Raw genomic sequence first — 69860 nt, 5'->3', positions numbered from 1 at the left:
CTAAACCCTACCCTACCCCAAAGTTTTTATTTTCACCTGCATTTTTTATAATGGTTTTTTTTAATTATAAAAGCAACTCATGCTCAATAGACTAAATGCATGCTTTGAATTGTTGTTTGTTTGGTTTTGCTGCATGTTTCAAGATTTCCTGAGCTTAGGGCAGATGGCTTCTAAATACTTCGGGCTATGGAGTAGAGGAAGGAGCTCAAACGGCCTGTGAGACGCAGGCAGGTCCCTGCCTCTCTGGGCCTCAGTTTCTCCTGTCTGCATGTATGGGGGTCCTGGTGATCTGAGCCTCTCTGAGCTCGAGCAGTATGGCTTTCCTTAGTGCTCAGGGCTGATCCAGGGAAGGTAGGATGGGGGGATCACCCTTCAACCTCCTTGCCCTCCATCTCCCTTGCTCTTCCCTGTGCAGCTCTGGCGCGGGGACTCTCCCTGACCACCCTGACCCTCACTGCTTTCCTCTCCTCTGAGGGCCTGCACAGCCTCGACTCTGCTGTCCGGAGCACTTAATGACGCCAGGCCCTTGTCCATACAACATAATTCTCTAACTTCTCACCAATGCTCACCTGTTCTCTGGGGGCTCTGGTGCCAGCAGTGAGCAAGACAGGCTCAGCCCTCCCTGCACTGGCATCATAGCTCAGCTCCCAGACTAGCCTGTGAGCTGGTGCCTGGGCACCTTGGGGACTTTCTGTGGGTGCCAAGGAAAGGCCAAGACAGCATTTCCCACACTGGGGTGCAGGCGCGCTGTGGGTCTGTCTCACGCATAAGTCCCAGCAACCAAAGAGGGTGAAGGGCTTTCCTCCGCAGATCTGAATCTCATCCTGCAGCACAAAACGAAATGCTAGAGCTCAGCCACACATGCAGGAGTAGTTCAGGGACCAGCCAGGTCTATTATTTTGTAGGGGGAGGAATTGGAGCAAAAAGCCTTGGGACTTCTGTCCCTTCCCAGTTTGGGGTCTTGGGCGCAGAGCTGGGCAGGAGGCAGGGAGCATTTCTCTGGCTCCAAGGCAGAGGTAAGAATTCAAGTGAATCTCTGAGAGCCTGACGGTTCTCAGCTCTACACTCCTGCCCTCCCAGAAACCAATCACTGAACACCGGCCCCACAGTCAGGATGGAAGGGCCGTCCCAGCCCAAGGCCTGCAACCAGGAATCCGTTGTAAAGGGCCAGTCACTGTGGCCCAGCCCGCTGCAACTGAAGAAACCCCGCCCAAACCAGAGGGGTTGTGAATTTCAGAAGGGGAGTTTTTGGCCACAGATGTGGTCCAACAATGACTCAAGATGAGCAGAGGGGCCCCACAAAAGCCTTTCCCATCCCCCATCTTGTCAGGATCTGCTCTGTGCCTATTTTCCCAGGGCTCTACAGGCCCCCAGAATTAAGGTGACTCGCTTACCGTCAGTGGGCTCAGCTGTTCTAGAAGCTTCCCCCAGCAGTGGGGCAGCCCTGAGGATGGAGAATGTTGGAGGGAAGAATGGATGGGTCTTGGCATAAGGAGGCCTGTACGTGCAGGGCTAGATACGCCAAAGCCCCCACTTAGAACACGAAAAAGAACCACAGTTCAAAGGGCGCCCTCTCCCCCAGATGCTGCCCTCAGAGCTGGGTCCACCCTGGGGCCCCTCAGGCCTGCTGGGGGCAGGAGCAGGGAGACAAGGGATGGAGGGGATGTTGTTTTTAAACCAGCCCCCCACCTACCTCCTGCTTCAGCATCTCCCAAAACCCTGGGCTAAGAGGAGAGAAGTTCTAAATTTATAAAAACAAACGATGAAGCTTGACCAGAAGGGGAAACCCTTTAAGATGTCGGTAATAATACAGCAGTGAACAAAAAGTAAAAACAGCAAAGCTGACGAGGAAAACCGCAGTCGTCAGCAGAGGCCCACCATGACCCGAGGGTGAAGAGGCACACTTTCACCCCTGCAGGGTGAGGCTGGCTCTGCGGAGCTGGCCCGGCACCCCGAGATTCCAGCACAGCTCCAGAGGCTGGAGGGACCAGAAGGGGGGTCCTGGACAGTTCTCTGGGGCTCTGTCTCCAGGAAACAGAATGCTGTTCCCCCAAACGAGGCGATGCTCTGATGTGCCGCCTTTGGGACACGGACTCAGACCTACCTCCCTGGCAGAGAGCTCCTGAGGGCATAGATCTGTCTATCCTGGCTCCCAGGAGAGGCTGGATAAGAACTCGCTTCATGAGTAAATGACCGTCAGCATCCCTGAGCCCCTCCCATCAGAAACCCTGGAGGCTGTGACTCTGTCCCATGGTAGTCAATGACACCATCTCCGCTGACCATTTCTGAGAAGCATTTCTGTGCTGAAGGAGGCCATGGGGGCCCTCCACCAACTAGGGGCTCCTTCTGCCCTCCCACTGTCCTCACACAAGGAAGAGGGAGCCATCTCTGTGGGCTGCAGAGCTAGTGTTGATTTGGAGCCCAGAGACCGGGGTTTGAGCTGTGTGACCTTGGGCAAGTCACTTCCTCTCAGCGGCTGCAGTTTCCTCATCTGTAACTGGGTTAAAAGACCTACCTCTCAGGGCTGTTGTGAGGATCAGAGGAGATAACAGATGGGAAGGAGTTTTATAGACAGTAAAGTATAGTGTGTCCACTGTCCAGTGTCCAGTGCATTTTTGGGTCCAATAAATATTTATTGGACATCCCCTTTCTGCCAGGCCCTGGCTCAACCCAGGGGACACAGTCATGAGCAAGACAGAGGAATCCTGCTGAGACAGAAGAGAAAGTGGGAGTAAACAGGACACCCTGGGTGCACAGCCCCACCCACACCCAGAGAGTAGGGAACCCAGGTCTCCCAGCTCCTGTCCCTTGTCCCTGGAGGCTGTCTGGGGTGGCCTGGCTCCCTGAGCAGTGTCACTGCCAAGGCAAACACAGCCAGCCCACAACTCCGGCTGCTTCCAGGACCCCACGATGGAGATTACTCAGCTGGAGGAAGCAGGGCTGCAATTTGTAATCGGAGTCACCCAGCAACCTTTCCACAAATTAGTCAGAGAAATCTCTCCCAGGCAGCAGCCAGGAGAGGGGGCTTCCTCTTGAGCAAGGCAGAGGCGGGTAGAGGAGCCATCTCTGCCCTGCTCCGACCCGCTGATCTGTTGTTGCCCTATTCGGTGGGCACTTGACCTCCCTAGAGAGGCCGCCAACACCTGGCACAGCAGAGACGAGTGGCTGAGAGCGCAGGTCCCAAAGACAGACCATCCTGAGTTTAAACCCTAGCTCTGCCTCTAACTCGCTGGGTGACCTTGAGCAAGGAACTTGACCTTCTCAAGTCACTTTACCTAATAATAGTATTTCAACCTCATTAGGCTGTTGTGAGGACTAAACAAGGTGATAAGGGAAAGTCCCTTACATAGAACTAGGTTAGGCACAGGCCAGTTGCTCAATTAATTTTTATCTGTTTAACAAATACTTACATGGTACTTCCTATAGACCACAAACAATAACTCACTTAACCCTTACAAGAACCCAATGAGATAGGTATTATTATCATTCCATCTTAAAGATGAGAAAACTGAAGCACAGAGAGGTCAAGTGACTTGTCCAAAGTCACAAGGCTACCAAGTGGCAGAGCCAAAAGGCTCTCTCCTCCTTTGCTTCTTTCCATCTCTCTCATTCCTGCCCCTGGTTTTAGCAGTTGAAACAAGTGAGAGGAGAATAATTTAAGAACAAGACCCCTCCTACCACGAATCTCTGTCCTCCCCAACCCCAGCAGGCCTGAGAGGGGTGCCTGGGCACAGAACAGGCTCAGGCTTCATGCGGCCAGCCAGTGCACTAAGCTGCCTGCCCAGAACGGTGAGATTGTTGTTATTAACCCTCAGTGAGATCAGCCTCTTACAGCAATGCCCTCTCCCCTCCAGCCTCCAGCCACCAGCTCCAATTTGGAGCTAGAGGGTCCAAGCCTTTGCCCTCACACTCACCTCAGAGTCCACTGTTGCTCAGACACCTGCAGCGGGCTCAACTGGACCAAATGAGGGGCAGAGCCTTCCAGGAACTACAAGGGACTGCCCGCAGCCTCAGAAGAGCCTGGAGGGTAGAAACCCCCTCCTCAGTGGCTTCTTTCCCTTGGGAGCCCCCAGCCTTTGCTCGCACACTTCTGGTGACAGGGAGCTCACTGCCTCTGCCAGCAGCCTGGGCGGGCCACAGTTGGCCAGCTCTGACTGGTAGATGTGCTTCCTGAAGCCGAGATGAAATCTCTCCGTGTAATTTCCTCCCATTAGTCCTGTCTCTGCCCTCAGGCCCCACAGGCCAGCCAGCTCCCTCCAGCCTGCAGACATCTAGAGATGGCCATCTCTTGGCAGGAGGAGTCTTCACTCAGGCTGAACACTCGGTGGCCTCTGCCTGGCCTCAGAAGACAGGGTTCCTGCAGCCTTCCCCACCCTGGTCCCCGCTCTCCACCCACGACCAGCAGGACTGCAGGATTGCAAGGACAGCCTCTGCTAAGTGCCTCTGCTAAGCATTTCTAGGGGCCTGGTCTCACACTCAGGCCTGCTGGTGGGGAACGATAATAATAACTGACTCTGGTCGCCACTTAACAAGCACCTCCTCTGCACTAGACACTGTGCTAAGTACTTTACAAGCAGGAACTCATCCCATCTTCCCAGCTCTTTGAGACAAGTATTATTATTGCCCCACTTAACAGATGAGGAAAGGAAGGCTCCAAGAGGGAGGTGACTCGCCCTAAGTCCCACCCACGAGGAGTAAGCGGTGAAGCCCCAGTTCACTCACAGGCTGTGAGTTTCAAGCCCAGCTCTTGACCACCAGAGGACAATGACGCAGCCGAGGGATGGGAGACTCACAGGAAACAGTGACAGAACAGCTCAGGAGAAGTTGAGTGGCTCCAATTCTAAAGGCAGTGGAAGTCTGGAAGGGAGAAAGTCTCTGTGGACATGGCTGGTGGGAAGTCTTCCCAGATGAGGGTGAGACGAGAGGTGAGCCTTGAAAAAACAAGGCATCTCAGACACTGCAGAATTCCCAACTACCAAAGGGAATAGCTCCCAGGAGCTTGAGGAACTGAGTTGGGTTAGACCTTCACACAACAGCTCCATCCCACTGGCAGCAGGCATTTATTAATCAATAGTATGCTTGGTCCATATTAGCACTCTGAAAGGGCACAGATGAAGGTTCTACAAGCCCAAGAAGTTGAGTATCCAGTAGGGAAGCAACGAAGCCTGCTTAGAGCTGTGATGACCAATTTGGGGTTCGACTATTGCTCATTTGCTCCATTTCAGGGACACAAATTGGAATATGTTTTGGATAAGGAGTGACTTTCCCTGCCTCCTGAAACCAGGGATACCAGCATTCCCCAAAAGACTTTCAGAAGAACAATATTCTTTGGAAAATCACACATGGAAAAATCTCCCCAAAATAAGTTTGGGAGACACTTGGCTAAAAGAGGCTCGAGAGGATTCCTCTGGTGCAGGACTTCTCAGAGTCCTGACTGGTGTGTACAGTGGGACTGGCAGAGACTACAGGATCTCGCACAAGTCTTCTTTAAGTCCTCCCTGCCCACCACGACCTGTTGTTCCTCCCCCTGCCACCCCAGCTGCTAGAAATAAGAGGGGGCACTCTCCACAGGGCACTGAGCTACGAAAGCCTTGAAGCCCAGTGCAGGATGGTGGGCTACGCAGCCAGGAGGCAGTCTGTTCTAGGAGAGGGGAAAAAACGGAGAGAGCCAGTGTCTGGGGAGGGGTACTTGGGAGGAATTGTCCCAGGTGGTGGAGATGGGGGGACTGTACGAACTGGGACATGAAGATGTGCCATTCTGAGCAAGGCTCAATAGATGGGCAAACCCTTCCCCAGGATCCTAGCTCACCGAGGGCCCAGAGACCCCATGGGGTCAAAGTCCACCATAACACAGAGTGTGGCTACTGCCCCACCTGATGAAGGCCCTATCCTCTTAAATCCTACTTGCCTCCTAGGCTGACCTTCTTCCTCCAGGAAGCCCTCCCTGACTGCCAGGTTGTGTGCCATGACATGCACACAACAGCCATGTTTCTGAACCCCTGGCTCCTGGAAACTCTATCTGGCCTGATGTCCCCCATAAGACAGCAAGTTCCTTGAAAGCAGATACTGGGCTTGCTACTCCCTCCCCAGATTCTAAACGATCACTGCTGTGAATGATTCACACACACATCCATCCATCCATCCATCCATCCATCCATCCATCCATCCATTCATCTATTCAGTCATCCATCCAAAAACATCTGAGCACTGCAGTTTGCCGGCTCTGAGTCAGGCCCTAGGGATAAGCAACAAAGCCCTTACAGCCCTGTCTCAGAAAGAGATATCTAGTGGTACTTTCCTAGTAAGACTTTCCTTTGTCAATGCGTCTGGGGCTGTCTCCACACCCCAAACAGGAGTTAATGGGGGCTCGCTCCTCTGAGAAGCCACAGGCAACTCCACCTGGATGCTTGCCCTCAGTATCCCCTTCTTCCTGCTGCATTTGTGACGCCTCTTGTCTCTCACCTCTGGTCTGGTCTCATCACTGTGGGCTCCTCATGCATTCCTGGAACTAGATAAGGGGCACTGGGCCCGGAGAAGGCAGAGGACTTACTTGAGTTCACCCAGCAGGCCAGTGGTGGAGCGGGGACCAGGACACTACCACTACCAAGCTCTTAGGAGACCAGTGCACCTTGTTGACACAGTGCTTGGCACATAGCAGCCACTTCCGGCTTACTTTTGCTGCTGACACCTTGGTGCCTCTGACTCCAGACACCTTCCTGCGGAAACCCAGGGCTATTTATTCCTCCTGGTGAGCGCCTCCCAGCCCCAGTCATTGGGAACAATGGCTGGCACCATGTGGGCAATTAGCCCATGGGAAACTGTCATAACAAGCCCTCTGAACCTGTGGGGCCGTTCTTTGTAATCTCACCACCACGCCCCTCAAGCCAATTTGGCCTAACTTCTTTGGAGTTTCATCGGGAATAGCTAACATCTAGCTTTATTATTAAATTTTTATTTTAAGAGCAACTTTTTGTTATCGCATCAAATTGGGGGGTGGGGCGGTGCTGGGGGGAGAACCCACGGAAGATTATAAAGAAGGAAGAAACGACCAAACCATTCTCACTTCATTTTAAAGGCAGCTGCCTGGTACCCGACCAGGCAGTTGCATCGCAGCAATTGTGTGTCTGCCATTCTGCAGGTCACAGCCACCCGCATGCACACACATGGACACACAAGCACGAACACGCAGTCAAACTACACAGAGTTTCCAGAGAGCAAACTGTGTTTCTAGTAACAAACCACAGTCTGCCTCTAGGACGTGTGAGCAGGCTTTGCCCTGAGAGAGAAGGCTCCACGGGAAGTGTTCCTGCCCGGAGCCGGCAGCCCGGTCTCCTCGGGCGGTGGGCAAGCCCCAACAGGATGCCAGGCGGGCTGGCGGGCAGGAAGAGACGCCACTCTGAACCTCTCCCCATTGTAATTTACCAAATCCATCTGGGGCTCCTTTGAGTCGTTTTCTGCAAATGGCATATTTCAAGGGTCCCCATTAGAAAAGGTCAGAGAGTTCACCCTGGCTTTTCATGTTAAAGGAACTTGAAAGAAAAGGAAAGGAAATGTATATTTTCAGCCTTAGCTGTGATTAAGTGGGCTCAGGCCATGAGAACATTTAGATGATTTACATGACGTTACATGAAGAACCAATTAGCCTAACAACTTCCGAAAAATATCTAGCTCAAGAGCCCGTTTATCACAGTGCTTGGGACATGCCAGGCCTCGTGCTAAGCTCTTCCTTAGGATACGGAATTCATCTCAACCTCGCTCCCGCAGTGTGAGGCGGGCTCCGGTGTGACACCCATATTACCCATGAGGAAGCTGAGGCTCTGAGAGGGTCGGTGATTTGTCTGGGGTCTCCCAGCTAGCAAATGGTAGGACCGGGATGGAAACTCAGGTCTGCCTAAATCCAAAGCCAGAGCTCTTTTGCTCTGACCCTCAACGCTTACGAGCTCTGACTTTGTCCTGCAGCCAGCCTCTGAGGACAGCACATGTCCACCTGGTTCATTCGCATGAAGATGAAGCCTCGTTAAATTTCCAGCTCTTACCTGGGCTGCATGAGTCCAGAAGACTCTGGGGCCTCCCTGCAGCTAGCCCTGGTTCCAAAACTCCCCAGTCACCTCCAGGGGAGCAGCCACAGCAGATCCCACTAACCAACCTGTAGAAGAACCCCAGGGCCTATTGTCTCTGTATGGGATCCGAGTCAGTGCCCAGAGTAGGCAGTCTAGGGTGGGCCCAGGGGAGAGATGGTACAGACTGAGGTCTATCCGACTGAAGGGAGACCCTCTGGGTCCTCCCACCCAGCAAAGGGCTTGAGCCACCCTATATAGACTAGCCAGGGAGATTCCCCAATCTTCCTGATGGCCCCTCCATGCAACATGAGCCACCCAAAAAGTCAGGACTGTATTAGTGACAGCTCATTCATCAGCATTTGTCTGCAAAGACCACAAAGAAGATAAGGACCCCCTCTGGAATTTTAGAGGTACTAATGGAACACTAGAGTGTGGTAGTTAGGGTGTGAGCCCAGGAGTCAGACTGCCTGGGTTTGGAATTCTGACACTCTCACTTCCAAGCTGTGAGAACTTGGGTGACTTACTCAACCTCTCTGAGCTTTAGTTTCCTCATTCATAAATGGGGATAATAGTCCCCATGTCATAGGATTGATATGATGATTAAATGAGATAATGTGTGTGAAGCTCTTGACATGATGTATGGCACACAGCAATCACTCAGTAACATGAAGTCATTGTGCAGATGATGATGATGATGATGATGGAATCAGTGCTGACCAGACAAGGGGCTGCTGCAGGGCGCACCTGACTTTTGGGGATAAGCCTGAGCTCCTTTTCCTCCCTATCTCTCCAAGCCCTATAGAGCCTTCCAGGCCCAGATGAAGTCCGCCTCCTCCAGGAAGCCAACCTGATCACTCCAGCCACATTGATCTCACCATATCTGAGCTCCTTCTGCCCATGGTCTGTATAGACTAATCCAGCAACAAACTCAGCTCTAATAATTCCTCAGCTTCTCAAGCAGCCAATGCCTCCTGGAAAGCAGGACCCCCTCCACTCCCCCTCTCCTCTCCACGGCCTGAGCCCAGAGTTATGTACACAGTAGTGCTCCCTCAGTAGGCCTTCAGGCTGATCTCAGTATGGCTGTGGATGTCTGTGACTCAGCTGGTCTCTCCCTTCCTTACCCCTCCTCACACTCTCATTCTCCTTACTCACCTGCCCCCTCCCCTGGTTCCACCCAGCAGAGCAAGAGGTTGGAGCCGGGACCCCATAGGGCAGTGGTCCCCAGACTTAGGGATTCACAGCCCTATAAAAAGTCCAGAGAAATTTGGAACAGAGAGTGGCCAAGTTTTTCTTTGCCAAATAAGGACGTTAAAAAAAATGAATTCTTACCATCAATTTAGTAAAGAAAGGCTGTTTTCACACCAATAAAGCAGAAAGTTCATAATCTCTGATTAAAGGCTAATACTTTAAGCTGAAAAAAATTTAGCCTTATTGAGAAAAACAAACTACCTCACCATTGCCCTGACTTCTCTCCTTTCTCCATGGATTGGAGAAAACTTCAACACCTACTGGCCTGTGTGCCCTAGGACCTGATGGATCTGGGGACCTTTGTCCTGGAGGAGGCTCCTGTTAAGCTGGCTGTCACCCTCAAATGCAGGAGGACCCCCAAAGCCTTTGGGTTGGGCAGATCCGTATTCCCATTCAGCTTTCCCAGAGGAGGCTCATGTCAAAGACAGACTGGACAACCTCAGGGGCTGAGATGGGGGAGGCCGTGGGCCCCTCCTCCTGTACCTTCTTGCCTCGCCTCCACTCCCGACTGGGTTGCATCGGGCAGGAGCCGCCCCCTTCTCCCCCACAGGGGACGAGGTGAGACTGGGCAGCAAGCTCACGCTCAGGAAAGGAGACTGGGGAGACCTAATGGGCAAGGTCTTCCCCACATCTCCATCGCCAAACTGAGCACTAGTGCAGACCCCACCCCCCAGCCCCTGGAAGGGAGGAAAAGTGGGCACTCCAACCCTGAGGGGGCAGGGCCGAGGCGTCCCGCTGGGCCGGCGCAGATAGGATCTGAATGCGGAGACAGACGGCCCTGGCTCTTTGATCCGCAGCCAGCCAGGCTGGGCCTGGCCCCAGAGGGGCGGCGTGGCCTTCTTCCGCCCAGCTTTGCGCCGCTGCCAGGGGTCCTGTGGGGCTCCGAGCGGGAAAGGCGTCCGAGACACCCTCCCTTCCCAAACATCCTCTGGCTCCATTGCTCCCGGGAGAGGTAGGAACGTCTACACGGAATCCAGCACAGAACCCTGCTGAGGGCTGCGGCTTACTGCACTGCCATCCAAAAGGACCAGTGTCTTTCCTAGATGCCGTGGCTGAGCCGAGGCTAAGCGTGCTGTGGAGGCCCGCGTGGACCTGACCCCTGGTGCCTTGTAGGTGCGGAGGAAGCTGGCGCCTGGTGGCGCGCTCCTCCTATAGCCCCTGCAGCCTGGATCTTGCGAGGGCCCGCCCGCGCCAGGCTCGGAGTCAATGGGCTCCGCGGGAACGCGACTTCCCGGGTTGAGTTGCTTCGGACAACCGAGCCCTCGTCAGAATTCCACGGCCCACGTGTCTGCCCAAAGCCTCGCATCCCCGGGCCGCAGGTTCCAGGCGCGGAACTGAGTTGCGAGAGTCCGGGGCGGGGGTGGGGGTGGGGGCGGCTGGAGGATGGGCACGGGGGAGGCGGGATACTTCCTCCTTATCCTCTTGACTGTGTTCGCGCCTCGGAGCTGCCACACGGCTGAGGGGCCCGTCACAGATGTGTGCTGTATGAGCCCCGCATGCGACAGGCGCTCAATAAATGTGCGAGGGGTATAGGCTTGTGGTTGCGCTGTGTGCGGGCGACCTGGAAGAAGGTCCTAGATTGTCATATGGCTGGAGGATGCGGCAGAGAATTGGGCTTCTAACCCTCCCGGCTCGGGGTTCGAGCACAGCCTCGAGAAGCCCCCAAGCTCTAGGAAGCCCCCAGGTCCAAGCGCCCAGGACGTACTGGGCCCGGGGCACAGACGCAGTTCACACCTTGGCTCCCGTTTCCCCACAGGCCTGGGGACCCGCGCCCTCGGCAGCTGGGGGAGAAACCTGGGCGCGGAGCGGGAATCAACAAGGTGGCCAGCAAGCGGGGTCTGGAGTTTCTTTTAAAAAGAGTCCCCGCATTTCAGGAGAAGGGTGACGCTTTTCAGGATCGTCTGACGCCTCGCTCGGGTTACGCCCGGGAGAGCGAGCCCTTTAAGACTGTGCCCACTGGGCGCGTCCAGGCTCTCCCGGGAGCGGGGCGGGGCTGGCGCGTTGGCTCCGCCCCTCGGCCGGGTCCGCCCCCGGCGTCCCCGCCGGCGGCGCCTTTGATGTTCGGACCCGCCAGCTCCCGGAGCGGCTCAGCCTGGCGCCCGCGCCCCACGCCCGCAGCCCGCCCAGGCGGAGTCAGCCCGCGCTCCGCCCGCCACGCTCCGGGCTCGGAGGTCCGGACTCCGGGCTCGCCGCCTCCCGGGCCGGCTCCGCGCCCCGCACTCCCGCGCCCCGCGCCGCCGCGGGCGGAGCGTACCATGCCGCAGCTGGACTCGGGCGGGGGCGGCGCGGGTGGCGGCGACGACCTCGGCGCGCCCGACGAGCTGCTGGCCTTCCAGGACGAGGGCGAGGAGCAGGACGACAAGAGCCGCGACAGCGCCGCGGGCCCCGAGCGCGACCTGGCCGAGCTCAAGTCGTCGCTCGTCAATGAGTCCGAGGGCGCGGCGGGCGGCGCGGGGGTCCCGGGCGCCGGCGCCGGGCCCGGCGGCGAGGCCGAGGTCGGGGCCGAGGTGAGTGCCGGCCCGCGCCCCGCTCCGCCCCCGGCGCTCGGCTCGGCTCGCGCGGACCCGCCCCCCCTCTCGCGGCCCCCGGAGTCCCCATCCCTCAGAACCCCCATGTCCCCGGTCCCAAGCCCCCGCTTCCCCGGCCCCCCTCACGGCCCCCTGGATCTCCCCGCAGGCTCTCGGGCGGGAACACACTTCGCAGAGACTTTTCCCCGACAAACTTGCAGAGTCTCTGGAGGACGGTGAGTTTCTGCACGGCCCGGCTCCCCTCCTCCCGCCAAGGCCCCGGCCTCGCTGGGAGAGAGGGGGTGCCGCCCCCACAACTGCAGCTCCCGGAGGCGGTAAAACCAGGGGGTGGAGGGAGTGGGGGGCGGGTTTCCCGGGCGCCGCCAGGCTCGAGTCACTTCCGGTGCCCTGACCTTTATAGGAGTAAACAGACCCCCGCCATCTCCGCCTCCCCTCCTGCCCAGGTGACTGACTAATCCCCTCGTCTGGAGGAGAAAGCGGTGGCCAAGGTTCCTTGGCCCGAGGGCCGGTGGGGGTCAAGTAGGGGCCGCGCGGAGAGACGCCTGGACTCGGGGGTCCTTCGTCAAAGCTTAGCACTTTGAGGACCCCCCAGCCGGTTCCTTCTCAAGTCACCAACTTGAAGGAGACTCCTTGGCAATTCTTATTTTTCCTCTCGAGAGCAGACAGTCTTCAGCCCAAGCTGCCCGGGCTGGCGCGTCTGACCCAGCTGTGGTTTTTCCAGGCCTGAAGGCCCCGGAGTGCGCCAGCGGCATGTACAAAGACACCGTCTACTCCGCCTTCAATCTGCTCATGCACTACCCACCCCCCTCCGGAGCAGGGCAGCACCCCCAGCCGCAGCCCCCGCTGGTAAGTGGCCCCGGCAGCCCAGCCTGCCTTGTGCCTGCTGCCTCCCTGACCACCGGGTATGTGAGGCATGGGCAAGAAGTGACTTTTGCCTACAACAAAATAGACACATGAGAACTCTGTTCTGGTCTCTTTTCCCATACACACCCAGCGGGATCTGAACCAGAAGGAGAACTTTGCAGAAGGAAGGAGGGACTGCTCTGGGCACCCCTCTTCCCTCTAGCTGTTGGCTTTTGTCTTCCCATCTTGCTCGCAAGCAGGTGCAGGCCCTGGCCTGGTGCTAGGTGATGCTGGGGTGGAGTCTTCTCAGAGAACTTTTGAGCTGAGACCACCCCCCACTCTTTCTGAGGGTGGTGTTCGGAGTGTGGTCTGAGCTGTGAGCTTTGCAGTAGGCCTTCTCCCACGAGCTTCCATGCTTGGAGGAATGGGCAGAAAAGCTGTTCTGTTTCAGATCTTCTATTTGTACAGGAGAAACATGCTCTACTCACGCTATTCTTATTGGCATGAGTGCCCCCTTGCCAGAGAAAGACCCTGAACACCATGTGTGGAAAGTGGGTTTTTATAAAGCTGGCTTGGTCTCAAATGCACCAGGAAGGGTTTACAGAGGTGTTTCAAATCAGTAGTGCTGATAAAGGGCCTGTTTAATGAGTTTGCAAATACGCAGGAGGAGTACTGGGTTTAAGTACCCAGTGCTTTGAAAAGATTTCATGATCTTTACAAACCATGCTTTTCTGCCCATTGGTGAAGATGACCTAAAGTGTGAAGAACCTATTCTGAGTGCTTTGGGGCAGTAAAGCTACACTTTTAAAAAAATCAGACTAGTATTTCAGGTTGTCCTCAGTTGGCTCAAGTCAGGGGTGAGGTCAGAGCTCCTACAGTACATGAAAGGTTTGGGGGACTCTGATGGGCAGCTGTTGGGTGCATATGTGGGCCCAGTGTAGGTGGGAGGCTCATGTGGCTAGTGGTGGGGGTCACCCAGAGGAAGGAGGGTGACTGCTGGGCTATTTAAGATCGGGAGTGAGGAGGGTTGTTTCTGAGAGCTGTTGCATGCTGAAGCTGGTAGGAGATGAGAACACAGGTTGAGGCTTCGTTCCAGAAAACTGTCTAACGAACGGTAGATAGTTGACTCAAGAAATGAGCTCCTTGCGCTTTGGACCCCAATTTCCTCATCTGTAAAATGAGCATGTTGGTTGAGTGGTCTGTCGGTTTGACTCTCTGCTCTGAGGTGGCTCCGTCCATGAGGTGTTTGCTTCCTTCCAAGTCTGTGGGGAGGGGCTTGCCCTCTGACCCTGCCAGTGATGCAGCAGTCTCCCCAGAGGCCTCCGCCCTGCATAAGCAGATGCTTAACAAGGATGCTTTTTGGGCCTCCTATAAGGTGTACACCCTTAGATTTTGGGCCAAGTTGACATAACCCACCACTGCCAAACCACCAGCAGGTGAGTTGCTTGCACGGGAGCTGGGGTCACTGTGATAACCATGACTAGACAGAGGCCTAGCACCCAAGACGGTCCTAGGAGGGCAGGCTCCCCTCCAGCTTCTTGTGATTCCACAGCGGGGTCAGGGAAAAGGCAGTGTTGCTGAGTTCTTTTCATGGGGTGGGCAAGTGGTGGGAGAGTGCCCGGAGAGGGAGGGCCTCGTTCTCTGTAAGGGTGTGGTGATGGGACCATTTGGTGTCCTTTAGCTCACGCCGGTCAGAGAGTAGGTGGACGGATGGCCGACTCCGGTCGGCCATGGTCAGAGTTGAGAGGAGTGGGAGCCGGGGCAGGCACACCACCACTTCCCTGGCGGGGGTCATTTATTTTTTTCAACTTTGGGATCTTTCTCAAGCTACAGAAGATGCATTTCTGTGTGTCACACCCTCTCCTATAGGGGCAAATCCTCTTATCTTCCTCCCTACCCAGCTGCACCCTCCCACTGCTTCTGGGAACACAGAAGGAGGAAGATGGCTCTGGCACTGACTTTCTGTGCCCTGGCACCAGCTGCTCCACGGGGCTGGGGATGAGGACAGAGGAAAGGGCCTAAGTTGGGGTGACGCTGGGTGAGGAAGATGTCCATGAATGCAGGAGAGCCTCTTTTAAGCAAAGCTGATAGTTAACAAACGAATAGCAAGTAAGAGCAATTGGCTTGTGCTACCGGAAGAGTTGTGTGGACATTTAAAATGTGGTTGGCTTTTAAAAAGCAAAATTGATTGAGCCCATGTTTGGGAGCACATTTATCATGTGATTCAAGGTTCCTGTGTCTGGAATCAGAAGTGGGTCGGGAGCCCCTTGCAGGGGCTCTGAGGAGAAACTGCCTTTGGAGATTTTTTCCAAAGCTGTGCTTTCCTGAGCCCGTATTCAGGGGACAGAGGACACGCTGCCCAGCCCTGCCCATGGGCCTTAGAACTGGGACCCCCTCGCCGTTTGCCCAGCCCTCTCTGAGAGAATCCAGTTGGTTAGCAGTTGTGCTGAGGAGCTCACGGCCAATCACTTGGCCTCCCAGACAGGGAAAACCCATGCCAGGGACCTCCTCTGCCCATGTGTGGGTGGAATGCCCATGTGGCTACCGTGTTGGATACCTTAGAGCAGGCAGACTCGAACCTTGCCAGGAGCAATGGGCTGAATGACCATCTCACAGCCAACTGCCAGGGGGCAGAGGAAGATTTTTTTCCAAAAAGGTTGCTTCTTTTTGTACTTGGCTTCTGGTAAACTCTTTTGGGAAGGGGGAATTAGGTCAAAGCTTACTTCACGGCTGATGTTTGTCAGGCATCTAATGTAGGCTTGCAGACACTTAGCAGCCTAGGTGAGTAGCCACTGCTTGTTTTTGTTTTGTTTTGTTTTGTTTTCTTTGTTCTGCTCTGAAATTGGGAGGGCGAGTGGGAGGGCCAGTGAGCTGGTCTTGGGCCAGACTTTGAGGGGATTCTGGGATGAGTAAGGCATTGCTCCTTAGGGAAACTCAGGCTCTTGGATGTGCGGGACTGACAGTCTAGCACAAATCCTCATCTCAGAAGGGACGTGCAGCTGTGTCACTCCTGTGGTCCCTTCTGTGGGCTCCACTGGGAGCCTGTAGCCTAGAAGGCTGCTTAGCCTTTTGCCATTTAGATAAAATGTCCAGAATAGGCAAATCTGTAGTGACAGAAAGTAGATGAGTGGTTGCCAGGGGCAGAGGGAAGAGGGGAATGGGGAGGGACTGCAATGGGTATGGGGGTTTTTTGGGGGCTGATGAGTATATTCTGGAATTAGATAGTGGGGGCGGTTGTACAACCTTTTGAATATATAAAAGCCATTGAATTGTACACTTTAAAACGGTGAATTTTATGGTATGTGAATTACATCTCAATCCCCCAAAAAATCTGAGCCTTTTGGCTCTTGCAGGGCCTCAGGGCTGTTTGCCTGTGCCTGCCCTCCACAGCTGCCCTGGTGCCTGGGCGTACCCCAAGCCAAGGGGTCAGGTGTCAGCTCCAGTGTGGAGCAGCCCAGTTGAGGCAGTGGACTCACACCTGGGCTCCTGGCCATCGGGCTTCTGTTCCCTGACTCCAAGGTCTGAGATCCAGGTGAGGGTTATGCGAATGAGCCCTGGAGGAGCAGGAGGTGAGGCTATGAGCAGGACGTGAGCAGAGGAAGGAAGTGCTGCTGACACACGGCCAGCCTGTCTGGGGAAGCTCTGCGGAGATGCACCCACCTAGCCCTCCACACCCGTCAGAGAGAGAGCAGCAGGGCCTTGCTAGGGGGGCAGTTAGTGATGTTGATCACCAGCACTGGTTGGAGGGAAGCTTGTTAGGAGGGAGTCTGGCACAGGCTGGGCACCAGGTTTTGTGCACTAGATGGACCAGAACCAGCCTCTGCCTCTGGGAGTGCCTGGCTGAGTAGAGACAGATGCATAGACCCGAACCAGGCCCTGGCTGGAGGAGTGCTGTCACAAAAGGCCCTGCTGGGGGCATCTTGGGCAGAGCTGACCCCTGCCTGGGCTGTGGCGGAGGGTCCGCTGAGCAGCTTCCTGAAGGTGCCGAGTTGTCTGACAGATGAAGACAGAGGGGACTGGCAGGCACCTTGGCTCCCCCCGAGACATCCCAAATCTTCCACTTCTCCACTTCAGTAGCCACCCCCAAGCCCAAGCCATCGCCATCCCTCACTCAGATGGCAGTAAAAGCCTCCTCCGGGGTCCTTCTGCCCCGACCTTGGCCCCCACCCTAACCCCCAATCCAGGCTCCACAGAGCAGCCAAACATAAGTCAGATCCCGTCTCTTGGCTGATTAACCCTGCAATGGCTTCCCATTGCTCCTGGAGTAAAGTCAGAACCACTTACCACAGCCTGAGTGCCTGGGTGGCCGGCCCCTGCTGCCACCCCTCCTCGTCTGCACCGTACTTTTCTTCTCTCCCCAAATAGCAGCTGACTCAGTGTCCTGATATGTTTTACAACCATCGGGTTCTTTCCCACCCTAGGACTTTTGCACTTGTTCCCTCGGCTTGGAGTTCTCTTCTCCAGCTCTTCACATAGCTGCCACCTTCTTATTCCTCATTCCAGGCTTCATTCAAATGTCACCTCCTGTGAGAGACCTCTGACCCTTCATCATCCCCTTAGGCCTCTGCTGCCTTGCCTGCCCTGGCAGGTCTGCAGGCCAAGGTGGTTGGCACTGGTTTATGAGGGAGTTGCCATGCTTGGACCAAAGACAGCCCATCTGTCAGAAGTGTCTCTGAGCCTGAGTTTCCACACGATGGGAGTGGGGAGCCCTCCTCCCAGAGTTGGAGTGAGAACTGGAGGCAGTAGTGCCAGGGAGGTGCTGGCATGGTCTGGGCTCCGGGAGTGGGTGTTTGGCGATAATTGATCCCTTCTCCTTTGTTGTCATGGCTCCTCTGGGGCCACTGGTGGCTCAGTGGTAGGCCCCACATGAATTCCCATCTGGAGGGCAATATCTCCATTTTCGGCCGCAGGGCTCTGGAGATCTGAACCTGGGAGCGGGACTCAGGTGTACAGGCCCCCTCCTCGATGGCCTACCTTACCCAGGGACTCTTGGGAGGGTGAGTGCTCTTCCTGGGGCCAGGATGAGGGCCATAGCCACTCACTCCATCCTGAGAATCCTCCCCCACCACCCCAAAGATTTATCTGAAAGGGGTCCCCCTTCCCTAGCCATATAGAAGGTGTTAGGGGCTTAAGCTATTTGGTAAGAAAAAGAGGGAAAAGACCCACGTGGTTATTAGCCTCCAAACCACTCTCAGACCTTTTCTCACATGGTCATCCCTGCATCCACCCCCCGTTCTTGCCCCGGTGCTTCCCCTGGTTTGGGGGTGCGTGTCTGCAGGCCTCAGACAATGCCCATGTCAGATTTTTGTATGTTTCTTGTTTGTTTATCCCTTAGGTCGCTTGCAGTTTGCTCACAGGGAACAATGCTCTGAACAAATCACTCCTAGTATCCATTTTGATTATTTCCCTGGAGCATATGTCCAAAGAGAATTCTAGGGTGAAGAGGTAGGGAGAATCCTGGCATTCTGCTTCCCTGCGGCCCCAGTTCGCTGTGGTTCCTTGCAGAGAGCAAGCAAGGCCAACGTGGAGTTGCCTCTTTTTGTTGTTCATATAATAGGTTCATGGTGGGCACTGGGACTTATAAGTTATTTGGACTTGTGTTCTTTCCTGACTTGGAAGGCTGTGTGGTCCTGGCTGCAGTATTTGGGAAGTCTGCACTGCTGCTCCCAGGATGGGACTGGGCTTTCAGGGTGCCTCCTGGATGGCTTTCAGGGCCAGGAAGGCACTGTGAAAGAAGCCTATTCTGCAGACCCCTGCCCCATCTTGACCCCAGGGACTGCAATTTTAGGGGACAGCAAGGTGGAAGGGCTGACGGGGAGCCCTGGGTTGGCCACCAGGACCCAGATATTCTTCCCCCAGCCCTACCAGGGTTTCACTGAGCCAGCTTCCACAGCCAGCAAATGGGGATATTCATACCAGCTCTGCCCACCTCCCCAGGTGCCCTGAGAGTCAGGTGTAAGTAGGGTTGAAGGTGGGGAGGGCTTGTGGTCCCCTCCTGAGGCTGCCAGCGGCCCATGGTCTCCTGAGACCACACCCCACCTGCAGGAAGGGAGGTTTAGCTGAGCTGTAAGAATGGGTTCCAGGGGCACTGCTTTCTAGTCGCATAACTGCTGAGGTCAGGTTGGATCAGGGTGGGCACAGAGCCACATGGAGGGGCAAAGGGAGCCACAGCCTCCCTCTGAGCCTCCTTGGGCAGCTGCGGTCCCGAAGCCATACAGTCACACTCCCTCGTACCTTGTGACTGGCTGCTTCCTGCCACTGTGTACAAACAAGACTCCGTTGGAGGAAACAGGTGTTTTATCAGGTCACAGGGGCTCCCCCTCCCCCAACAGTACAGTGCACAGATGCTCGGATAACAACCCTCCTTTTGCAGGTGGGGACAGTAAGGCCAGGTCAGGGAAGGGACTTGTCCAAGGCCCCTTAGAGGAGTGGAAAGGGAAGGCATTGAGTCTGGAAGAGCCACTCTCAAATACCACGTCTGCCACTCCTTGGCTGAGTGGCCCTGGGTAAGTACTTAACCCGTCTAGGCCTTAGTTTCCTCATCTGAAAACAAGGACAATGAGGATTGCTACCTCCTTGGGTTACTGTGGAATGGAATGAGATAAGAGTATGTGAAGTCCCTGGTACATAGTAGGTGCGTCACAAGTGGAAGCCACTGTGGGAGGGATTGTTAACACTGGGTGTGAAGGGCCCTCGTAAAGGATGCCGTGCCAAGTAGGTGGAGTACTCCTGAAGCTGAGGCTGGAGTGGGGCCCGTGACGCTCTCCCTTCCTCAGCTCAGCAGCCAGCTCCCCTGGGGCAGCACAAAGAGTACACCTGTCTGGCCCACCTGGCCCTTGGGCCCTCAGCTGGTGGGCAGCATAGTGCCTGCTGTATCTAGAATCCTGGGTCTAGATCCCTACTGGCATTTACTGAGCCTCCCTCTACCCCGTATACTTGCCCTTGGCTCAGCACAGAGACGACGGCTGCCTCTGCCCTCCTAGAGCTCAGTCCTGGCAGGGCAAGGGGTCCTTTGAGTCCTGGGGGCTCAGAGTCAACTTTGAGGTTCTGCCCAAGTTGGATAAACGGCACTGAGGAGGGAGAGAGGCCAGTTGGGGCAGCCAGGAATGCTTCCTGAGAGAGGAGGGTTCCAGCTGGCCCAGAACCTGTGCAGGTGAGAGTGGGAGAATGCTCTAGGTCGAGGGGACAGCTTGAGCAGAGGAGGAGAGGTAGAAATTAGTATGTTCTTGATCATTGGAAGGGTGGCCTGAAGCCCGAGGTCTGTGAGGGGCGTGAGGTGAAGCTGGAGAAGGGCCACCACTGAGGGCCCGGCATGTGACCTTGATGTCCAGGCAGCGCTGGTTCCAGAGCCTGGGAGTGGCTGGTGGGCACATGCAGTGTGTTGGCAGTACGAAGGGCAGGGGGGTGCCCACCGGCAGATGGTTTGAGTTGGACATGGAGGGCGAGGGAGGCAGAGCCAGCAACTGGGGCAGGGTGGACGCTGTGAGGCACAGGGGTGATTAGAGGAGTGCGAGCAGGGCCAACAGAGAGAGTGGGCTTTGGTCAGGGAGACCCGAGCATGGTGGCACATGCAAGGCCAGAGTGCCTCAGAGGTGGAGGTTTCCATATTTGTGTTATTTCATTGACTCTCAGTCTCTCGCCGGGGTCATGAGTCCAGGTCTTGGCCCCCTGTTTACTGAGGGGAACTGAACCCCAGAGGCCCGTTGGTGATTCAGCCAGGGTGTGGAGAGCACCTCTCACCAGCGCTGTCTCCAGCAGGACTCCAAGGCCCCAGGAGTCTGGGGAGGGTCTCTGAGAACCCAGGATACTGTTAGCTTCTTCCTTCAGGCAGTTTGCTGCCTCAGCTCGCAGACCTATGATGCTTGGGGTTTGGACCTGGGTGTCGCCTCCCTCCCTTAAAAGGGTGTGGCCCTCATCAGCCTTGGCATGCGTAGTCTCCGAGCTGCAGCCCTGGTGGGTTTGTCCTGGTCAGAGGGTTTGGCCTCTTCTGGTCCTGCTGGAACACTGGGCTCCCCTTGGTTCAGTCCCCTGGTAGGTGGAGGGACTGTCCCTTGCTGGATAGGGGCCCCAGCCTGGGGTGGGGCCAAGATGGGTGTGAGTCTGGCCCTCTCCTGTGGGTGGCTGCCCATGTAGCCTGTCCCACACATGGAGACGGCCTGCCTGGGCTGTGCCAGCAGACACAGCTTTAGAGCCCAGAGGGAGACTGGTGACACACAGCCTTCATACCTCAGCTAACTCCACAGCCAGAGCTCCCTGGAGATCAGAGGAAGCAGACACTCTGCCAAATAAGCTTCCCCCTACCCCACCACCCCTCCCATTAAAACAACCAACTTCTTTCTCTCCAAGGGCAGGAACACACTATCTGTTTCCAAATGACAAGCATGCGACTAAGGCTGAAGGCATGGATGGGCAGAATGTGGCCCCAAGGAACAGTGGGCTTTGGGGGTTTGCATGGTTAGGGCTGCCCCACCCCACAATGTCTGGGCTGTTCTAACCAGGGATGGCAAGTTGCCCCCTCCCAGAAAGCCCAGTTTGCCTATGAGGGCAGGGGGCTGTGATAGGGAAGGAAACCAGGGGACCAGGGCCACTCTTCCCCTAGCTGTGTGATCTCGAGCAAATAGGTTAATCTCTCTAGGTCTCAATGGGGCTGGGGACCCCTGGCCATGGAGGATTTCTGAGATTCAGGTAAGTGTTGGCTGGAGAGGCCTGTTGCTCGAGTGGGCCTCAGGTGGGGCTTGCGGGGCATTGCAAGGACTGCTCCAGGGCTGGCCTCCCCATCAGGCAAGAAGAGATTGTGGGGAGGGAGGGACAGGTGATGGGAGTCCAGGCTGAGGGTATTCTGACTAACTCTGACCTGGCTCTGGTGGCAGCAGGCCCAGCCTCCCAGTCTGCTGGGCTTCCATCTGAAACGCATTACCGATGCTTTGTAAACTCCACATCATTTGGCCACATGAAAGCCTGGGATCTAAATTTAGAGACTCCCAGAGGACGCCCCGCATTGGCGGGGCTCAGCTGACCTCTGCACGCACACCCACCACCAGGCCACCTCCCTTGCCAGGGAGCCCCGACTGGCAGGGCCACACCTTCCCACTCTGCCAGTGTAGGCAGCCACTGCCTGGGGCCACTTTATCTGGGCATAGATCTCATCCAGCTGGTCAAAGCTTCAGGCCTCAAGGCCTTACCCAGGGCAGAGTGTCTGGAAGGGCCAGGAGGAGGCAGCTTGATGGACCCAGGACCCCATCCCCAGCCCCGTACATGCCTCAAACGTCTGTGGGAAGCCAGTGGAACCATCTTACAGATGAGGACACTGGGGCCCTGTGGAGAAGGAGCACAGGAAGAGGGAGCTGGCCACTGTCAGATGGTGGACATGAGGGCCACTGGTTGATGTGCTGGTGTGAGCAGGGTGGGGGCCTGCCTGGGACTCCTTGGTGTTGGTGGAGAGCCTGCCCCAGCAGAAGGCAGGGTGGTTGTGGGGCTCCAGGCTGCTAGGGTTGACTCTTTGCCCTGCTTTCTGTGGGTTCCCTCTCCCTATGCTCTCTCTGACCAACAGCAAACCGCTCTTTTCCCTAAAAATAAACATGCTTATGGGATTGGGGGAAGCTTTGTAGCTATCAAAGGAAATAATAGGGTGTTTAAGAAAATTACATTGCGTTTTAAATAACCAGCATGAAAGTCATTAAGTTTGAAGTTTCATTCAAATCAGATGGCTCTGTGGCTGGCCTGGTGGCCAGGCAGGCAGAGGGTGGGTGGGCCCTTGGGGACGCTGAGAGGCAGCCTGTGGAGAGCTCTGTGGCAGCAGCAGTGAGGGCTCTGCTGTATAGTGCTGGAGTCCAGGCGGGGCGGCCCTGAGTGTGCGCCCGGCTGCTGTAGCCACCCCAGAGCTTGCTGGCAGGCTTTGAAGCAGTGTGCAGCCCGGGAGCCGCCCAGCTGTGGTGGGCAACCCCATGGGTTGGGCAGGGGGTGGCTGACCACAGTCCACAGGGTGTGGGGACAGATGAAGCTGGGATTGCCAAGGCCACAAGGCTTGATGGCGGTGTTCAGATGGGGGTTTCAGGAATAATGGTTTGGATCAAAAAGGGCTGGAGAGAATCTCCCGGGCCAGGGCCACATCTGTCCTCTTCACTGCTCGAATCTGAGTGCCCAGTACAGAGCATGACACACAGTAGGTGCTCAGTAAACAGTTGTGGAAAGAACAACAACAGCCACCACAATAGCACATGTGTCAAGAACTTCCCCAGGCCAGTCCTGTGCCAGGGGCTTTTTAATCCCAATATCAAGATCCTTACAAGAAGCCAAGAAAGTAGATACTAGTATTGCTCTCATTTTACAGGGAAACTAAGGCTCAGAGAGGTTAAGAATGTGCTAGTACCTGGCAGAGTCAGGACTTGGACTCGGGTCTCTTTCACCCCAGAGCCCATGCTCCTTGCTGCTCTGCTTCTTTGCTCTTGAATATAAGGAGGTGGGAGCATCGCAGGCCTCGAAGCTGAGCATTACCCCCACTCCTGTTGGGTTCGTGAGCTGGATTCAGCTGGATGCTTCTGGCCCCAAGGACAGGCTTGGCCCTCACTGCCCCAGCTGGGTATGACCTCATAGCTCTGGGCTTGGGTCAGGGCTGGACCCTTTCCTCCCTGGACACCTGGCAAGGTCAGGGCTCCCAGGGCCAAAAGGTTGTGTTTCTTGGTTGGAGGCAGGAGCCCAGAGCTTCCAGAATAAATGTTACCTGGAAAAGTGTTTATAAATGACATTTAGGATTGAATCAGGTTTGGTGCATGACACAAGGACAGTTAAGAACCGTCTGTAGGTGGATTCTTTGCAACTTCTTTTTTTTTTTTTTTTTTTTTATAATTTTATTTATTTATTTTTCCCCCAAAGCCCCAGTAGATAGTTGTATGTCATAGCTGCACATCCCTCCAGTTGCTGTATGTGGGACGCGGCCTCAGCATGGCCGGAGAAGCGGCGCGTGGGTGCGCGCCCGGGATCCGAACCCGGGCCGCCAGCAGCGGAGCGCGCGCACTTAACCGCTAAGCCACGGGGCCGGCCCTCTTTGCAACTTCTAACTTTGGTCCTGGTCCTGGCTTAGCTCAGAGGTCACTGTTGGACCTTTCTGAGCCACGTGCCCTCCTCTGTGTGGTCCGGGGTTGGGCTAGAGGGTTTCCTAGGCCCTGAGTCTCTGGGAATGGCTGGACTGAGGAAGCTGAGTGCCTAGGCATGGGTGTGCCTCCCCCACACCCCCAAGGGGAAAGATGCTTGGGAACCAGGGCTGCCTGCCAGCCCCACTAGGGCATTTTGAGAGCAGTTTCTTCCTCTATTGCTGCCCTCCTCTGCCACCTGCCCCCTGGCTGTGGTCATCGAAGACCAGTTGGGAGCTCAGCAGTCTGGCCCGATAGCAATCAGGCAGCAGTCCAAAGGGAATCGAGGGCCGGCAGCCCTGGCCTGGCACAGAGGCTAGCTTTCCTGAAAAGTATTGATCTAGGGACATGTTTGTTTTTGTCTTATTTTTTTCTTTTTTTTTTTTTCTTCATTAATTTAAAAAGTATTAGCAGACACAAAAATTAACACATGTAGTCCTGACATCAACCCATGAGACATGGACATTGTACAGATGGGGAACCTGAGGCATGGTGAGACTTGCATGTTGCAAGTGCTGGAGGGGGGATTTGAACCCAGGCATCTACCTCTGTGTTCCTTGTCCTTACCACCATGCTCTCTTGCCTCTTAGGCAACATATCTATCCACTCATTTTTGAAAAAATGAGTTCTATAGCTAGAGCTGGGTCCCCTTGGCTCCCCCTGTCCCATCCTTTCCTACTCCTCACCCCCCAGGAATTTGGTATTTCACCCTCTCCCCTGCGTTTTTATACTGTTATACCCAGGTGTGTATCTGAAAGAGCTATTTGGTGTGGGTTTTGAAACCCCCTAACTCAACCTCATCAGGGGGCTCTGCCTCCAGAGGGCCCCTGTGGCAGTTGGAGCAGCCCTCCCCTCCTCCCTCTGCTTACACTGGGCGTGAGGGGCTTGGGTGAGAGCGTGCTGGGGCCTGAAGCCTCCAGCAGCTCCTTTCCACTCCTTGTCTTGTTTCCCTTCGGATGAACTACTGGACTGAGTTCAGGCAGAGCCCCAAGGGCCTTAACTGGCAGGAGCTGCAAAGGTTAGACCTGAGTGAGCTTCCTGACTGTTCCCAGGGCAGAACTGTCCTCCTGGGGCTGGTGCAGGTAGCTGAACAGACCAGATAACTCAGAGGCCCCTGTCCAGTCTTTGCTCCTCAGAAGCTGCTGGAATTAATCAGGGCAGGCATTCAGTGCTGGGGACGAGATCTCCAAGTCTCCTCTTCCTCCCACTCTTGAGCCATTGCTGACCGTCAGTCTCCGCCTTTCTGGGCCCTGCCCGGGCTCTTCTGGCTCTCCCTCCTAGGAAGCACGCATACTCTTCTGGACAAGCCCTGGGAAGAGCCACCCCAGCTGCCAGTGGCTATCCCACCCCTCCTTCTCGCACATGGACGGGGAGAGCACAGGCCAGACCCTGGGGGGAGGGATGACCTCTCCTGTTTCCTTTGTTTACGTTGTTTACGACTGAGAACCGAAATCACCTCCTGCGAGGACAGAGTGAAGGCACCCTTCACGTAGGGCTAGGTGGAGGTCAGAGCCATGCTGCTAGTCACTTTGTTCCAAGAAAGGTTCTTGGCAGGGTGTCGCTGGCAAAATCAATGATCCCAGGTCCCCAGTGGGCTGGAGGTCTTAGTGGAGAGACCCAGCATGGGGGATGGGGAGAATCTGGGAACCACTTGGCTCCTGGGCCTCCATGTGTGGTCTCCATGTTAGCACTCTACCAGCTGGCTTGTCAGGCCTGTCGCTGAGTGATAAAGATCTCTGGCCAGGAATCCCAAGGGGCTGGATTCAAATCCAGATCTGCCACTACTTGCTGTGAGACCTTGGGCAAGTTGTTTAACCTCTCCGGGCTTCCCTTTCCTTATCTGTGCACACATCACAAAGTGGTTGGGAAGACTGGTGGGATTCTGGGAAGGGGCAGAACTCTGCAGGGTACTGAGCACACAGAAGGCTGTTACTCGAGGGGGCTGCCATCTCTCAATCTGCACCTCTGCCATTTTCTCCCTGCCTTTTCTACAGAGCCTTTGGGCTTTGCTCCCAGGGGGAAAAAGCTCTGAATTCCTCAAATGCCTCCTTCCCCAGAGCCTTGCTTTCTCTACTGCCAAAGACAGGCTGAGCTCTGAGCTTGTGTCCTGGCCTGCTTCCGCCCACGGTGGGCTCCTGGATGGCCAGGCACTGAGGACAAGCTGAGTGAGTGACTGCCTGGGCGGGGGGGATGCCTAGCCCTAGGGCTGCTGCAGCGTCCCCAGACAGTGTGTCGGTAGCATCAACTAGCAGCTCGGCTGCAGCAGCTCCCGGAAGCTTATATTTTCCTCTAAAAACATCCTGTCCTGAGGGGCGTTCACCTCAAAGAGGAGGAAGGAAAACACAAGTAAACGAATGCATAGAAACCACTGGAGGCAGTGGGCCAGACCACTCAGCTCAGGGAGGTTCAGCTAGCTCCAAGGGTGCCCAGGACTGGGCTGGGTCTAGAGCAGGCCTGTGGGTTGCCAAGGCTACATGCAGGGACTCCAGTCCTCACTTCTGTGTGGCAGGGCCCTGTTATCTGATGTCGAGGCCAGGCAGCTGGTGGACTGGCCACATGCACATGGCAGGGCTCTGTGCAACTATAGCAACAGTTCTGTGCTGGCAGGCAGGACGCAAGCCTCCTGGTCCACGAGGGTGTGGCCCAGCTATCCCGCAGCCCTCCAGCTCAGCTGGCCACACGGCCACGGCTCCATGCTCTGTGGTGGGTGTCTGGCACAAGGCGTCCAGCACGCTGTAGGCGGGGAGCTTGCGGGCCGTCCTCTGGAGAGCACCATGTCCTGGGCAGGAGGGCCTAAAGCGGGGGCTGGGCATAAAAGGGCATGAGCCTAGTTGGGGTATATCTGCAGAGGTGGGGTCTGCGAGAGCCCACAAGTTGAGGCCTGGTTGATAATGCAGGCAAGTCCTCTTTGGCAGGTCTGGGGGGCCTGCCTCCTCCTTTTTTTTTTTTTTTTTGTGAGGAAGATCAGCCCGGAGCTAACATCCAACACTGATCCTCCTCTTTTTGCTGAGGAAGATTGGCCCTGGGCCAACATCCGTGCCCACCTTCCTCTACTTTATATGGGACGCCGCCACAGCATGGGATCTGAACCTGCGAACCCTGGGCCGCCGAAGCAGAGTGCGCACGCTTAACTGCTGCAACACCGGGCGGGCCCCCGGCCTACCTCCTTCTGGGAGTCCATACTCATGGTTCCCACTCAGCACAGTGGGTCAGACTCCTTGGCAGTTAAGCACCATTGGTGCTGGACAGTGGATCTCCATCTAGACACAGAGGTCTGAGAGCTGTGGGGCTGCCTGGTGGGCCCTGGATCTGGGAGAGGAGCCTGACCAGAGTTCCTCAGGGCCAGGCCCTGGATGGAGCCTGGCTGGGAGCTGTCAAGCCTGGCTCCTGGCAATGTGGAGAAAAGAAGTGAGAACTGGAGGGGGCCTTTTGAGCAAGGCCACTGTGTGGGGTTGTGCAGGGGAACTGGGCCAACGAGCCGCAACCCAGCCTGCACTAGGCTCCCCAAGCCGTGTGCCCTGGCGTGGGCCCCGGTGTCTGTCCAGAGGAAGCGTACTTTATCTGATTAGTACAAAGGCGGCATATGAACTAGTGGTGGCCCTGGCTTTGACTGTCTGGTCATTTTTACTCTCAAAGTATTGCAGGCAGAAGGAGACAGGGGTAGGAGGAGGTGCAGGGTCTCGGGCGCCAGCAGGATGTCCCTGACTCTAAGTAGTGGCCCCAGCTCCTCCCAGCCTCCTCTATGCTGCTGTGACCCTGTGCCTAGCCCCAGCCAGGGTGCTTTGTCCAGTGCTGCCACATTGTCCCTAAACACTGGCTCACACTGGGCCCTACCCACCCATACTGCTGGAGACCCAACTTTGAGGGCCCAGCTTTAATTCACATAATAGAAACAGTGCAGGGCACAATCTCAGACCTTGGGGAGGGCATGAAGATGGACAAGTGAACAGACACAGTGCATGGGGGTCAGTGCTGAAGTTGGCGGGCCATAGCAGGGGACCCCTACTCAGATGGGGAGGGTAGGAAAGGCTTCCAGGAGGAAGTCTCATTTATGATGAGGCCTGAAAGATGGATGGGAATTGGCCAAGCCAAGTTGGGGGAGAGTTCTCCAGGCAGAGGGAACAGCATGGTCCTGGGGGCCAGCAGCCCTCAGTGGCTGGAGCACAGAGTAAGAGGAGGGGAGAAATGAGAGTGTGACTGTCTGGCATCGCTGAAGACCCCGAGAGCCCATAAAGGGGCCCTGGGCACTGACTTGATGGAGGGCTGCGTGACTACAGGCAACTTCCTCAACCTCACTGAGCCTCACTTCCCTCATGTGTAAAATGGGAAGGATAATGCCTGCCTTAAATAGGCTGTCACATGTGGCACTTCACCTCTGTGCACTTGGCGGAGAGAACAATAACTGTATCAATAGCCCACCTTTCTTTTTTTTGGTGAGGAAGATTAGCCCTAAGCTAACATCTGTTGCCAATCTTCCTCTTTTTGCCAAGGAAACTGGCCCTGAGCTAACAGCTGTGCCCATCTTCCTCTATTTTATATGTGGGACGCCTGCCACAGCATGGCTTGATGAGCAGTGTGTAGGTCTGTGCCTAGGATCCAAACCTGCAAACCGCGGGCCGCTGAAGCGGAGTGTACAAACTTAACCACTACGCCACCAGGCCAGCCCCAATAGCCCACCTTTCTATCTAGTCAGCCTCTGCCCCAGAAGGAGCATGAGGCTTGAGGTATGGATTTGCCACTCCTTCTGTGGGCTCGGCCCCAAGGGCCTCTCCCTAGCTCCAAAGCAGGTATTAGGAACAACCCCTCAGGAGCCAGGAGCCGAGAGACTGAAGTCAGCTCCATGGGAGATGAGTGGGTGGGGCATGTAGACGTTCTGAGACACCGGGGATTCTAGAGGCCTTCATTCAACAAGTCTTAGTGAGCATGTCAAGCATAGAACCTGGAGAGGCAGAGATGGCTAACGACAATTCTGCCCTCCAGGACCCCCAGGCTGACCTCTGCACAAAGTGGGCATCTCTGCCTGCTGGGCTGGTGAAACGCCACCTTGGTCACAGTCCTTTCCAAGGAAGCGACCCTTGGACTGAGGTCAGGATGAGAAGGAGCCAGCCTGGCAAAGAGCAGGAGGAAGTATGGAAAGTTGTGAGGAGAGGGAGAAAGAAGTGGGTAAAGGCACTGAGGCAGAGAAGAGCTGGGCATCTGGGCAGGAGAGGAGCAGGCCTAAGTGGCTGGCCATGGCTGGGGTGTGGCCATGTGATGGTGAGCAGGGGAGATGTGGGCTGGGGCCCTGGGGGCCATGTCCAACTATCACCATCAGGCTACCAGTGCCAGCAGCCCTGGCAGGCAGGCAGGCAGGCAGGCAGTGTGGCCAGCACCCCAATCTCAGGGGTCCCAGAACCTGCTGGAGCATTTTTAGGGTCAGGGAAGCACTGGCTCGGGCAACTGACCAACCAGGCTGGAGAAGGGACAGACTGGGCTTAGGACTGGGACTCCCTCCCCTGCTCACCTTGTTCTGTCCATGATAACCATAGGCCTTTGCAGTACAGGGGTGGAATCCCAGCTCTGCCACTTACTAGCTGTGTGACCTTGAGCAAGCTCTGTGACCTCTCTGTGCATCAGTTTCCTCATCTATCAAATGGGGATAGTAATTGTACCTATATTATAGGTTTGTTTTCGGAGTATATGAGTTAATCTCTGTAAGGTGCTCAGAACTGTGCACATGGTAAAAACTCAGGTGTCATTAGCAGATGCTGTTCTCTCTGCCTGAAACACTCTTTGCCTGGTAGGAGCTCAGTCAACACATCCTGATTGAATGTGTCTGCTGATAGCAATCAACTGAGAATCCTGGTGTGTGTGTGGTAGGGTGGTAGGGGTGTGGGTGCTTCTCCTGGCACAGTCCCCTTCCATGGGGAGGCCTTCTTGGGAGGGCCCGGTCAGGCCTCATAGGCTCCCCAACCCCCAGGCTTGAGGCCAGAGGAAGCGGCAACTTTCTTCGCTGGGAAAGTGTTGTGGGGCTCAAGCGTTTGGGGGTTTTCAGAGTCAACCGTCAGAGGCGAGGGAGTTTCTCTGCTGGCGGTGGCAAGAGCTCTCAGGGTGCACACAGCCTGTGAGCGGACCGCTGCTGCGGTCTGCAGGGAAAATGCCGACTGTGTTTATTTTTCACCTGAGCCTGCAGGAAGTGGGAGGGGGTAAGGGGGAGGGGAGGCGGGGGCAGCCCAGCCAGGCCCAAGCTCAACTTCAGAGCAGAGGATACCTACCTCAGGAGTCCCCCATTTCCACCTCCTTCTGCCTGGTCCTGCCCTTGGCCCCCTTCCTGGCTCCAGCCTGCTCAACAAGAGGAGGGCATGCTGTGGCACCAGAGTGAGGATTTCCAGCTGTGGGCTAACAAAAATATCCCAGAAGAATGAGGAGCACCTTTGAGACAACAGATTTTGGTGCAGGGAAGAGCATTAAGAGCAGTGCAGTAGCAGGAAGGACCACGTCTGCTGAGACTATAGTAGGCATGGCCTCCCCAGCCTAAGGGTCTCAGGGTCCTGGACTCATCCTGGAGTGCTGCGGTCTGGAGGGAGGATGGGGGAGGGGGGCTGCCACAAAGGCAAAGAACAGGGGTCCTGGAGTATCTTGATTAAGGAGTATGGACTGCTGTTGAGTCTTTCCCTCATTTATACATTCCGCCATGCTGTGAGCACTTACTGAGTGCCCGGCTCTGTGCTTGGCACTCTGCCCTCAGAGGTAATGAGAGATGAAGTTGTGCAGTTGAGATGCTCAGGGCCTGGTAGGGACAACCAAGCCAGGCCTGCCTCCTTCCCTTAGAGGCTGGGCACAGTCACCATCAGCGGGAGGAGAAGAGGGGAGCTCCAGTCACTAGGCTCCCCATACACACACCAGGCCCCAGGCAACCCCACCCTGTTGTCTGGGCAGCCTGGCCCTGGGACAGCCTTGTGCTGAGGCTGTGGAGCGGGACGTTCCACTAGCTGAGGCGGCATGGGGCACTGGGGCCTTGTGCCAGACGGTTCCCCCTGCCTACCAGTACCAGACATGGAGGGGGCTGGGGAGTGAGGCTCAGAGGCAGCCTGCATGAACGTGGGAAGGACTGGCCAGGCCCTCAATGCCCCGCCCTGGAGCTCTGGCCACCTGAGGGCCTCTAGCTGCCAACAAGCTCTCTGCCCCACCCCTGCCCACTTGGCACCTCTCCTGTGGTTGGCTGCAGACTCCTGTTTAATGAGGCTTTTCCCCAATTCCAAGGGAAGGCTGGTGGACAGGATGAGCCCACTGCCCACCAGCCCCTCCCCGCCCCCTACCATCTCACTGCCCTTGTCACACACATACATACCAGGCCAGAGGCTGTAGGCTGAGCTGAATTCTGAGGTTTCCTAGGCCTAGCCTGAGCTGTGCTGCAATCTGGGGCTTAACAGGCCTGGCCAAGGAGAGTCAGCTCTAGCTTTCCCTCAGGCGAGAGGGCTCTCCAGGGCTTCCTGGCCAAAGCTGGCCCTCTCCAGGGAGGATGGTTTGCTGAGAAACCTCCGTGGAGCCAACTTCTCCCTGCCTTGAAGCAGACACCCACCCCACCCCACCCCTAGCAGAGTGGGACTCCAGAAATGTCTTCCTAGTGCTGGCACCTTGGACCCCAGGCTCTGCTCCTAAGACTTCCCAGCGTCAGAGCTGCCCACTCTACCAGCCAGGCTTATAATCCTGAGGGCTGAAGAGCCAGAGCAGGGCCTTCTGTGAAGCAGAAGCTTAGACTTGAAAGCCTGGTTTGGAGGGACTTATGGAGGGTGTTCATTCCACCTATTGGGCCATCCAGGCATTTGTGCCCTTAGGCAGTAAATGGTGGAATGCCTTCCGCCAAGGTCCCAGGTTCCTGAGGGAGTGGGCCCTGAGGCTTAGTCTCCCTGCCTGCCATGAGGCCTGGTGAGGGCTGATGTTGTCTGGCTACCACTATCCTGGGAGCCTATCAGGACAAAAAGGCCCCAGAGGTTTCCAGGATGCTTCCCACCTTCATAGGCCCTTGACTTCTGCTCCCAAAAATAGAATAAAGCAAGATTTTTGCATCTGTGACCAATGAGGTAGGCAGGGCTAATATTCTCATCCTCATTTTACAAGGGGCAAACTGGCCCAGGATCCTGTGAAAAGGTCGGTGAGCATAGAGCTGGGCTTCCTAACCTACTTCACATTATGGCACACTAAAAATTATCACTGGAATAACTAGAGAAGGAGGCTGGAGGCTGAAGCACCCATGGGAAGTCCTGGGCATAGTGAGCAAGGAGGAGAGAGGAAGGTAATGGGGTTAGAGAGGGAGTGGGGGCCTGATCATATAGAGTTTTGTAGGCCTGGGTAAGGCTGTTGGAGGCTCTAGGCAGAAGAGTGACGTGATCCGTGTGGCTGTTGGACGGAGGACTGGCTGAGGAGGCTGTAGGAGGCTGCTGCAGTCGTCCAGGTAAGAAGTGACTTTGGTTTGGACTGGGTGGGGACAGGGAGGAAGAAAGAAATGGTTGTATTCTAGATATATTTTGAAAGTAGAGCCATTAGGATTTGCTGACAAATTGGATGTGGGGTGTGAGAGAACAAGAGAAGAGTCAAGGATGACTCCAAGGTGTTTGATCTGAACAACTAGAAGAATGGAGTTGCCATTAAGATGGAGAGGAGCGTTTGGGGCAGAAGTCAAAGGTTCTGAATTGGACATGTTTAGTGTGGGTAGTATTTTAGACCTCTGAGTAGAGCTAATGAGTAGGCATTTGGAGAGTGGAGTTCCTAGGAGAAGTGGGGGCTGGAGATATAATTGTGGAGTCATCAGATGAAGACATTTAAAGCTGTGAGCCTGGGCCAGCCCGGTGGCTTAGTGGTTAAGTGCGCGTGCTCCGCTACTGGCGGCCAGTGTTCGGATCCTGGGCGCGCACCGACGCACCGCTTCTCCGGCCATGCTGAGGCCGCGTCCCACGTACAGCAACTAGAAGGATGTGCAGCTATGACATACAACTATCTACTGGGGCTTTGGGGGAAAAATAAATAAATAAAATTATAAAGCTGTGAGCCTGAATGAGAGCACCCTGGGAGTGAGAGTAGATAGAGAGCTGAGGGCCAATCTCAGGTCAGGTCAGGAAGAGGATGAGGAGCCAGAAACAAAGCTGAGAAAGAATGGCCTGTGAGGTTGGAGGAAAATCAGGCAAGCGTGGCATTCTAGAAGCCAAGTGAAGAAATATTTCAAGTCAGAGGGAGAAATCAGTTGTGTCCTATGCTGCCGAGAGGTTAGGTAAAATGAAGACTGAGAATTGACCATTGAGTTCAGCAACTTGGAAGTCATTGGGGACCTTGTCGAGTCATCTGGTGAAGTGATGAGACAAGAGACTGGCTAGGTTGAAGGGAGAACGAGAGCTGAAAAATAGAGGCAGTGAATGGCTCTGACGAGGTTTGTAGTAAAGGGGAGTGAGACATAAGGTGGTAGCTGGGGGAGGATTTACAGATGGGAGAAATGGCAGCCTGTTGGTACCCTGGTGGGAACGAGACTGGGCTTGCAAAGTGCTTGGCACAGTGCCTGGCATGTAGCACGTACTCAGTACATGAAAGATTTCACATGTATCCACACATCTCACAGCTGTCGTAGCTCATTCATCTCTCTCTGGCCAGCCACCTGCAGGCCTGAGGATCCTACATTCCAGCTTCCATTCCCATACACACCCCAGCCTGTCGCAGTTGTGTCTAGAGTCAGTGCTGGGGATAAAGGAAACCCTGAGAGTGGCATGAGCCTCCCTCAGCTTGCTCAGGAAGCCTGGCTTGGAACAGCAACAGGAAAGTCACAGCACCCAAGGCCTGAGGACAGCATGGCCCCATCAGGGCCTGGTGATGCTACCAGTCGGCAGCCAGGCGTGCCTGCCTTCTTCAGGCAAACCCCCCTTTGGCATAATCAGACCCAAGTGTCTGGCCTGTGAGGCCCAGCACTACAGGCCTATGGAAGCACTGTGAGTAGCATTTCCTATGCACCTGTGAAGGCTCTTCAGGGTGAATGAGGGGTTTCCTACATGTCCCTTCCTCATTACCTAACCCCTGAGTAATTGAGCTCTGAGGTATTGTCTGGCTTTATCTTCACAATACCCCTATGATCATCTCCATCTCCATCTGACAAGGCAACAGATGCTCAGATATTGTAATAAGTTCTTGAAGACCATACGTTAGAGCCAGGATCTGAACGTGTTCGGCCAACTCTTCCTCAAGCTCACGGTGGAGAGCCCTCCCTGGGACTGACAGAGGGAAGCTCTCCTGCCCTGCCCCAGGAGGCCAGGAGGGGGCTCTAGTCAGAGGTGGGGCTTCAGGCTCAGGAAGGGGCTATGGTGCCACATCCACGCCAGCTGCAAAGAAGGGGCTAACCACTATTAGAACATCAACCCTTGTCTGCCTGACGACAAAAGGAAGGCTGATTATTCCTGGAACATAAGGCTCCTCCTGGTGGGCAGACGGATGAGCAGGAGACTGACAGGTGGCAGGATCAGCACCTTCTCCAAGCCCTGAGGGGAAGGGTGTTAAGTTGTAGCCCAGCCTCAAGCTCCTCTGGAGGCAGCGATGGGGGAAGATGGTTGCCAGGGCTCTTGCTGGGAGGTATGGGACCCTGCTCACCTGGGAGCCTCACACCTTGGCTACTGTGTGGTTCATACTGGGCTTCCCTCTAGCCTCACCCGGGCCCCCAACAGCCAGTGCCAAGGGAGCTGTGCCAGGCCGCCTCACCTTGAGCTACCCTAACCTTCCCCAAAACCTGGTGATGGAGGGATCATGAACCCCGTCCATTACACAGGAGAGGAAACTGAAGCTCAGAGAGGTTAAGGAGTCTGGCTAAATTCACCCAGTGGGAAATTTCACCCACAGGGTGAGGAGGAGCCCAGGCCACAGCCTCTCATTACTGTCTTGCCCCAAAGATGTCCTCTGTTTCTTCTGTGCCACGGGTCAGACGTCAGTCATCTGTGCTCCCAGCCAGTAGCATCCCCACAGATGGACTTTTCCGAGTGGAAGCTTAGCTTCAGTTGTAGATGATGTCTCTAGGGCCCTTGCCTGAGCAGGTGGACGCTGAGGATATGCAGAGCTGGGCCTTGGCCCTGAGCAGCAACTGCCTGTGGCTGGGTTGCATGGGGAGCCCCCTTCCCAGCCTGACTGAGTCATCTCATGATAGATCCATGTGACTAGTGTGAAAAGTAAGAGTCCTGCGGTGTTGAGGAAACAGGAAGTGCGGGGGCTGGGCAGGTTGGCCCCGGAGGGAGCCAGGCCCCACCTGGCCCAACCTCCCCTGAGTTAGAGGGCTGAGGGGAGGCCTTCCCTCTGTCAACAAATCCTGTTAAGCCTGAGGTGGGACAAAGGGTCAGACTTAGGACCCTCAGTCTCGGGGGCTGGAGGAGGAGGAAAGAAAACTTTAGGCTGTCCTGGGGTACACCAGGTCCTCAGACTATGCCCTGATGTTTGGGGCCAGAGGCTGTGAGCAGCCCCCTAGACAAGCCATACAGCTTCAGAGAAACTGGGGGATCTGTGAGATCGCGACAAAGGAAGAATTTCCTGGACAGGGGAGATGTGCCTCAGAAAGTGCACAGAAAGACCGAGAAGCTCTCTAGGAAGTGGGACTGCTTGGGTGATGTCTGGGGGGTGGTGGTCAGGAGGGCAGGGCCACTGGACACAGGGTGGATTGTGTGGTATCCCCTCCCACGAGACCTGTGGTTTTGACCACCGCACTTTGCTTTGACAGTTGGGCTGCCTGTACAGGGGCTCTGCCTATATGTATGCCCCTAGCCCCATGTCTTCCTCCCTCAGGTCTCCCCACTTTCACCAATCCTCCTTCTCATTTTTCAGCACAACAAGGCCAGTCAGCCCACCCACGGTGTCCCCCAACTCTCTCCTCTCTATGAACATTTCAGCAGCCCACACCCCACACCTGCACCGGCGGATATCAGCCAGAAACAAGGTATGGGCCTGGGATGGGGAGGGGCCCAACAAGATGCAGAGACTAGGGGCCAGGTCTCTGTCTTCTGAGACCAGGTGGCTGGGCCCTTTTTACAACTGGAGTACCTGGGGCTGTGTAAACTCAGGGCCCAAAAAACAATGCCAGAAAGAGGGATTGGGGAACCTGAGGGCACCAGAGGGCTGGGGGAGGTGGTGTCAGGTCAAAATTTGAAGGCTTCCAGTTGAAGCAGGAGCCTAAATCCTGAGTGACCCACCCAGTGCCATTATGGCAACAGGCATTTGTATAAAGCTGATAACTATAAAACTTGTAGCCTTTCCCTCCCCACAGTGAGAAAATGGAAAGTGGTGGTTGTGATGGCTGATTCACCTCAGCCTCAGACAAAGTCATTCTGAAATCAGCCATTGTCGGCTATGGGAAACCTGCTGACTCAACCTTGGGCAGGGTTGGGAGGGGGTAGGCCCTGGCTCCCCAGAGGCCAGGCTCCCCCAGACCAGGGGGCCTGCCTCCTGCCCAGAAAGCCAGGCCAGAGCCCCCAGCAGAAAGGCCCCAATTGCAGACCAGCAGTGGACCAGGGCATGGCAAGGCTTGGCCTCCCACTCCTGAATGACTTCAGCTTTACCACTGGCCAGCCAGTGCCCTTAGGCAAGTCACCCAACCCCTCTGCCCTTGGTTCCCTAGCCTGTAAACAGGGTACTGTTATCACACTGGGATAGTCCTGAACAAACCAGTATGTCTGGTCCTCTAGCAAAGGGGGGTAGGATCTTAGAGGCCCCCACAGGAGGCTCTAGAATGCAGTAACTAGCTGAAAGTAGCCTCTGGGTCAGGCTAGCTCACATACTCCATCCCTCTTCACTGCAGGAGTTCACAGGCCTCTACAGACTCCTGACCTCTCTGGCTTCTACTCCCTGACCTCAGGCAGCATGGGACAGCTCCCCCACACCGTGAGCTGGTGAGTATGGGCCCAGTGGGAAAGGGGCATCTTGGGCTGGTTGGACCTGGACTTGCCCTTCCATTTTCCTCCTCTATCCTTCTCTACTGAGCACCCTGCTGCCAGCTCTATATAGGTACCAGGGGCTGGCCTGCAGCTCTATTTATTCCCCAGGTAGCCTGACATATTCTCTTTGGGAAGGCAGGAGACCTGGCTCCTGGTCCCAGTCCTGTGACACTTGAACTCTGCCTCAATGTCTAAGAGACTTGAATGGGGGAACCCTGGGCTGCTCAGGGCCATATGAGGATGTGAGGAAGAAAAGTAGGCCTGAGCAGGGAGGTGACAGCATGAATGGCCACAAGAGAGGCTGTTGCTCCTCAGCCTCCTGGTGGGCAGGGGGATACTTTCCACTTGCCTCAGTGTCTGCTGCTGGCTGGTCCCTTTCTTGACTGAACTGCTTGAGGGTCAGGGTCCCTCCTTGCCCCTGTGGTGCCTACTTGAGCCCAAGCCCCCGGCCAGCCTGCTTGGAGAGTCTATTAAGGCTGGGCCAAGAAAAGCCAGCCTGGACCCCAAGTCAGTAGGCCCAGTGTAGGCCAAAGGACCTGTCTTCAGCTGGAGTTGGGCCTCAGCAGGGTATTTGGCCCTTTACTCATCAACTGCAGTGTGACCTGGGCAGGTCTCTAGTCTCTGGGCTGTGGCAATCACCCAACAGCAGGAAAGCTTGGCTTCCCAGGAAGGCCCAACCTGGGGCCTGCCTGCCCCTTTCTACTTGCCCTTTATCCACGTTCAGCTTACTCTTCCATTTCCAGATTCTCCTTGGACAAAGCTCCACTCTGAATACAAATCAGGACTACCCCCACGAGTAGCTCCAGGATTCAGGTGTGCCAGGCAGGGTTCTGGGCACCAGAGAAGCACTGCTGAAGCTGGCTGATCCTCAGGTCCCTGCCCTCTCAGAACTCAGTCCACCTAGTGCGCAACCCAGGCAAGAGGCCAATTACAGGGCAGTTAGCAGTACTTTGGGGACTGTAGGAGCCCAGAAGGGTGCCTCATTCAGCTTGGGATCTCAAGGGCTTTCAGGAGAAAGGGTCATTTAGCCAAGCAAGACCTGAAGGATGACCAGGAGTCGAAGCAGGCAAAGTAGGGTAGAATAACAATCCTGACAGTGTCAACAGTGGGTACAAAGGCCCTAGTGCAGCTATCAACCTTGTATTGACAGGGAACTTTCAGGAAGCGAGGCTGGAGGGGACCTGGGGCCCTGCTAAGCTAGGTCCCCAGAGAATGCTGCCAATTCTACCCCTTAAGCACCAGTACAAGCCTGTAGAGGGAAACTGGTGCAACACATGTTGCCCTCTGGTGGCAGATGCTTAAAACACAAACTTGAGTGGTCAAAGCAGAGGCCGATCTGCCTCACACTATGGGTAAGGCCCAAGCAAGGTGGGGAAGTCCTTCCCCACATCTGGCCAGTAGCCAGACTGCTAACAGCTGTCTCTCCCAACCACAGGCCCAGCCCTCCTCTCTACCCCCTGTCCCCTTCCTGCGGATATAGACAGCACTTCCCTGCCCCCACCGCAGCCCCTGGCGCCCCCTACCCCAGGTGAGTCCCCTACCCTGCAGCCAGGCTCCTGCTTCCTGTTGCCCAGGCTTCAGTGCCCACACGAGGCCATGCCCAGGCCAGTGCTTGCCCTGTGCTAGTTGCTTGTCCATCTGTCCGTCTGTCATTCTGCAGCCCCCTGCTGCCCTGTGCCTGAGAATAAGCAGTGGGAGGGCAAGAGGCCTACACTTAGTCCATACTGTGCAACAGAGAACAACACAGAGCAGCCAGACAGTGCATGCACATGTGTGCTTGTGCCTCTGCCTCAGCCCACGTGCAGGTGTGTGTGCACTCACCTCTGTTATGCATCCCTGCTGAAGGAAGGGCTGGTCAGGACGACTCTCCTGGGCATTCCCTGAGCTCTACTCAAGCTGAGGTAGCACCTTTTACATGTGTCTCCAACCTCTGGCCCTTAGAAGTTGCCTGCTCAGGGACACCACACCTGTGCAAGCAGCAAGGGGCAGAATGGTATTCACAGAACAGCAAGAAAGTGAAGTGGGAGGTGTGTGTGTGTATGTGTGTCCCTTCACTTAGCTCACTCCCTCAGTGACACACCCATGCGAAGTATGGAACAAGCAATTCAGCAGACAGTTCCATCCCTATCAGAGCTCACAGCCCAGGGTAGGAGGTAGAGAGAGCACCAGCAGTTGAATAAGTTCTCTGGGTACTGGGGAGGCTCCAAGGAGACCCTAGCCAGGACTGATGGGTCAGCAAGAGCTTCATGAAAAAGGTAACATTTTCTGAGTGAGAGGAACAAAGGGAACAGCAGTAGTTGGGGATGGCTGGGGGTGGAAGTGACAGGAAACAGAGGGGAAAACATGGGGCTAGAAATGTCAGCAGGGATGGTAATTCAGGGCTGTGCAGGCCCCAGGGAGGAGGCTGGGTTTTATTGTGTGGGAACTGGGGGAATTTCAGTAGGAGCGGCCAGGAGCACTCAGGTGTTTTTATTTTTTTATTTTTTTAATTTTTGTGGGGAAGATCAGCCCTGAGCTAACATCCACAACGATCCTCCTCTTTTTGCTGAGGAAGACTGGCCCTGGGCTAACATCTGTGCCTGTCTTCCTCCACTTTACATGGGACGCTGCCACAGCATGGCCTGACAAGTGGTGCATCAGTGCACACCCAGGATCCGAACCTGGGCCGCCAGCAGTGGAGCGCGTGCACTTAACTGCTACACCACAGGGCCGGCCCCCTCAGGTGTTTTTAAAAGGTCACTCTGGCTGTTGTGTAGAGGGAGGCCTGGAGGGGTCAAGTGGGAGAGTGAGGAAGCCCACAGGGCAGCCACAGGCTCATGAGGCTAAGCTGGTTAGGGCAAGAGGTGAGAAGGGAACAGATTCAAAAGCTCTTTAGGACTTAGTAACCACCTGAAGGATGTATATGTAGATTTCGCAACATGTCTGTGTAATGTGTTGGGAGCAGGTATTTGTATGTATCTCGGTGTACTTGTGTGCAGACCAGTGGGGGTGGGGTATGTGTTCACCTGTCCTTGTGTACTGTGCAGGGGCCTCCGTGTGTCCAAAGCTCTGGCCTCTACATACCTGGCTCAGTATTAACTCCCCTCCCGCCTCTAGGTTCACCCACCCATCCCTGATGCTAGGCTCCGGCGTACCTGGTCACCCTGCAGCCATCCCCCACCCGGCCATTGTGCCGCCTTCAGGGAAGCAGGAGCTGCAGCCCTATGACCGCACCCTGTGAGTGAAAAGGCGTACGTTGGGGGGAGGGGGAAAGGTGAGCACATCTCAGGTTCCTCTTGATTCATCAGCCAGGACTCTTCCCAACAGGCCGAAGGCCTGCTGCCTAGAAGCTCCAGGGACTACCAGAGGAGGCCTCTGGTCAAGTTGTCCGTGGCTCTTGCCAATGACCACTGTTTTTTGACTCTCAGAAACAGGAGGGAGTGGGTGGGGTAGAGAGCAAGGATTTAGTTTGAGTCAAGAGGGGAGGGCAGAGAAGTCCTTATACATACTTTTCTTACTTAGCTGCAGTATTTCCGTAGGGAACAGTTATTTAGCTCTGCTCATCCATTTCGGGGCAGCTAAAAAAAAGATTCCGTTTACAAAACCCTAGTATACATGCACTCACACACACACTAGAGGAGGGTGGTAGCATTAGGTGCACACTGTGGGGACTCCCAAGTGACCTGGACATGTTTTTCAGGAAGACACAGGCAGAATCCAAGGCAGAGAAGGAGGCCAAGAAGCCCACCATCAAGAAGCCACTCAATGCCTTCATGCTGTACATGAAGGAGATGAGAGCCAAGGTCATTGCAGAGTGCACACTCAAGGAGAGCGCTGCCATCAACCAGATCCTGGGCCGCAGGGTAAGGCCACGGGCAGGTGGGCTGGCAGGGGCAGCTCCTGATCATCTTCACCCTGGTGCAGCCTGCTGACACCCTGATGCACCCCACCTGCCCCCCCTTCCCCATTGCAGTGGCACGCGCTGTCACGGGAAGAACAGGCCAAGTATTATGAGCTGGCCCGCAAGGAGAGGCAGCTGCACATGCAGCTTTACCCAGGCTGGTCGGCGCGAGACAACTATGTGAGTGACCAACAACACACAGTAGGGGCGAGTAGGAGAACCTTTCAAGATGTCATGCCCCAGGCCACAGTTTCAGCAGGGAAGGCAGGACTACTGTCCTGAAGGCACAGATGAGGAGGGAAGGTGATGGAGTGGAGGGTCCAGGGTGTCCCATGGCTAGCTCAGAAGAGGGCCAAGCAAGGGGAGCTGCCCTTAAAGGCAGGCCCATGTCCTGTTTTCTACCCCCACACAGGGCTGTTACCCAGTATTTGATTGGGCCACATGGGCAGAAGGGGAGAAAGGGGCCTGGAAGTCACCCCCTCCATTCAAAATGGAGACCAGTGTGGGAAAGGGAGGAGGAGCACCTAACTGCCCCATGGTAACCTAGCAAAAATTGCAATCAAGAAACATCAGGGCCCCCAGGTAGGAGGGGACCGGGTACTTGGAATCCCAGTGGCAGCCAGGCTAGGCAGAAGGCTGCAGGTATCCCAGCCACTTGCTCACTGAGGTTATGGCGTCCACCTCCCAGATCTGAGCATCCCTCCTTTTGTTCCCTGCAGGGGAAGAAGAAGAGGCGGTCAAGGGAAAAGCACCAAGAATCCAACACAGGTGAGGTCTTACCTCAGCAGTAATTGAGGTTCCTTTCCAGGGCTCCATTTGACAAGTAGCCCTGCTCTTGCCAAGAGTACTCCGCCACAAACCTTCAGGGCCTGGGCCCCCTGGAAACAAGGCCTGCGTCTCACAAGTCAAATCCCCACGTGAGGAACAGCTATACTAAGTCCCAGGGAAGACCAGCAAAAGCAAATTCATGTAGCAGTGATGTGTTGACCCACAGCCCTCCTGCCACCTTTGCTAGCCCTTGCCAGAGCAACTAGTGAGGAACTAGTTGTTTCAATGCTAAACCTAAACACTGCATCCTGGTTAGTTCTGCTGAGGTGGGCAACAGGCTGTCCAGGTGGAGGCTGAGCCAGGCCTCCTAGGCCCAGTAGTCACACGGTCTGGTAGCTGGTGCCCAGCAATTTCTCTGTCACTGCCCACCCCCCGCCCCCTCCCCGTTTTTCAGGCAGTGCAAAGTGCACTGCATGGAGAACCCAGGGAGCCCACACCCTGCTGCAGGTCTCCTTTCTGTGGGTGAATTCCTGCCCCAACTCTGAAAATTCACACTTCACATCCATGAAGGACTTTCTCAGCTGTGCTGCCCCCACACGGGGAAGCTGAAGGCTAGGATGGGGGCAAGGCAGAGTCCTCAGCCATTTTTCTGAAGTTGAAGAATGGGCTCGACCTTCCATCTGGAAAAATGTGTAGAATAAGCTTAAGCTACAGCATGAGGAGATAAGAGTCAGGCACACTGGGCATTGGCAAAAATGAAGGAAAACTGGATAAGATCTTAGGGCAGGGAGTTGGGGAGGGGGGTGGGCAGCCCTAAGACAGAGGAGGCTGGATCCCCATAGGCCTCCCTGGGCTCTTCTCCCGCAGCTCTCATGCTGCAAGGGGCCCTATAAGCCACAGAGAAGAGCAGCCTGATAGGGTCCCCTCCCTTCCCACCCTCACCATTCTTCCCACTGCCTCTACTGTCCAGCTGGGTACCCACCTTTCCTGATACCTTGGCTCTGGGCCTTAGGGCTCCCACTGGGGCTGGCTGTTCCATGGACAGGCCCACTCTGCCTGTGGGGGCTGTGGGGTATCTGTGACTGGCTAACACTGATATTACCTCTTCTTTCTGGGCCCTGCTCTGCCCTGCTGCCTGCCTGCTCGCCCTCTGCCCTGCTCTGCCCCTCTGGCATGGCTGTGAGCAGACCCTGGCTCGCCTAAGAAATGCCGTGCTCGCTTTGGCCTCAACCAGCAGACGGATTGGTGTGGTCCGTGCAGGTGGGTTTGTCCCCACCACCATCCTCTCTTTGCTTCCAGCTGCTTCCCTGACTCTGCACATGTTCTGCTGGGCCTGCAGCCCTCCTTTGGCCCCTCAGCCCCCCAGCTACACACAGATTGGGGAGGCCATGCCTCCTAAGAATAAGAGTGAACACAGCTTCTGGGGAAGATCACTTGGGTCTAGGTGGAAGGAGGGGGGAAAGACAGAATGTTTTAGAAGGGAAGGAAAGGCAGACTCAGGAAGGTAGTTCTGGTGCCTAAGGTCTTCCAGTAATGATGGTCAGGTGCTAACTAGGGCTAACGGGTCCTTAGCAGACAAATCTTACACACACCATTCAGGTGGCCTAAACCCGTTTCCAGGCCTGAACATCATCTTGGCCCACCAGCTCCCTCACTTCTTTAAGTTGGGATCCCTGCCTATACCATCGTGAACCCTTAAATCTAAGAAAAACAAGGTGACTATAGTAGAGAACAACCTGGTTGCCAAGTGGTCATGTGACTCATTATCTTATACCTACTGAGACCAGAGAGCTGGAGAGGTAGGGAGAGAGGAGCAGGAGTACCACTGGGCTATCCTAGCCAAAGGGCTATATTCAGGCCCTATGGCACTAAACCTGTGTGTTTTATCATACAACAGAGAAATACTTGGGTATGTGAAAAGAAGGTCGTATACCTACCAAATGGCTCAAGTTGCCTAGCTTAGGTTCAGGCCAGACCTGGTAGGGCCGAAGCTGAGGCTACTCCAGGCAGTTGAAGTTCACTGACTCTAATGTATTGAATACTCTTCCAGCCCCTCAGAGTGCCCACCAATGCTCCCAAGTCCAAAGGCAAAGAGGAATTCAGGGGAGTAGGTATATGTATATACACATGATGGGAGGCAACCCTGTCCTCAGAGGAGGCGTTCTTCCATCCATTCCACACTACTCAGACAAATTGTGGCCCAAAGAACTAAGATAGTAAGAATAGGTGAGCTCCACAAACACACAAGAAGCAGAGGCTCAAAGGCCCAGACTAGGAGATGGCCCCCCTGGAAAACAGGAGGCAGCCCACAGACCTAGCTACAAAAGGTCCCTGTGCCACCTTGTGGCTGTGCTGGGAACTGCATGTGGCCCACGTCTGGGCCAGGCCCAGCAGAGTTACAGTGCTGATTCAGGTCTGAAGGCACAGGTACATAACCCAAGTCATGGGGAGAGGGGACAAGAGGGCAACTAGGCCTATGCAAGGACAGCATTTTTTGGTTGTGGTGTATGACTATGAATTCACCCTCTGTTTACAGATAACTCTCTTCACTATTCCTAGGAGGAAAAAGAAATGCATTCGGTACTTACCCGGAGAAGGCCGCTGCCCCAGCCCCGTTCCTTCCGATGACAGTGCTCTAGGCTGCCCCAGGTCCCCAGCCCCCCAGGACTCGCCCTCATACCTCCTGCTGCCCCGCTTCCCCACAGAACTGCTTGCTAGCTCTGTGGAGCCGGCACCTACATCACCGGGTCTCTCAGCCACTCTCAGCCTCCCAGCCCCCTGGGCCCCCACAGGACCCCCGCAGCGCCCTGCAGAACACACAGGTACAGCAACAGAAATCTCAGAGACAGGCAGCCTAGCATGCACAGGACACCTGCCTTCCTCCAGGGGCCCACCCTCTGAAAGGAGGCGACAGAGCCCCAAAGCACGTGGAAACCGATTAGGGGCCCTGTTAACTCCCTCTGAGGGTCCCGGCCCTGGAGATTTCAGAGGCTGCACAACTTCTGCCTGAACCTGGAGCCATCAATTCAAACTGCTCCAAGTGGTGGGAATGAGACCTGTGTTGTGCCATCTGATTAAGGGTACCCCTTTGTGCCCCTGGCAGCTGCATCCATTCTTTTCACCATCTGTCTTGCTAGCCAGATGCCCCTTGCCTCTCTTGCTTTTCCGCTATAGGACATAGATGGGCTGGACTGAGCCCAGCGGCTTTCCCTACCCTGCCTCCCCACCACTGCCGTGCCCTCCCCACACCAGACACTTCATGGACCAAGAATGAGCTGGTTTATCAAACAACATGTGAGCATGGTCACAACCACAAAGCTCAAGACGACAATGCTTCTCTCTTAAGGGCTTGGAGAAGCCCTGTTTACAGAAAACCAGCTGCTATTCATAAGCTGGACAAGAGGACGCCTCTTGCCACATTCTCAGCTTACAAGAAGAGGAGGGAATGGAGTAGGTTAAGTTTAGGCCTATCACCCTAGGCAACATGAATAACCTGACACTACCTGATCAGGCAAAAGTGTGGGTGGTGGGGGGTATCTGGCTCTAGTTCAAATTACTTGGAAATGTTTCCTGAGAAACTCAACTGCCTAAGAAGCCTTGATACCAAAGTCCCAGGCCTGTCACTAGTGGTTGCAATCAACAGTTCAAAGAAGTCATGGCCCAAAATCTGGTGTGCATCCCTCTCCATTCTGAGAGCCTTTTTCACAGCTCTATTTCCAGCTTATCCACATCAGGCTAGCCAGCTTTTGGGCAGTCAGTCGTAAGAGAGGGCAAACCAAACCTCAGGACAGCCAGTGCCTATGTTCCAGCATGAAACCAGGCCAGCTTCAGTTTCCCTATGGGGCTGTAGGAAGGAGGACCATTACAGCCAAAGCAAGGAGCCCAGAAAACCTCTAGTGGTGGACAGTGGGTTTTCACCAGAGCCTACTTTAACCCATTTCTGAGCCAAGCTTCAACCCTGAGCCTTAAAAAACAAAATTTTTAATTTAACTTTGTTGTTTTTTTGCCTCCTCCTCACTGTACATAGCCTGAATCCAAAGAAAAAGGGCTGTCCCTGTACCCACACACCCCCCTCAACAAAAGCCTTTAGATCCTACTTCAGCCACTGGTTTCTCAGAATCCAAAAATCATATATTCTAGTATAGTGTTGCAAGAAGTCTTGGGAAAGAAAAAAGGACCATTGTAGTGTTCAAAATATTTTTGTATTGTTAACGTGTCATCATAGAAAAACTTTTTTAACATGAGAATAAAGATACTTTTTACTGGGTTTCTTTTTCAAAGCTTGACCCTGAGAAATAAGCTGTTTTAGTAATAGCCTGACACTCTTTCCTTTTCTTCTCTGAAGCCATGAAACTTGGGGTTTACTCTCTATTATGGTACACATGTTCTCAAGATTTTCAACCTACAGAAGCCAGGGATTTCTCCTGTCATCTCCGCTTAAGGGGCTTGGGCCCTGCCCCAACCCTAAGAGCTGGGCTCGTGCTGGGTATAAACTCACATTCCAAGCCTTGCTCTTAACCCCCCAATCCTCTGACCTCACAACCGATGCAGGTGCGGGCCAGCCTGCCCCCCAGTGCTCATATGAGAATGGGTTGGAAACTGCCACCCACAGACCCTAAAACAAACAATCTAATCAGAAATAGGTGCACATGACCACTAGACTCCATTTTCCTCTGAAGGCAAAGAGAAGAAAACACCCACAACATCCTATTTCGAGGAAAACAAGAGCAAACGGGTCTTTTATGACCTGGTATCATCATAAAATCCAAAAGAAGGGTATGTGAATACCACTCTCCCAAAGACTGTCTTTTAAGGTGCTTGAAGTGTCTTCATATTTTTATACGAAATCTCTGAAGTTTGCTAAATCTACAACCTACTTTTTACACAGCAGTGTCCATCATGTTAATATATACTGTTAACTTCCTAAGACACACCATGAATGTAAAAGGTGTCATAAAGCCACCTCAATAGGTCGATCAACCATTAGATACAAATGTTGGGCATCTGACGTGTATCACAACAGCCAGCCACTGGGCCACCATCATGCATTGTAATTTTCACTTCACTGAGCTATATTTTTTGGATTTTTATGTTTAAAAATATTTATAAATAAAGTCATCTTCCAGAGTAGTGTCTGTTTAAAGTAGGCCACTGGAAGTTGTAATCCCAGACTTGATTTTTTCTGGAAGGGTACTAGAAGAGACCAGCTATTCTCTCAACAACTGTCCTATTTAAAGAAAGAATCCTGCTCTGGCTACTGGCCTAGTTGTTTCAAAAAACTACATTCTAATCAAGGCTTACGCAAGACTGGGTTGCTGCATCTGATTTGGTGTCTTATTTAGAGTACACTGGGTACATGAACAATGCACTCTTTGTGTGTGTGAGGGTAGAGGGGGGGCTTTGCCAACTTGATTAAAATCAAACCAGCCTTTTAAAAAAATTGACTTCAAAGAAGAAATTCAAATCCTCCCAGATCATACCAGCACATTCCTATGAGGCCACAGGGTGACTTAAGAGTGCAGCCCCGAATTCAACTTCAAATACCACACCAGTCCCATCTCAGTGCCAGCCAAGAACCAGCCCTGTTTTCTTAGACATAGGACAAGATACCCCACCCTCCCTTACACATTCCCAGACAACTCGCAGATTTGCTTCAAATATAGACCTTGACCCTTTGCTGCAGCTGTTCCCCCTGCCCTCCTGTGCTCAAAGGATATGGTGAGGGCTCAGCCCAGCAAGGTAGCGGAGCCTTCCCAAGTCTCCCAAGTCTTCCCCTTTTTACAGGAAGCCACATGGCCAGACTATTCTGAGCTGTAAATATCTTTTGAATGGCCCAGAAGTGCTGCTGCCCAGCTCTAGTCAGTGTACAATAAGCCTGGCTATGAAGGCCACAAGTGCGGGGTAGCAGAGAGGTTCTTTACACTGTTTCAAAGAAGAAAGGGAATTGGTTCTTGCATGCATTTCTAGAAAAACAAAGAGTGCAGAAGGGGCAAGGGTAATGAGGACTTTTCAGGCCTATGTATCAAAGTAGAAGATTTGAGGGGCCCGACCAGTGGCGTAAGCAGTTAACTGCGCATGCTCCACTGCGGCAGCCCGGGGTTCACCGGTTCGGATCCCGGGGGCGCACCAACGCACCACTGGGCAAGCCATGCTGTGGCTGCATCCCGTATAAAGTGGAGGAAGATAGGCACGGATGTTAGCCGAGGGCCAGTCTTCCTCGGCAAAAAAAAAAAAAAGGATTGGCAGATGTTAGCATAGGGCTGATCTTCCTCACAAAAAAAAAAAAAAAGATTTGAGATCAAAAACTTCCATTATATAAAAAAGCTGAATTGGCTTTTCTTTGAAGTTAAAAAGGCTGCTTTAGCATGACTTTTTCAGGTCTCTTCAGAGCTTTAAGAGTTCACCAAGGGTTCTTTGAAACAGAGCTAGCAACCCAAGCAGACCCTGGTTCCTAGATTGTGTCAACTCCCCCAAGCCCAACTATTCCAATCACCTTCTGTTTCAGATCTCAAGTCACCATGAGTCTCTTTATAACTTAGACTCCTGGGCTCTCTAGTGGTCTGGAGCATCTAAAAGACCTTCACTGGCCTATCTGTCCACAACACGCAGTGGGGGTTTGAGAGGAGACCTAACTTCATGTAGTCAAACAGCAGGGAGTTTTAAAACAGAGAAGAACACAGATGGGGATGTTCCCATAGCCAGGTCCCTAGAATAAAAGCCTAGCTCACGTCAGAAGAGATTTTAAAGTTGTTAAGGACAGTATGGGACTGGGCACAGAGTTAACTGGAAAGGTCAAATTCTGTCCAGGGGCTAGGAACTATCCTATCTCGAGCAGTCCTCATGAGTAAGGTCACTAGCAATACAAGGAAAGGGATATTTCAGCAGCTATGAATTATATGGGAGCGGGAGCCTAGTTCAGGCTGACACTTCTTTCAAGTGTCACCAGGAGCTCTGGACCAGGTCTTCCTTTTTCATTCAGGTGTTTTCTCATTCCTTTATCTGAAGTCTTGTTCTTCCAGGCATGTGCAGTCAATGTTGGCAGGGGAAAAAAACATGGACGAGAAGGAATTAAGTAACACACACACACAAAGAGCCACTCTGGAAACTCCTCTCAAATATAGTCTTCTGAGAGTGTAGCCCTCTGGATTCTCACTCCTCCTTATTATAAGCCTCCGGGGACAGAAATACTGCAAAACATTTGAAGCAGTTAAGAGTCAAAGTTTGTGAAATGGCACACTCGGCACAGAAAGGACAAATATGAATTTGCACCATACAGGTGAGAAGTATTGAAAGGGAGAGCACTTTTATGGAATACGCTGATCCTGAGAGTGCAAGAAGAGGCTGGCATATAGCAGGTTAGGTGCTCAGTAAATAAATACTTTCTCAAAATTTCAAAATTGAGCAGTGTCAGAAGGTCATGAGAACTAGATAATGTGGAAGCAGATATCGTTGTGAGCAACTATATTCTTCCCACAAAATGCCTCTCAGTAGTGGCACAAAGACCAGATGTAGTCAACAGTGCACAATACTGCAAGGCAGCAAGTATGTCATCCATGAGTTAAGAGACTGTCACTCAAACGAAGTTCCACACTGGAAATCTGTCAAACGAGAGAACACTTTCACCAACACCTTTATGCCACCAACAATGCTTGGATCCACTGACAGCTCAACAGGAAGGACAGCATTCAGTCTACCCTGTTTAGGTATCCATACAGCTCAATCCTGGACCAAGGGACATGTTCTAAACTACTTCTTACACCATTCTTTGTCTTAATATGCACAGCCAGTTCTCTTACTCATTCTCTCTGCCTTTTCAAGGTAGTGATTTCAAATAACAGTAAACAAGAAAAAGTCATCAGGACTCAAGTTGTAAAACCCCCCATTTTCAGAATACGTTAGTTCAATATTAAAAAAAGTTTTAGTTCAAATACTCAAAAATTGCACTGCCTAACATGAGTCTGATGAATACTCTTCCTAGAGTGTCACCAAAATTCTGTCACTAATCCTCCTCTAATATCTCTTTCCAGCCTAAAGTCCCCAGCAGACCCACCGACACCCAACCTTCTGCTGCTAGTTCCAGACTAAGCGCTGCTTTCCCCTTCAACTTGGCATCCCTCCTCCCAAAATAAAATCAACTTGACTTTTGAAACCAAATTAGTTTCTCCTCATGGAACCTTTCCTAGACCCTTCCAGCCCTGTAGCCCCCATCTTCTTATTAATCATTTTTCCCCCCCTCTGAGGAAGATTCACCCTGAGCTAACATCTGTTGCCAATATTTCTCTTTTTCATTGAGGAGGATTCACCCCGAGCTAACAGCTGTGCCATCTTCCTCTATTTTATATGTGGGTCACCATCACCTGCTGACAAGTGGTCTATCTGTAGGTCTGTGCCCAGGAACGAACCCAGGCCGCTGAAGCAGAGCACACCAAACTGAACCACTAGGCCACGGGGCTGGCCGCTCGTCAATCTTGTTCCGTCCAGGAACATTTTTATTAGAGTTACTTATTCCCTCCCAGCAGTATTATGCTTTGCCTCCTTAACTACACCAAAAGCTCCCCAGAGGGCCACCATGTCTTACAGTTCCTACAAAGAAGTCAGGAGCTACACTTTAGGGAATTCAACCATTTCATATGCTTTCCCTTTACTTGCAATCTTCTCCCTTATTCTCTACTTCTTTCCTAGCTGGAAATCAGTTTTCACACAAATCCAGATAATTAAAGATTATCATGTTTTTAAAGCTCAAACAACTTTGGGTTTTGTTTTGGTTTTTGTTTTTTGTTTTTGGTGAGGAAGATTAGCCCTGAGCTAACATCTGTTGCCAATCTTCCTCTTTTTACTGAGGAAGATTGGCCCTGGGCTAACATCTGTACCCATATTCCTCTACTTTATACATGGGACGCCTGCCACAGTATGGCTTGATAAGCAGTGCGTAGGTTCGCGCCTGGGATCCAAATCTGCGAACCCCAGGCTGCCCCCACTGAAGGGGAATGCACGAACTTAACCACTAGGCCACCAGGCCAGCCCCCTCAAACAACTTTGTAGGAAGAACATTTATTTGTTTGATTCCTTCCCACCTGAATGTACACTGAGCTTTAGAAAAAGAAAAGTCAGAAAGATCTTCAAATGAAAGTGCTGAAGCAAAAGTTAAGCTTCAAAAGATAACTGGGATTCTGATGGCTGTGGATACGGTAAAGAACACTCAGAGCAAGAGGTCTGCTGCTCTCTCAGTTCTCTCTCTTTCCTGGTGGAAGCTACTTCCTATCCCTGTTCAAACTGCCCTATTAAGAACCTAGACAACTTATCTAATTTCTTCTTAATTTACCTTGGATCAGAAAACAGATTACACGATTGGCTAATTTAAATTAAGAGATCATGTGGTTTGGAGTATCTGCCTGCCCTGAGTCACATGCCCATAATGACTCACTGTTACTCTCCTCCCTCTCCAGCTAGTCCCAAGCTAAGCTCAGCATTACTATGACATCATGTTAGAGGGCTGCAATCCTAGCAGTCCACCAAGTTAAAATATAGATCTTGCTTAATTCCAGCAGCTGGTGTGTTCAAACAGCTGTAAAACAAATTACAGCTATTATGCCACCCAGAGATCTCTAACTTAAAAGGATGCCTTTGTCAGTCTTTGGAAAACTATAAAAATTGTAAAGCAAAAGCTACCTTGTGTATTAAAGGCAGATTTATGAAGGCAAGCAAATAAAATGTAACAGCACTTCAAAAGAGGTAACTTGCTTCTACAATGTAAAGATTATTAGAATCTGTTTGAGTGGGCACATCTTTAGTCTGTGATAATGTTATGGAAAGTAATAAGCTAACATTCAGAAGAAGTTTGGTTTACTTTTTGATCACAAGTGACACAGACAGTCAATGATAAGCTGAGAAGCCAAAGAACTGACACAGGAGTCTTCATCACCAACAGCATCACACTACAAGTAGCAGGTATGCATTTTCTGTGTGTACAGAGGAAAGTGACAGATGTTCTTCAGTCTTAGCTAGCAATCACCCAAATCTGCCAAACACCTTCCTCTCATTCTCTTTCTTGGCGAAATAAAGAGCATTTCCTAATTGAGCCCTGAGGTTAATCAGGAAAGATTTCCTTCCCTCTCCTATGTTATACAAGTACTTAGAGAGAGCCTTCATAATTCATCATCAGTAACCACTTTCCAAACAAGATTATCACCAGTTTTCCCCTCCCATGCATTAAAACAGCTATCGTTGTTTTTATTATGCCCTATAACCTGCATTTCACAAGGATTGTAGGTTCCTGATACAAAAATTCATACAGCAGTGCTGCTAAATACAAGTTAAGTCCTGCCATCAAGTGGCCTCTAAGTACTGAAACACTTAATACAAAGCAAACTGTACTACACCTAGCAGAAATACTAGCTGCTATTTCCATCTTGCCCAAGGCCACGTAGGCACTGAGAGGCAGAGGCAAGACTCCAGCCTTACAGTATGACCTCGTGCCACACTATTAGTTTAGAATAGCTGGGAAGTGAGAGGGTAGGCAGGAGTGAGTGTATCTTTGAAGACAAGTTGGCTACTACAGATAATGGAAAGGACCACTTACTTGCCCTGGATAAGATGAGAACCTGGAAAACTCTTTGTAGACATATTAAAGAAATAGCACACAACAGAGAAGAGAAAAAGAGTGCTGTAGCCAGCTTGAAGGGCCTCTTAATACCATGCCTATGATTTATTTGGGTACACAATGTCCACAAATGGCCTATCTTCTCTTGGATAAGCTATCAGATCTCTATTAAACATGAGAGTTTAACATTATCAGGACTTTTTGTTTGTTTCAAGACTAGAGCCACAGTCTACAGAAAGTCAGGAAGGGAACAAAAATTTAAACTACTAGGTTGTCTGTCCACTCAATCTCATCTATTCAGAAAGATCCCAGTATCCTTTAAATATGGGTAGCGACGTTATTTAGTCCTGCAATTCTAACAATTCTTGGGGGTGATACAGATTGAGAGCTAATAGTAATAGGGCCCTGTTCCTAGAAGGTGATATTTCCTTTCCAAACTAAACACTGCATATGCTAACAATCCTGGACTTTCAGTAAAGATTTGTCATGATAATGCTAGGGATATACTTGGGATGGATAAGCTTTTTGCAAGAGTTGATCATTATAGCAGGAATTAGCAGATGAGACACTCCAAGTAGGACTGAACTCTGCTACCTTCTCCACTAAAACTAGGACAAATGGAAAACAAGCTTACTTCCTGAGATTAAAGGGAACCAGGAATTCAGAAGTAGTCACAGAGGTTGGCAAACTTTTCCTCTAAAGGGCCAGAAAGTAAACATTTTAGGCTTTTTAGTCAAATAGTCTCTGTGTGTATATTTTTTTAACAATCCTTTAAAATTATGTAAAAACCACTTTTAACTCCCAGAATGCAAAAATAGGCTGTAGGCTGGATTTCACCCACGCACAGGTTGTAGTTTGCTATCTCTGGTACAGAAAACAAATGGGAATTCATCTAAGACAGCATATGGGACTTCATTAAATAAGGTAGATTTGGGACAAATAAGAGGTGAAGAAGTAAAGGCAAACTACTATCAAGTAATAATCTGAGCCAGATCAGCTCACATTAAACAAAAAGAGAACACAGTAAGACTGCATATGAATACACAGGATGCTAGCTGGCAAAGGAAGAAAAGGGAGCCTAAGGAGCAAAGAAAAAAAACGAAAAATTTGTGAGCCATCTCAAACCATCAAGAAAACTTCATTCTACCGTAGGGGAGAGTATGGAAACAACGGCAATGCAGTTTTGTGTGCCTGAATACACCAGTTAAAAACTGAAGCACTGGCTCTAGTGAAACATATCAATGACAATTAGAAGAGCCAGAAGTCTGTCAAAACCCTATTGTTATGTCAGCAGCCTCCAGTGAGCTAGAACATGAACTACCTACAAGTCCTCTCCAGCTAAACAACTGTATATAAATTTAACTCATTTAATATTAAGAGACACATTTAAATACACAAAAGCAAACCATCTACTACCTACTATGTAACTTACTTTTTATTGAAAATAGCTTGCATTTGTGATTGACGCTTTCTGGATTTTGCCACGTATTTTAATGTTAATTTAAAGGTTAAATTATTTTTTACATGCAAGTAGTGTAAATAGTTTTCCCCACATGGGATCACTGATTATAAAAAGATGACATACCACATGGGTTAAGTGTCTTTTTTAATTGAAAAGCTAACAAACTGTCTAGTTATATTTCCCCCAAAACCACAAACTGAGTAGTAACTGAGTCTCTAGCTAACATATTCAAAGCTGAGAGGATTAAAAATGCAAAAACAAGTCCTCAGATCCAATTAAGGGAGCCCTGCTCCATACAGGCTAATCAACACTAGTAGCACTCCTCGACTCCAGGAAGCTAGAAGACACCCTAATAACCCCACTCAGAACATTTACCTCAAGTAGCCTTTTTCCAGTTTCCAACTCATGAATAAAGATAATACATTGTTAATTCTATTTCAGAAAACTTTTTGCAAGTTTTTTTATTTACAATGCCAACTTGTATTTAGAAGATCACTAAAGTTAACTGGACAATAAACTAGGCAAAAATCACTTTACAAAAAGAGGGAAAGCCCAAAATGCCACGCTCTATAGAGAACCCACAGTTTAGTTTTATTCAGAGCCAAGAAAAAAGAAAATTTTGATCATACTAGAAGAAACTCAGCCATAAGTTTCAAATCTGCACTCAAAGTACACATGCAATGAGGACAATATGCTGCTAATACAATTGATTTGCTGCTGCATTTGTCTACTGTTTGTCTAATATTAACAATTATAAACAGAGCAGTGCAACTAGTATTTGGAACAATCCTTACAGTGTTAACAGTGTCAGGCACAACATTTCACTTCTCTTCACACCACTGGTTCTCTTTGCGTACCTAGAAAAAGAGAAAGATATAAGGAAGTACCTTAACTTAAGCAGTCTTTCCTAAGACCACTACCTACTGACTCATCAATAGGCTGTGAGGTAGGTCAGAATGGGACAGACGGAAAACTGGAAAAACACCCAGTTAAGAGTATACGTCCTGGTTACCCTTCTTTGCCTCCCCAGGTTTTCATTCTGCCCCACTGAAATTATCAAAAAAACAAAGGCAAAGGGCAATTACACCAGAGTTGACAGAGCAAATTCAAATAGTTCATTCATATTATTTCAGTTTGTAGCTGTGTCAACAAAATCATTCCAATGTATTCATTCATTTCTTCCCCATTCACTAAGTTGCTCTGAAGTATCCCAGCCTACAACCAACCATAGAGCCTGATTTTCTGAAGTCAAATATTTATGGCTTACATGTAAGGTTCTAGTTGCCACAACTAGTAACTGTTAAGGAATAAATATCAAAGAGCACCTTTGGTTGAAAACTACTTGTTCCTATGTTTATAAAAGAGCAGTGTTTAGACTCATAGAGACATCAGTCTCTAAACAAGGATATTTTTAGGACACAGAAGGTATCTATCATCCTTCATGTAAGATCAAGATTCCTTGATACAGGCACCTCTTTTCCTGGCATTTTATGGGTTTTGGTCTCTTTCAAAAAGCATGTGATCAACAACAAGCTGTGGGCTACCTACCTGGGCTTCCTCTTCTTCAGTGAAGTCATTTTTGATATTGAAGGTCTTGCGAATTTCCTCAGGAGTTTTCCCCTTGATCATATTGGCAACAGTCTTGCATGTAACATCAAGCAAACCTTTGATGTCTAAGTAGTTTGCAGCCTATAAAGTGATTATTGTTTTCATTAAAGTATACTTGATGTTACAAACTAAAGCCAAAGTTAATGACTGACAATCCATATCTAATTAAGCTTAAAATGCTAGTTAATTTTAAGAAATTAAAGGAGAAGAAGAAATCAAATTCTTCTGTGAAAGATTTTTGTAGGTCACCTTCTTTGTTATACCTCTATAACACTGAGTCCTTGTACTGCCTTAAGTAAACTACACTATCTCAAACGTTAAAGAATGGCCACTACTGGCGAGTGTGTGTCTGTGTGTTAGTGCATGTGCACAAGCAATACATGTCAAATATTGACTATTTGAAGAAATATTTAAAGAATTCAAATGTAAACAGTTATAGCACTACATTTTATTGATCTGAAAGAATCAGCTTTTGATTTGATTTTTCTCTATCGTTTTCCTGTTTTCTATTTTATTGATTTCTGCTCATCTTTAATTTTATTTATTTATTTTTCCCCCAAAGCCCCAGTGGATAGTTGTATGTCATAGCTGCACATCCTTCTAGTTGCTGTATGTGGGACGCGGCCTCAGCACGGCCGGAGAAGTGGTGCGTCGGTGCGTGCCCGGGTTCCGAACCTGGGCCACCAGCAGCGGAGCACACGCACCTAACCACTAAGCCACGGGGCCGGCCCTCTGCTCATCTTTAAATATTCCCTTTCTTTGGGTTTAATTCCAGCTTTCACTAGTTTCTTAAGGTAAAAGCTTAGATAATTGATTTGAGACTTCTTTTCTTTTCCAATATAGGTGTTTAGTGCTATCAATTTCCCTCTAAATATTACTTTAGCTGCATCTCACAGATTTTCATGTGTTATTTCCATTCTGTTCAAAATACTTTCTAATTTTTCTTTTGATTTCTTCTTGAATCATGGGTTACTGAGAAGTGTGTTATTTAATTTTCAAATATTTGCAGATTTTCCGATAGCTTTCTGCTACTAATTTCTAATTTAATTCCATTGTGATCAGAAAACAAACACACTTTGTATGACTTGAATCCTTTCAAATTTGAGACTTGATTTATGGTCCAGAACATGTCTATCTTGGTAGTGTACACTTGAAAAAGAATACGTATTCTGCCTTCATTAGATGTAATATTCTATAAATGTCAATTAAGATAAGTTGGTCAATAGCGTTATTCAAATCTTCTATATCCTTACTGACTTCCTGTCTACTTGTTTTATCAATTATTTAGAGACAGGTGTTGAAATCTCTAACTATAATAATGGATTTGTCTATTTATCCTTTGAATTCTACTGGTTTTTGTTTCACTTTCTGGAAATTCTGCTTTTAGGTAGATAAACGTTTTGGATTGTTACATCCTCTTAATAATGAACTGATCCTTTTATCATTATGCAATGACCCCCTTCAAGCCTTGTAATAGTCTCTGCTCTGAAATCTAGTTTAATATAGTCACTCCAGTTTTCTTTTGCTTAATGTTAGCATGATATATCCTTTTCCATCCTTTTAACTTAATTATGTCTTTATATTTAAAGTGAGTTTTTTGTAGACAGCACAGCTAAGTCTTGCTTTATTTATCTAATGTGACGATCTCTACCCTTTAATTGTGGTGTTTAGACCATTTACCTTTAATGTGATTATTGATATGTGGATTTAAATATAGCATTGCATTTGAGTTCAGAGTGTTAAAATTTAGTATCAATGAATTTAACAAATTTAACTCTAGAAGAAGTGCTGAAGGTTCTGAACTAGATATATCTTACAGTATGCATTTAAAAACATACCAGAATAAGTTCAAAAAGTGTTCCTTGGTCAACTTTCAGGAATTCTTGGTCCCAAACAGGGATATCATCTGTTCGCTTTTCTTTGTTCTCATCATCCTCAGGAGGAGGGGGGTCATCCTTGTGGTGGGTGCACCACTGAATGACCTACAACAACAAAAGTGCATTTCTTTGTGGCATTTTGTCACAAGGTACTCATTCCACTGTTAAGGCAAGGTTATTCTTACACTGGGTCAAGAACTAGCTAGAAGACGACTTGAATAATAAAGTTGGTAGCCAAGCTTAAAAAGCAAAAATGAAGCTTGAGAAATCTTCACAACCCTAAAGAGTGGAAGATCTTAGATAAGAATGAACCATGCAGACAGATAACTATAACTGACCACATTAAAAAGCTCCTGCGCAAAAAAGATTATATACATAAAATCAGACAAGACAATGACTAGAAAATGCCTGCAACATGTACCACCAGGAATGGACTAGCCTATAGAATATAAAATCTTAAAAATCACTACAAAGAAATGGGCTAAAGATATGAACAGGCAATTCACAAAAGAAATCTCAATAGTCAAACAGAAGGAAATGCTCAGCCTTGTTAGACATAAAATTAACACTACAGTCAGATACCACTTTAGATTGCCCCCCCCACACACAAAAAAAAACAAAAACATCCCTAAGATTTTGATACTAATCATTGGCAATAGTGTGAGGGAAACGTGCACTCTTCTTCTGAGAGTGTAAATTGGTATAACCCCTCTGAAAAGTAATCTAGCACTAACTAGTGAAGCTGAATATGTACATACATCATCACCAAGCAATTATAAATACCCTAGACATGTGCACAAGACTATTCAGTGTAAGAACAAAGTAGGAAAAGCCCAAAAACGTTCCCTTAGTAGGGGAATGAACACATTATAGCTAAAGTTGCAGGAAGTTGATTAGCTAGACTATGTGCACCATCATAAAGACCAAAATCAACACTGAAAGTGTTAAGTTGTAGAATCTAGGTGATGGGTAAATGGGTTTTTGCTGTATAACTCAACTTTTCTGTATGATTAAAATTTTTTCATAGTATAGTGGTGGGGGAATAAACAATGCTGAGAGAAAACTGCAGAGCCAAGCAATTATACTGCCAGGGTGCAAAAAAAGGAAAGAACTATTTCTGAAAGGAAAAGCCAAGCATAAGGGACTTTAGTGAAATAAACAATAGCTTTTTAAGAGTATTCCAGTTGTATAAGAAAGAAACAGCAATTAATATTGGCTTATATAGGTATTAAAAAAAAGTCTTAAAAGGATATATAAGAAATTAATGCTGACTGTTACTTATGTGGGTTTCTGGTCAGATGAGAGACAAGGATGGGAGATTTTATCATATACTTTTACAGTTTTTGGATCATGTGATTATTACTCAATAAACTTAAGTTTAAATATTCACAAGTAATAATGTAAATATTAAAAAAAAAAAAACTTCTTCTCAGAAGTGGGTCTTTATCACCAAGCCCATTAACTCTGACCTTCTCTGCTACTTCCTTGCTTATTCACTGCTCTAGCCACCACACTAGCCTCCTTACCTTTCCTCAAAAGGTAGGGCATGCTCTTGTCTTTAGGGTCACTGCACTTGTTCCCATTGCCCCAAATTCTCTTCCTTCATACATTCATGTCTTGGTTCAAAGATCATCTTCTCTGTAAGGCATTTCCTGACCATCTTTATTCTAAAAACAGCTAACTCTCCACCTACCAACCCACTTATACTCCACAGCTTTTCCATCTGACCATATTTCTTATGTTGTACATTTCCTCCACATCTTTAAAATGTAAAGTCCATAAGGGCAGAGATTTTGTCTCTTTGGTTCACTGCTGTACCTCCAACATCTAAAAAATGTCTGGCATTTGAATTAATGCAATCAAAAGTCTTTTTAGAAGCATTTTACATTAGCATAAAATAGAATGTTAACTGTAAGATAATACCCAGAAGTCATAAAGGAGGTCTAACAAGACAAAATATAAAGCTTCTACACCAAAAAAAAAAAAATGAATTGACATAACACAAGCAAACTGGTGGAAATTCTACATAAAGAACTCCCATAAAAAGCCTATTAGACTACAAATGGATGAACCTTGAAACTATTATGCTAAGTGAAATAAGCCAGACCCAAAGGGCAAATATTGTATGATCCCATTTATGAGGTACCCAGAAGAGTCAAATTCATAGAGACAGAAAACAGAATAGTGGTTACAAGAGGCTAGGAGGGAGGGGTAATGGGGAGTTATTGTTTAATGGGTACAGTTTCAATTTGGGATGATGAAAAAGTTTTGGAGATGGTTAGTGGTGATGACTGCACAACAATGAAAACGTACTTAATGCCACTGAATTATACACTTAAAAAAGCTAAAATGATAAAGTTTATGTTATGTATATTTTACCACAATTTTTTTTAAAAAGCCCACTAGCAGGGCCAGCCCCATGGCATAGTGGTTAAGTTTGGTGCATTCCGCTTCAGCGGCCCGGGTTCATGGGTTCAGATCATGGGCGTGGACTTACACCACTCATCAGCCACGCTGTGGCAGCGACCCACATATAAAAGTAGAAAAAGAATGGCAACAATGTTAGCTCAGAGCTAATTTTCCTCAGGGGAAAAAAAAAAAAAAAGCCCACTAGGAAGATGGGCAAAAGAAAACAGACAATGCAGAAAACACAAATGGCCAATAACATATGTAAAAAATGTTCAGCTTTAAAAAATCACTTTTTACCTGGTCTAGGGCAATTAAAAAGACTGGTAATAGCTAATCATGGTAAGAGTATGGAAAAATATGCAGTGCAGCCACATCTCATGCCAGGGTCAAGAGAAAGCATAAGATGAAACTGCATATGGTCAACGACCTCCAAAAATCCCTTAGGAAGAGGCCAACTGGAATCGACCATTCCCATTTCTAAGCCTAGCCAGTTTTCCCCGCAGTGTGGAAACTGGTTGCTGTTTCTTCAGATGAGCATTGAATTAAATGGCTGGCTCTTTTAAAGAACCATGTGCCCCGAAACACTAAAATCCTATTCAGTGTAGACACAAGGTAAGGTGATCAACTGAAAACAAAACAAAACAACAACAAAAACAAAACAAAAGCACATTTCTTGTTTTCAAGCTCCCTTTGAGGCATACCTATTCAGTAGACAAACAATACAAAAATTTTCCTTTCTGCTAAGCACATACTGTTGTATTTCAGTACTTTAAATGTCTTAGCGAAAAAGACTAGACAACTCAAATATTCACAGGGCCTGGTTAAATGAACTACAACAAATATTTAGAGTCATACTCACACTATGTAGTTTTTTTTCCAAAAAGGAAGCTATTTATCATTATTGAAAGATCACAAAGATATTGTTAATGAAAAAAGAAAAGTATATATACAAGGTGTATAGTTTGCTACCTTACCTTTTTTAATATTGCTGCATTAACATTTGGTAGAGGAACTGGGTCATCATCTCCTTCATCATCCATTCCCAAATCTAAGAAAACCAGAAGAAAGTTGCCATGATTTCCTAACTCCATTATAACATTTACACCAACCAAACTATGTCTCAAACAAGTAACTTGCAAGACATGTTATCTGAAAAGACCTACTAAGAATAGTTCTCTTAAGAACATCTAAAATTGCTGGTTCCTATCAATAGATCCATGAACCACCCAAAACTATATAAAGTTGTGTGAGTGGACAAATACAGAAATATTATATAGAGTTCTTAATTAGGAGGAAAAATGACTTAATAAGTGGAGTTGAGATGACTGGGCAGCCATTTGGAAAAAAAATTAAAGCCAGACTCTTATCCTCACTCTTTATACCAAACTCTCAGACTGCATTTAGAAAAATAAAACAACGAAAAGTATTGCAAGTAACAGAATCTCAATCTATTAAAATTTGAAGCCCAAAGATGTATATACACACACACAACAGATCATGCAGCCACTGACAAAAATAAGGCAGGCAGCTCCACACATACTGGTCTGATTTCAAGATGAAAGTTTTAAAAGCTAGGTATAAAAAGATAAATGTTATCTGAATAAAAATAAGAATATATTTATATATTTATATTTAAAATATCTCCAGAAAGAAACATAAGGAACTGTTAACAATATTATGTCTAGGGAAGTTAACGGGTATGTGTGTTGAGGGACTTAATTCCAGTGTATACCCTTTAGTGTTACTAATCACATACATATTACCTATAATTTTGAATCTATAGGTTTCTCTGATAAAAAGGTCTAACTTTCAAGATTCTCAAAGTGGTTGGTGAACTCCAAAGAAAAAACTTAAAATCCATATGTTAAAGATTTTAAATAAGAATATTTTTCAAACCAAATGGGTCTGTCCTTCAGTTTCTACATGACTAAAAAACCGCTGCCAAAGAAAGTTACTTAACAGTTAGCAAGTACCAAGGTTAGAGACCAAAAGTTACTATAGTACTACGTTGGTTGTAGCAGAGGATCAGTAATGCTGATATGGCCAGTGGTGAGTCAAACGTTTGAGTCCCTGATACCTACCAGGTGCTGTTCTAGGCAGTGGCGAGTCAGCAATGAATACAGGAGAAAAGGAATAACTGTTTCAATTTTAGATAGAGTTGCTCAGGATGCCTCGCTGAGAAGATGACATTTTAGTAAAGTCCTAAAGGAGGAGGGAACACCTAAGCAAAGGAAATGGCAAACGCAAAAGCCTTCTGATAGGAGCTGATAGGAGTTTCTAGAGTGTTCTAAAAACACTAAGGAATCTAGTGAAAGGAGCAGAGGCAATCAATAACAAGGGGCCTGATATTCATAGGGCCTTGTGTATTTTGGATACTGTGTTGGGAAGAGACGGTGGAGAGCAGCGGGGGAAGAGAGAAACCAATAATGGGGCTGCCAATAATCTAGGCACAAGATGGTGGCTTCGACAAGGTTTATTGCTATGGAAGAAGTAACAAATGGTCCAATTCTGTATGCACTTTGAAGGTAAAGCCAATAGGATTTGCCAACAGATGGTAAGCAGAATGTGAAAGGAGTCAGGGAAGACTAAGGTTATGTATGACACATGAGGAACTAGATGGAAGGAGCTGCCATATATGGAGAAGGCTGTCAAAGGAATTGTTATTTTGAGGGGCAGGGAATTGAGAATTCCAGTTTCATAAGTTTGAGATATCTATAAGACATCCAAGAGTAGACCAAGCAGTCGAATATACAAGTCTAAATATCAAGAGAAGAGATAAGAACTGTAGCTAAGTTTGGGAATTGGTGTATGGATGGTTTATAACACTATGAGACTAGATGAGATGACCAAGGGAATGAATGAGTACAGATATAGTCAAGAGGTTCAAGGATTAGGCCCTGGGGAGCTGCAAGCTTTAAAGACGGGAGGGATGGAAGGCTGTGAGTGAGAAGAGTAGTAAGTGAAGTACCCTGGAAGCCAAATGTAAAAGGGAATAATCAACTGTCAAATGCTGTTAATAGGTCTAGATGAGAAATGAAGCAAACAATACACTTGACAACATGGAGGTCACTGAGCTTAACAAGCAGTTTCAGTGGAGCAGTAAAGATGAGAGTAGATTCAAAAAGAATGGTATCTGGGGCCGGCCCCATGGCCAAGTGGTTAAAGTTCTGCGCACTCCACTTGAGTGGCCCAGGTTCGTGGGTTCGGATCCCGGGCACAGAGCTACATTACTCACCAGCCATGCTGTGGCAGCATCCCACATACAAAATAGAGGAAGACTGGCACAGATGTTAGCTCAGGGCTAGTCTTCCTCAAGCAAAAAAAAAGAGGAAGATTGGTAACAGATGTTACCACCGGGCAAATTTTCCTCAAAAAAAAAAAAAAAAAAAGGTGTCTTACCCTGTACAGATGGATTCGCTTATCTCCCCTCTCCTCGTTCCCACCAATGACTTACCCTGATTCCATCTCAGCCTAGAGTAAAACTATAAAATGACAATGTCTCAATTTGGATCAAGTCACTTATGCTTTTCCTAAACTAATATGAAATAATTTTTATTTATTTTTTTTTTGTGAGGAGAGCAGCCCTGTGCTAACACCTGCCAATCCTCCTCTTTTTTGCTGAGGAAGACTGGCCCTGGGCTAACATCTGTGCCCATCTTCCTCCACTTTATATGGGACGCCGCCACAACATGGCTTGCCAAGCAGTGTGTTGGTGCGCGCCCGGGATTCGAACCAGCGAACCCCAGGCCACCGCAGCGGAGCGCGCACACTTAACCGCTTGCACCACCGGGCCGGCCCCTAATATGAAATATTTTTAATCAGAGGGGAGAGAAAGAAGTTACACTATATAAAATATTTGTATTTGGGGAATTAAGATATTAGAGGAAACATAATACAGAAGACTAGCTTAGATCATTAGATCCAAATGTTATTTGGAAGAAGGCTTAAGTCACATTAAAATTATGGGCCTTGGGCCGGCCCCGTGGCTTAGCGGTTAAGTGCGCGCGCTCCGCTGCTGGCGGCCCGGGTTCGGATCCCGGGCGCGCACCCACGCGCCGCTTCTCTGGCCATGCTGAGGCCGTGTCCCACATACAGCGACTGGAAGGATGTGCAGCTATGACATACAACTATCTACTGGGGCTTTGGGGGAAAAATAAATAAATAAATTAAAAAAAAAAAAATATATGGGCCTTATGGTTGTAAAAGATTACTTCTCTAGCATTTAAACTAAGGATTGAAATGTTTTTTTACTTTTAGACTGAATGCACAAGTAGCAACAGTCATTCCTTTAAGCTCTTTAGTTTCAAGGACTTCTGAAAGACACCTGTACCCTGATACCACACTCTGGACCTGAACAAATCAGTCAATCCACATGTACACATGCCAAGATTTTCACTTCTGATTGTCCTGTGATTAGAAGGTTTTATTTTTGCTTTCCAAGTCATAAAAACCCATCAGCAGAGATACTGCAGATACAAAACAAGGAAAGCATTAAGTTGCTGAATTCAATAGACTCCAGTCCTCAAGAGGCTAGAATTCTATATAAACCACTGACACTAAAGATAAAGCCATTCACCTCTGATGCCCAAAGGCTACAGAGGGAAAGAATCATTTAACTGTTGCTGGCTATCAGTCCACTTGCTCCCAGTGATCAAAGCTGGCATGGAAAATCTTCAAGGAGCCCTATGTTCTTACATCGGCAAATGCTTCTTTGAAGCAGCACAGGACAAATTAGTGTGCCAGGCACCAACTAAGATGAAATCAAGAATACTTTCATTGCCAAAGCAAGTATTCAGGCAGCAATTTTGGTATCAGTTTCTACATCTTCTAGATAAAGCCTTACTCACCTGCCTTTAGGGACCCTTGGATTGCTTTCACACTCTTTATTAGTGACCATACCATAGTTCTTCATTCAACAGGTACTTGATGAACAGTGACTGTGGGATGTACCAAGGGGTTTACAACTTAATAGAAGTGATCTATGTATGTAAGTTACCAGGATACAGTACTGTAAGTGCCACATGATTGGCATCAATTACCAAAAAAAATTATATGTTCAGCTTTTATCAGCAAACAGAAGTCACCTGCTTAGAAAACAGAAGACACATCCTCTGCAATTCAGCTTCTGCCTCTAACTACACCTAGTATCTATTAGAAGTTAGAACTTATTAACCGTGAAATCCTAAGTGACCAGTCTATAGTATATGAATTTGATAATCACTCTGGTCAAAATGCCCCCTTATTCCCTTGGCTTCCACAAATCCTACTCCACTGATTCTCCACTTCTGACTTCTAAAATCTCAACACCCACCCTCCTGCCCCAGTATGGCTGCCTGCCTGCCAACCTCATTTACTCCCATAGGTATATACTCCCATACAAAGTATACAAAGTAAGTTTATTTATCTTCAGCAGTCTACAACTGGGGACCAAAATCCACACACTCAACTGCCTAGTAGATTGTTACAAAGAACTTTTGAAGGAATTGGAAACATAACATGTTCAAGCTCTAAGTTATTTTCTTTTCCATTCCTCTCAAACCCATCCTTCAGCTCTACCAACTATAGTATCATAATCTCATCCCACTCCAATAAACCCCAACAAAAACCTCAATTTTACTTTTTTCTCACACACTCTGTCTAAACTCAGAATGATCTCCCAAAACATCCTAGTTTTACTAGACTTGAAATATCACCTCACTAGTACTACACATTGAAGTCTCTCCACAAGCTGGAAGAAAAACATTAGCCAAGATGTTCCCACAGCACCACCTGGCACACGACTTCATTAATTCACTAATTATACTATGTGACAGTTTGCCTTTTTTGATGTCTGTCTCCCTTCCTAGTTTATAAATTATTCCAAGAACAAAGACCATTTCTCACCTTCTTTTCATCAGCAGATAGCTACTGCTTGGCCCCTAACTCTTAAGTATTTATAAGCTACAGGTCTTCCCCACATAAAAAAACTTTTGATATTTAAGTACTGAAGAACATTCTTATTACTAAGTCTTTTTTTCCCACCAATTCTAGATGCTGATTTTTATGTCTCCATGTACTATTAATGTCTACCAGTCCATTTTAGGTAATGCTAAGAGATCCACGTTAACTAGTAAAAGTTTCACAATATTTCAAGACCCGTTTTCTTGCCTTATTACTTTGCTGTGCTTCATATATGCTTTGCAGCAGTTTCAGAGGAATGACCAAAACAGACAAAAGGGAAAACTTGGTTAGAAAAAACCAACGACAGACATCTACTCATTTTACAATCTACTCAGCTTATTCCTGTTGAAACAAGGTGCTCTATTTTGCTCCCATATAGGAAGGTATCTCTTTTCCAAAGGCTTTAATTTTTGTCATTAGAAATTGTGAATCCAAATTTACCTAATAGAAATGGGCCATTGTCTGAGGCTTGGAAATCATTTCAATATTACCTTATGGTCTTATCTATTTAATAAGGGAAAAAAACCTCATTAATTCAGACAATGCAGAAAGGATGACCTGTATCAGAAAAATGCAGTTAATACTTCAAAGAAAAAAAAGGAAACTTTACCCCTTCATCCTCTTGAGCACTTTAAGACAGATTTTTACTGGAATAAATTCAACGTTCACAGGTTATCTCAAACTACATATTTCTTCCTCTTTCCCCTGACCCAGGTTTTCTAATAAACTTACCTTCTAACATGGTCTTGATAGTCACAGATTGTTTGGCAATTTCCACATCAACTTCAAATATCTCTCCATCAGAGCTCTGCAACTTAATTGAAGGCATCTAAAAAAAAGTATTATATTGAATTTGAAATTTAAGAGATATTAGTTCTCTACATTTCATCAACTACAGTCTGTTAGAAGCCCTTTAACTTATTAACTATAAAATCCTAAGGAACTGTAGTATATACCTCTGTAAAACACTGTAAGTGGTAATTCATAGGCCAGCATACAAGTGTTTCTATAAAATTTTTTCAAAGACTAACTCCTAGGAACAGAAGCTTTTAAGGCCTGCCCTACTGAACTCAATACTGGTATAAATTTAAGGGTTACATTCTATACTTTTGATGCAAAATAGATCTCAAATGGACTTACTTTCTGCCTGCCTTTCTGCTCTCACTGAATACTGACTACTCTCATTTGAATAGTTATCACAATTAACCACCTGCAAACCTGAGGAAGGTCAGTCCAAAATAAACAAAGCAATCAAATAAGGGAGTACTTTTCCCATTGTGAGACCTAACAGTGAAAAATGCATTCAGATCCCAAAAGTAGATCAGGATATACTTATTTATGTTTGGATCAATGCAAGACCATATATATAAGAGAGTAAAAGATTTAAGAATAAGCAGATGTCAATCTAATTCCCTAAACCAAATAAGGAACTTAAATTTCACCACCCTTCTTATACTTCATTTCTGACTGTCCAGGTGTTCCAGTTTGAGATCTTCTGCCGAAATCCTCATAATAATAACCTATTACTTGCTCCAAAAATGTATTTATTAACTCGGATTAATTATGAGTCACCAGGAAAAAGACATCTCTTACATAAAAGTTAATTAAGCAATTAACTTCAAAGAATTTAAGTTCTGGGGAAAAAACAATAAAACCTCTTTAAAATTAAGAATTCTAAGCCAGCAATTTTTTTTTTTACCATCTTTAGAGTCTTCAGCAGGAGAGGAAAGGGCAGCAATATGTGACTGTAAAGATTAATTCAAGACCTCTTCAAATTTTAAGTATTGCTTTTGAAGCTCCATGCTTTTCAGGTATTCATAATCCTGTGATGTCCCTATTAACTTCAAAGTGTAGAATTCGGCATTTAAAACAGTCATTGCACCCATTTTAGGTTCAAAGGCCTAAGACCCATTAAATCAGTTAAAATATTCATTCAGCTTTTCCCAGACAATTGTTTCCATCCCCCAAACAGACAAGCTGTTAGGGAAAGGAAGCAAAAAGGTAAAACTATATTTTCAAACCAGCCATTGATATATCCTGTTCTCACTACACCATGGTTGGAGAGAATCGCATTTCACTTTTCAGTTCACAAATATGTCTGCTTCTCCATGTTGCTTAGTGCTTGCCAATAATGCAGTTGTCCTGCTCAATGAAGGGCCCAGAGCAGAGGACCTTCCCTGTGACAAGGCAACAACAAAAGGCATCCCCACTAGAGCCCAATTTTTACTTAGAAAACATTCTATGTTCTTTTTATATTCCAAAGCACCAGAACGAACATTACAGAAACATGAGTCTGGTAAAGCAGCTGATAAAATTACTTTTAAGCAAGACGACCATTTCATACTTCTTTCAAATAACTCTCGATAAATAGCAAGATCTGCTTAGTCATAGTCAAATTTGTTTATTAGGTTACTCTTAAGGGAGTTGAGATCCTATTAAATAGCAAGGAGGCAATCGGTTAATCGGTAATTCAATGCACTTTGTAATCCTAGACTTAAAGAGAACTTTTTTCAGTGTTACACAGCTGGAATTCAGTGCAAAAATTTCAGATCACAATGGATAAAATTTTGATTTGACATGCTTTCAAGACCATTTCTCCAATTCCTTAGGCTCCTGAACTTGGAAATTAAATCACCCTCCATGGCTGGCAGGAAGTGGGTTCTATCAACATCATAAAGAAAAAAAACCTGTGTTTCAAGTGACCTGAAATTCTGACACTTCTTTTTAGAGGGCAGAGTGGAGAAGTCTGCATTGCTCTATGACACAGATACTTTATATTGTGAAGCTCTGGTGAAAACTGCATGACCCCAAAACCCAAAGCTTAAGTCTCCACTAAAAAGTGAACTAAATCAGGCAAACGTCCTATCCCTTGGAGAGCCAGACGCCTCGAGTTAAGTTTTACAGAGTTGGGGCTCCTAAAAGCCACATCACTATGACGACAGTATCTGCTGTTACAATAGTTGTTTCAGCAACTCCAGGCTGTGGCAAAATAACGGAGAGAAATATTCAGAAGGAGCAGGGGGCTATCTGCAAAGATTCAGCCCCAGCACAGATAGCCAGGATCGGCAACTAGTGACGCCTGACCCAGGGGAAAGGATGGGAGCCGAGATTCCCTAGCTCCGAACTACCGTCGCCACGCTCCCTCCGACACCAAAACAACAACACGGACACACGCCCACGCTCACGACAGACAAGGGCCCTCCACTAAAAGCCCCGATGCCACCTCCGCCCTGGGTCACCGGGGCCCGCAGGCTCAACGCCAAGGGAGGCCCCAGGCCGCAGCCTGGGCCTTGCAGCCGAGCTCCGCGCCAGCGGACGCTCGCTGTGTGCAGAAAAGGCCCAATCCCGGGCTCGGCTCGCACCTCCTGCCTCCTGCCCGCCCGGGCGCCCACCGGGCGTCGCGAGGTCGCGCGACCAGAAGAGCCCTCGTCGAGGGGCGGGGCGGGAGAAGGGGCCCGCCGGCACCTCCCGCAGAACGGGGTCTGCAACGGGTTCCACCGGGCCTGAGGGAAGGCCAGGCCCCGGTGCCTCCAGCCTCGGTGCGGGCACCCAACCTGCCATCCGCGGCGCCACCGCCCCTTCCAGCTCGGTCAGAGGCTACTTACGGTGTTGGGTCTCAAGGAGACGGCGGGCGGGAGGCTGACGGGGGCACAGCGGCGTCAGCACACACAGGAGAAAAGCAGACAACAAGGCCACTACAGCGACGCGGCGCGGCGTCGGCCTTTATATGGCGGGCGCAGGCGCCGAGGACCCCGGGGCCCGCGGCGTCACAGAGCCGGCGGGGCTGGCCGCGGAGATCGCCTGACGGCAGGCGGAGGACGGCGGGGCCGGGCCGGGCGGAGAGGCGGTGGCGGGCGGGCGGGCGCGGCGGGGCGGGGGCGGGGCTTCATTCTTACCCCACCCTCGAAAGCGCGGCTCGCCCTCCTCAAAGCGGGAACGAGGGACTGGTTGGGCTTCTCCGCGGTTTGCAGGGGCCCTTCAGGCAGGGTCTGTCCTAAGCCGAACTAAAGACCCCAGACGTGAAAAGCCTAGAAAGTGTCAGTGTGTGTGGAGCGGAGAGCGGGGCGTGGATGAGGTTGGGGTGCGGCTCGTCTTTCATGAGGGGAAAACTGGGGCTCAAAGAAGGAAGGCAGCTGGGCTTTGCAGTCACTGCTTTGAGATTCTGCTCAGGGCCTCAGTGTCCTCTGAACCCAAGAAGAGTTAGCTCATCCTCCACCATAACCCATGAGGTGAAATATTGTTTGCCTTTTTCTCCTTTGTATGTGAGGGAACAGGTTCACAACGGTTGAGTGGCAGAGCCAGGATTTGAACCTTGCTCCATAGTTTGGTGCTCTTAACCCTCATTTCCTACCATTTATTTCTGAAGAGGCCTCCAGGCCACAAATAACCATTGTTGCAGGGAAACCCCAAGTCTTGAGAGGAGGCCTCTCTCTGGCAGTGAATATCCACTGCTTCAGCAAACGTGTATTGAGCGCGCGCGCGCGCGCGTGTGTGTCACAGTGCGGGGATTTGGCAGTGACCCAGGCAGCCAGGGTCCGGCCTGGCCAGAACTCTTGTATGGGATGCTCTCTGAAGGCTGGGA

General features: G+C 50.1%; 2 protein-coding genes across 7 annotated transcripts; one reads left to right on the top strand and one right to left on the bottom strand.

The window, feature by feature from the left end:
- Positions 1–10764: 10764 nt before the first annotated feature.
- Positions 10765–46512, top strand: TCF7 (transcription factor 7). 6 transcript variants are annotated; one of them, XM_087429802.1, is made up of 12 exons: positions 10769–11815; positions 11985–12051; positions 12558–12682; positions 35629–35740; positions 36599–36689; positions 38170–38262; positions 39831–39950; positions 40414–40576; positions 40687–40794; positions 41334–41382; positions 42570–42642; positions 43942–46512. In XM_087429802.1, the coding sequence occupies exons 1-12, from the start codon at positions 11366–11368 to the stop codon at positions 44390–44392; spliced, it is 1902 nt and encodes a 633-aa protein (XP_087285928.1). In that variant the 5' UTR covers positions 10769–11365; the 3' UTR covers positions 44393–46512. The 6 variants fall into 6 exon arrangements, with proteins under 6 accessions (XP_087285930.1, XP_087285932.1, XP_087285928.1 ...); XM_087429804.1 differs by lacking the exon at positions 40687–40794 and having other exon boundaries at positions 10765–11815; XM_087429806.1 differs by lacking the exon at positions 42570–42642 and having other exon boundaries at positions 10768–11815; positions 43919–44094.
- Positions 46513–54012: 7500 nt separating this feature from the next.
- Positions 54013–69034, bottom strand: SKP1 (S-phase kinase associated protein 1). The gene is made up of 6 exons (XM_004420195.3): positions 68884–69034; positions 66011–66107; positions 60313–60386; positions 56891–57034; positions 54993–55133; positions 54013–54301 (listed from the first exon to the last, which is right to left on the bottom strand). The coding sequence occupies exons 2-6, from the start codon at positions 66105–66107 to the stop codon at positions 54266–54268; spliced, it is 492 nt and encodes a 163-aa protein (XP_004420252.1). The 5' UTR covers positions 68884–69034; the 3' UTR covers positions 54013–54265.
- Positions 69035–69860: the final 826 nt, after the last annotated feature.

This window comes from Ceratotherium simum, chromosome 4 (genome assembly GCF_057802395.1).
Source record: "Ceratotherium simum simum isolate JZ-2026a chromosome 4, ASM5780239v1, whole genome shotgun sequence".
NCBI classification, from domain to species: Eukaryota; Metazoa; Chordata; class Mammalia; order Perissodactyla; family Rhinocerotidae; genus Ceratotherium; species Ceratotherium simum.
This window is presented reverse-complemented; position numbering and strand designations above follow the sequence as displayed.

Bases quoted from the DNA above. Each gene is read 5' to 3' on its own strand.
- TCF7 (XM_087429802.1), top strand. From the start codon at position 11,366: ATGTTCGGACCCGCCAGCTCCCGGAGCGGCTCAGCCTGGCGCCCGCGC. The intron at 12,683-35,628 runs GTAAGTGGCCCC...CTCATTTTTCAG, and splicing joins CCCAGCCGCAGCCCCCGCTG to CACAACAAGGCCAGTCAGCC. The intron at 36,690-38,169 runs GTGAGTATGGGC...TCCCAACCACAG, and splicing joins CTCCCCCACACCGTGAGCTG to GCCCAGCCCTCCTCTCTACC.
- SKP1 (XM_004420195.3), bottom strand. From the start codon at position 66,107: ATGCCTTCAATTAAGTTGCAGAGCTCTGATGGAGAGATATTTGAAGTT. The intron at 60,387-66,010 runs GTAAGTTTATTA...TGGTTTTCTTAG, and splicing joins TATCAAGACCATGTTAGAAG to ATTTGGGAATGGATGATGAA. The intron at 55,134-56,890 runs GTATGTTTTTAA...ATCACTTTATAG, and splicing joins CACTTTTTGAACTTATTCTG to GCTGCAAACTACTTAGACAT.